Raw genomic sequence first — 72,089 nt, 5'->3', positions numbered from 1 at the left:
CAGTAGGAGGAAAAAAGCATTGAACATGTGACCAATGTGGGTGTTATGTCGATCAGTGGTTTAGTGATGGCACAAGTTATGAAGATCCCACCTTTCATCCATGTGTATGTTTTCTCAGCCTGGATGTATTTTCATGGTCTAACCCAACGGGATCACTATCGATTCTCTAGTAATTTTCATCAAAGATATATACGATGGCATGAAGAATAAGTTAAGCTATGGGCTCTTGCGCACATGTTACGTGTTATCGAGAATTTTCGATGTCTTTATTTATCATTCATTAACAGCATTTTCGCCGTTACATGTCAATTTTCGTGCTTGTCACATAGCTTTTATCTCAGCTTATTAGTAGTTTGAAGTGGTTGCTATTCACTACCTGGGTGAATATTAAGTGGACTTTACTGTCTTTATTTTTATTAACCTGAACTCAAGCAAGTAAAAGCACTATTTATGAAGTCAGAGGTGGACCATGGTCATATTTTTAAACAAAAATGAGCTCTAAAAACCTCCAACATTTTATTTACCACTCTAAGGGATGTTGATGAACAAGGACGTCTGGTACTTACTTACGCCTGTTACACCTCGTGGAGAAGCACAGACTGCCTACCATAAGTCTCTAGTGTACAAACATAAACAATGCTAACTGTAACGACCGAATTGCCAATGTTCGGTTTGAAGGCAGAATGAAATGCTAAATGTTTTAAATGTGGTAAGATAGAGCACATTCAGTCAGTATGCAAAACTACTCTTTCTTTTTATTTCAAATAGTACTAAACCTTGTATTTAGATCCCATCAAGTCGACCGTTCTTAATAATCATTTATCTTCATCCACTATTTCGAAAGGTAATATTCATTTTCAAAAGCGATCATATGCACGAACCCTTCGGTTCGTTTTATGACTTTATTGTGGACACAGGCAGCATTTATTATTTCACACAAGAACTTGAAATCCTAACGTTGTGGTATGATCCTTTGAAGTCTCAACATTGGGGATTACTAAACACAGACTGCCCGTACGAGGATGCTGTGAATCGCTAAAAAGAGATGATAATTTTTCATATATGCCTTGTGAATTTTTAGTTAGCGAAACAGAACTGTCAATACTGGGTCTAATAAATTTGAAAAGGATTTAAGTGGAGTTGTCTTTGCTAGTTTCTACAGAGAATTCTGATGCTTTACCTAAAGATTTGGTAGCTGTGTGTGCTAAGTGTAGTGGAGGTATGAAAATTCAGCCCATAAAACTTCAAGTACAGGGTGATCCTGTCTTTCTCAAAAGACGAATAATTCCTTATGGTCTTCGAGAAGCAGTACATAAGTCACTGAACGATTTGTGTACGAAAGGTATAACTGAAATGATTTAGTCTTCAGTATGGGGTACTGTGGTGTCTGAATGAACCAATGATTCCCTTGTATTGATGACTGTTTTGATTTTGAATCCCAAATACAGTACATTCGTTCGTGCTCATCTAATACTTCTTGAATAAATTGCGTGCTTCTGGGATTACTAGTTTGTACTATGATTCAAATACTTCAAATCATCAGAGATACTCCTACTGTTACGCCATTGAAGTCTGATAGCAAGATCCCTAGAATGTGTGGTAATTAGAGATAACCATTAAACTCTTGTCTGTTGAAGCAAGCGTGCACGATAGTGGAATCTGAAGATATTCTAAATCTACTTCATGGTTCTAAAGTGTTATCGAAAATTGACTTAAAAGATGCTTTTCTTCAAATCCATTTAGGTCAATATTCATCCGTTTTGACGACAGTTAGCACTCCTTTTGGCCTGCTCAAATACAACTTCCTTCCATTTGGTCTAAGTTGTTCTCCGGCTTTACTTCAGGAAGTTAAGAATAAGGTAATCAGTGATCTTAAAGGTGTTGAAGTTTATCAAGGTGATCTCATTGTCCATAGTTCTGATAAGGTAGTTCATGACCAGAGACTTATTGCTTTTGTGCATCGTTTAATCGAAAAGAATATTACAGTGAATCTAAATAAGTGTTCATTTTGTGTATCTACTTTCAACTGTGTTGGATACCTATTCGATGGTAATGTTTTTAGACCAGGTGTGAAACGACTAGCTCCACTTAAAAATGCATCGTCTCCCAAAAGTCTTGTAGAACTACGTTCACTAGTGGGTGCTCTTCAATACTATTCCTGTCTTATTCCTAATTTTTCTTGTTGTGCCAATTGTTTACTTAATATTTTGACATCCAATTGATTCATATAGGGTGAAGAATAAGAGTCATTCCTACGAAGTCTGCTAACGTTTCTTCAAAGTGATGCTGTTCTCCGAACTTATTCACTCAGTGTACATTCTGTACTTATTACTGATGCATCACCTATGAATGTTGGTTCAGTTTTGGAGAAGGAACATAGACCAGTAATTTGTGTCACACGCAAACTTACTGTTACTGAACAACGTTATCGACAAAGTCAGCGAGAAGTGTTAGCTGTGCTTTGGGTCGTCAAAAGACTTCATAAACATTTATTCGGAAAGAAATTCACTATTTTGACTGATCACAAAGCTTTAAGGTTCATTTATCATCCTGGAAAATCTTTAGCACGTTTCTCAAAAGCTATTATTCAACGAATGAGTATTCTTTGAGTATCTATGACTATATGGTTCAGCAAATGGAGTGACAAACAAGTTCAACGAGTTAACTACATTTCTCGACAATCACTACCAGATAAACCTGTTAATACTTCGAACTGCTTTTTAGTGCAACCTTTACTAAAGAGACGTCCAGATCTTGTAATGACCTACTTTTATGAATAAAACACGATTGGTAGGACGGAAACAGTTATCACCATAACCAATTGTACCAGTGATTGTTTTACTGCTTGTTTAAGTGTACCAAAAAGAACGCTTTTCCGCTGTTTGTGACTTTGCAAGAACTCTCGTATGCTCAATATTCTCGTTTGTGGATTTTGGCACGACCTCGGTATTATTTCGTAGCTACGAGATCGCCACCAAATACATTTTGCCACAGCCTTCAACTGCCTACTGTTAGTTGGCCTTCGGAGGAGTCTAATTTAGCAACTGGCACGTATTTTTCCTGTAGTGGTGACCATAGTCAACCGCAACTCAACGCCTACCTTATCTGGTGAGAGACAGTTTCAAGCATTGATGTATTAGAATCCAAAGTACAGGTTAACGACTTCCGACCTGTACCTTTTATTCCCACGATCTAGAAGTATGGTTCGCTGCACTATAGTCTCAATCCGAGATCCTCCGCATTGCAATCAACGGCAGAAATGCGCTTATGCTCTGAAGACTCTACCTGAGGACCACCTTGCCGCTGTCCATGAGGTAGTCCTCAACTTCAATATACCTAACGTCTATGATCGCCTCAAGGAGGTGATCCTCAGACATTTCTTCCCATCGAGGGAGGACTTAATTAGCAAGTCACTCAATGGGTTATGCTAAACCGATCTCAACGCTAGTCTCATTTTTAGAGACCGATCTAATATACCAGAACCCTACGTCCCTCGGGCTGGGTCGCAGTCACTTAAGGTCGGAACAACTCGCCCTAAACGGGCATCTTCCAAGCCACGCCAAAAGGTGGCTTCGGAAGCGAGTTCTGGTTGGTGCTGGTTCCACCGTGCTGTGACGAAAATGACTCCGTCAAAGCTACTATAAGGAAGAAATCTTCGTTCGAATATCAGGTGTTTGGAGTTTGCAGGAGTTACATAATGTCGTGGGAATGGCCTTCGATCAGCCACGGGGATTATGGGGAAGAATGTCGGGAAACCCATGGTGCGGATTGTAGATATCAACGACTCGGGTATATATAACCAGGAACCAGATGAATCTGTTCCAACTTCGATTGTTAATTCTAATAGTGATGAGTGCATTCTAGATAATATAGAGTTTTTATCCAATAAACTGTCGGACAGACACAGGATGAACTTGAGAAGACATACAATCGATTGCACAAACTTAGTCTCCAATTCAAGCTGTGGCGGATGTGGTGTTTGTATGCACTAGTGATTCCTTTGTATTTGATGACTGCCTGATCTCGAATTCTAAATACAACACGTTCGTTCGTGCTCACCTAGTTCTTTTGGGTTAAATTATGTTATTTCTGGGATTCCTAGTTTGCACTATAACTCCAATACTTCAAATGATCACACTGTTATAAGGTTAACGAATGAACATCTGTTAACATAATCTTCAAGCAATGATCAAATTATAGACAGAGATCTAGTTCATATGGATGCGTATTATGCAAACTCGTCTTTCCATTTATTTCACATTTTATGTCAAGCGTGAATTATCGTCAGTATTATGAATGTCGCGATTGAATCTTTCTCAGATTTCATGGTAGTACTTGACGTTGGTGAATCATTTTATTTGGTGCCTACCATTTGTCTGCAAATACTAAATGCCTAGGTAAAATTCCAGTAGGGTTGGAAAGCGAAGGGCATTGTTTACAGCAAGTGAGACATTTATAGCTACATTCCGTTAGTTGTTATCTACATTTACTTATTGAATCTGATACACACAATAAAACTTAAATGTTCGTTTCGTGATTGATTTATTTTTAACAGAACTGCATTTATTGGGCTTGGGAGCTATCCATGTTTTCTGATTTGCAGCTTATGGTTTTTGTCAACCAACTGAAAAGCTGAAATCCTTCTAGTGTTCAAGTGTACACGATTGAACAACTTATGGAATTTCTGAGAATGGAAGATTATGTGAACGAACAATTTACAACTTGACGATAACTGTGTTTAATATTGGCCACTTCCATGTTCTTTCATGTAATGAATTATTTAAATATAAATATGACAAGTATACGCAACCTTTATTTTTTTGTTGCGAAAACATACTAGAAGAGAAGAATGTGTAGCGTCTCAGATATCATGAAAGCTTGGTAAAAGTTAATTTTCTTTTGCACCATAAATCTTGCTGGTATTTACCGGAATAAACTATGACAGTGGAGAAACTTATATAAACAACTCTACGTTTTAGCGAAGTTTCTAAACTAATGTAGCATAGGGAAACAGGTACTTATGAAGCAAACACTGTAATCTTCTAATTGTCACAAACAGTTACTCGTTAACATTATCGGTATACCTACCCCATGAAACCATGATGAAGAAAAAATAAAAATCGTGCAAATTTTATTGATACACCATTAGTACTGGTAAAGGAAGAACATTTGATGAAGAAAAATCAGTTTTCAAGTTGTATATGTAGTTCAGTCAATACCATAACGACGAAGAGCTTCTCATAGCAAACAGTTCCTGTCACGCCTCCGCACTTGCTTATATTCCCAGTCATGATTTTTATCATGAAGAGGACAACACAGAAATAAGAGGTAGGGAAATCATGGTTTTATCTGGCCGTTGATGAATCCTAAGTAATAACTGTCGAACTTTTTCTACACTATCATCGCTAACCACTCATCACATTTATCCTCAATTTGTTGTTTGTACATTTTCTGGCTTTGCTGAATCTGTATCTGCTGTTTGTCTCTCCTACAGAAGAAAAGTATTGTGTTATCTTGGAAGACATATGTGTCATCTATCTCCTATTGACTGTGGTTTCTAGGAATATGGTTAAATATGAAGTTTATACTTCTTTATTGATTGAGCTTACCGGATAGAGTTCATCCCAAAGACATCCATGGGGATGGAAATTCTTAGGTTTTGAAGGAGATAGGTATGAAAACATTGGCATCACTACTTGTAGTGTTAGACCTGTCATCGTGAAGCACTTGGAAGCCAACAAAAGGGGAGTTTGTGATCGATGATACGTTTGATAAGTCCTTTTTTTGGAGATTCACCTTATTTTGGTGTTCATCGCTTACTGGACTCCTGATTTGAGGGAATTCAGGTAATTTTTCTACAATACGGGATAGACAGTGTGTGAGAAGGGCGATTCTTGAGTATTACAGATAATTTGATCGTTCAAAAATAATCCATAGTATTGCAATTTGGTCTGTACGTGAAAGATATTTATGGAATCCATCCCGTTGATCTCGAGGTTGGACATCTACTAGATCCTGCATTCGGCTCAACAACACCACTGGAAACTCCTTGGCACTGATAATATTGCGATCCCTCTATAGTTATCAAACTTTCTAAAATCTTTCTATGTTATTCTGACGATGTCTCCTATATTACGGTCAGTGATCACCTTTTCTTCCCCCATAATTCTTCTGGATAAAGTACATTGCAACATTGCGGTCACCTCTATGTCTGCTTTCAATGCATCGGCTAGTATGTTGTCTGACCCTGACGAATTCTTAAACTTGATGTATTTGATGACGGTGTTCAATTCTTCGATTGTTTGTTGGATGGCATCTCTGGGAAGGTTTGAATGGACTGCCTCTGTGTTCTGTGGATTCAGTTGCACCAGAGCTTTTGATAATAATACGATATGAACATTGTTTACAAATAGTCAATGAATGCTTAACAAATAGTACATGGAATAAAATTTTATTTAATTTTAGTACAGTGATTACAAGTGATATAGTATACTTATCTCGGATTATGAACACTAACCAGGGTGAAATCAGATGATTCGTTCAAATTATTGATATCATATTCTGATCATACAAGCTTATTTTGTGATGATGGGGATGATTATGCCTGTTACCTCTGGTGAGGGAACATAGGCCACCGATCACAATTCTCCAAATAACTCGGTTCTGGACTCTGCTTCTCAGTCGTTTCCAGTTGTTATTCACTCGTTGAATATCTACTTCCAGTTCCCAATGCAATGTATCTTTTGGTCTGTCTCTCTTTCTTTCACCCTGAAGAGTCCAATTTGGGGCTTGCCGCGTGGTGCAGTTCGTTGGTTTCCACAGTGTATGTCTTTTCGCGACCCGAGATCAGACTACATTTGGATCATATGAATGATTGTTATTGAAATACATATGTCGTCTATCCTCTTATATAATTATCGACTTAATGCACATTAATGATGGAATTATATAGGCCAAATGAGAGAGTGGATTTTAAATATGTATATTTCATGCACTCAGCGATTTGAACGGGCAATTAGGGAGACGAAACAAAGAGGAAAGCGCGAAGCAGATTGTAGACAACAAGTGAGTCAAATCGGTTCAATCAGGAGTTAGTCAATATTTATCGCCATATAAAGATAAGCTTCAGACGTGTGATGAGCAGGATAAGGTGTGCACACACATACGCACACCTGAAAACAGTCAGGATAAATAAGCCAAGGTCTAATTGCATGAAAGCGTGATCTATCAGCTTGGCCTTCAGAATTCCCTTTACCGAACTTTGAGTTACACTGTACTAATCTACCATAACGGGTTCGGGCAATTCTGGCCCTCTCTCCTACAAAGACTACAAATTCTTCGAAGCTCGGCTCCTTCCCGTGCATCATGATCTTATCAGCGACTTCAGCTCACTTATTTTGCAATTCTAGTGGCAGACATGAAACTATTACCTCCAAATTAGCCGTAGAATTAACGTCAGACATGTATCCCATTTCCTTCAACGTTATACATACATTACGTAACTTAATAGCAAAGTCAGTTAATACGTCAGCTGACCTTCCGATAGATTTATGGTTTTATTAACTCAGCAATTAGTTCCCGCGCAACAAGGTGCTCTTTACCAAATAAATCATATAAAATTCGTTTAGCCCTATCATAGCCTAAATGACTGGGCAAAGAAATGCAAGATTCAATTGCCGTTCTGGCCTTTCCTTTGCAATAATATAACAAATACGACAGCAATTGGCCCTTATCTGACAGTTTACTCTCTATAAGGCTATTGAACTGACTAATGAAACGGTAATACTGACCCGGTTGTCCATCAAAGTACATCATATCGATCTTAGGTAAAACCATGTTACCGACCAATGTATGTAAAGTGTCCTTCAGTTCATCAACCCAATCGATTTTTGAGATGTTACATACCTCTCCTGAGTGATTATTACCCCCAGTTTCACAATTCAAATAATTTTCCACTTTAGCATTTATTCCACACTTATCTACGGGCAGTCGTTCATTGTCCTTGATGACATTGCATTCTAATTCGGCGATATCAACTTCTTCTTGAAGATCTAACATCTTAAGTTGCCGTTCCAATTCAAGTCTCTTTTCCAAATTCCTTTTCCTCAGTAATGCTTTATCTAACTTTAATCTAGAAGTACTTAGCTGGCTAGAGGATATACTATTAAGACTAACATCATTACATTTATCATCGTTAACGTCATACATACCACAAACAGCTCTGGAAATTTTACCGTCCAATTCGTCGTTTTCCTTCTGTCTTTTGCTTCGAGTTTCCATAGTACACCTTCGTTCAGTAGAACCAGAATTTGGACCCAAATTACTGTCCAGACTAATCCAAAGTGTGAACACAAAACCAATAATTGAAGAACTTTATGTTACGTCCAATTATGAGTTTTGCCCGCTCCAACTATTGAAGTACTGGCCGTCGATATTCGCAAATCACGAACCCAAGTAGGCAAGAGAACCAAAACTCCAAATAAGATACCAAGTTTGTTCGCAATTCACAAATAATCGACCAAAGTCGTTCTAACAACAATAATTATAACAATTACAAAACAAACCTTCAATTTTGTAGGTTCCCGGAGCAAAAACTCCCAAATACCAAACCAATGACAAAAGAAACCAAAATGTCCGAAAAGAATGATATTGTAGTGACCGGCCAGTCTCGATAAGAACACGATTGGAATAATAGAAACAATTATTATTATTGTAACTAATTGTACCAGAGATTGTTTTACTGTATTTGTTTAACTGTATCCGTTTCACTTCTTGTTCCATATACCGCCTGGTTTGGTTCGAGCTTGCTCACGCACTGCTTGTTCGCTTGTACTCTTTGGCACGTCTCGGTATTATTTCGATACCACGAGATCGCCAATAAATATACTTGATCTGGACTAGTAAAGCCTTCTGGTTTACGGGCTATCAAGGGAACCAAGTCATATTTGTACGCGTAATCGAATAGTAGTGGTGATCATAGTCCGTCCACGACTCGACATCCACTACAACTGGTGAGCCGTATTTGGAACACGCAATACAGCTGGTAACCCAATCCATCGAGCACAAGTCAAACTTGGCCAATTCTCCAAACCAGATCAATCCGGTGAGTCTATTTATCTATCCACATCTGTTGCATATATTCGTATTGATTTTTTTCAATATATAATATTTTGGCAACTTAATATGGTAGATAACGATAAGAATAACATAAATATGATAGACTCCGAGATACAGGTTATCAGTTTCCGACCGGTTCCTTTCATCCCCCATGATCCAGAAGTCTGGTTCGCGGCACTGGAATCTCAATTTGAGATCCGCCGCATAACCAATCAAAGGCAGAAATACGCCTACGCTTTGGAATCATTGCCTGGGGATCACCTAACCGCTGTCCGTGAGGTTGTCCTCAATCCCAACGTTCCAAACGTTTATGACCGTCTTAAGGATGCCATCCTTCGACATTTCCTCCCATCAAGAGAGGAACGATTGAGGACACTTTTAGCACGTCACCCTATGGGTGATGCTAAGCCGAGCCACCACCTCACGCGCCTGCAATCCTTTGCAGGAAACATGACAGCTGACTCTGAGATAGTCAAAGAGTTGTGGTTCGAAGCCTTACCAGTCAGTATCCAGCCAACCCTTACGGCTCTGCTCGAGGACACCCCGCTCAACAAGGTGGCCCTCATAGCAGATAAGATTCTAGCACGAGTTAACACCAAAGACGACTATTTGGTTGCTAGTACTTCCCGTTCTAACATTGATCTCGATGCTAGACGACCTCCGGCTCATGGGGATAGGGACAGATGTATCCATACTCGTCTCAGTTTTCGAGACCGCTCAAATGTGCCAGCCCCCTACGTCCCCCGACCCAGGTCACAATCTCGAAAAGCCGTAACGACTCGCCCCAAGCGGGCATCTTCCAAGCCACGCCAGAAGGCGGTTTCGGAAGCGAGTCCAGGTTGGTGCTGGTTCCACTGTGCTTTCGGAGCCGGTGCCCGTCATTGTCGAGCTCCCTGCTCATACAAGGCGGGAAACTTCCCAGCCGGCGAGTAAATGCGGCCGTACTCGCCGGCACTTCACCTCAGGTTGGCCGTTTATTTTATGTGCACGATTATCGCACCAACGCTAGGTACCTTGTGGATATGGGTGCCCAAGTTTCTGTCGTACCTATCGGTAACAGTAAGTCTCAAGCCACTATGCTTCGACTACGCGCTGCGAATGGCTCAGTCATTCCCACCTATGGTACACGACAACTTACGGTCAACCTGAGCAACCGACGACAGTATCTGTGGACGTTCATCATTGCCGATGTTCCCACAGCTATACTCGGTATCGATTTCCTACAGCACTATGAATTGCTAGTCGATTCACGTAGGCTGCAGCTAATTGATATTTCGTCGAACAGCAACTTTATGGGCTCTAAAGCCCACACAAACGCGTACCGAATCACAGGTGTATTTCATTCGCGTGACGATTTATTCCACGCTTTATTTCAGAAATTCCCCAAATTAACTAAACCTCTCGAGGAGACTCTATCGGTGACCAATCGTGTGGTACACCACATAGTCACCCGCGGACCACCAGTCACGGCAAGACCTCGCCGACTGGCACCGGACAAATTAGCTTTCGCTAAACGTGAGTTTGACAATTTACTAGCTACTGGTATTATTCGTCCTTCTCACAGTCCTTGGGCCTCACCTCTCCACATGGTTCGAAAAAAGGATGGGGTTAGTTGGAGACCATGCGGAGACTACCGAGCGTTAAACACAGCTACACGTTTCGATAGCTATCCCATCCCCCACATACATGACATCACGGCATCACTCAAGGGCACGACAATTTTTTCCAAGATCGATCTGGTACGAGCATATCACCAGATCCCAGTCGCTCTTGAAGATATAGAGAAAACTGCTATCACGACTCCTTTCGGTTTATTTGAGTTCCTACGAATGCCATTTGGATTACGGAATGCTGCTCAAACTTTCCAAAGGTTTATCGATAGCATTGTACGAGACCTAGATTTTGTTCACGTCTATATTGATGACCTGCTAATCGCATCATCAAACGTAGATGAACATTATCAACACCTGACGCTACTATTCCAGCGCCTTTCGGATAGTGGAATAATAGTCAACCCCGACAAGTGTGAACTCGGGAAGAAGGAAATAAAATTCTTAGGTCATGTTATTAAGCATGAGGGTATTTTACCTTGTGAGGATAAAGTACGTACTATAAAGGAGTACACTGTACCGTCCACACTCAAGGAACTGAAGGCATTTCTCGGTTTGGTCAACTTCTACCGACGCTTCATTTCGCACGCGGCAGAACAGTTACGACCGTTAACCGATTTACTTCGCGGTAATCCACGCAAACTGGAATGGAACGACGCCGCACGTACTGCATTTTCAGATATCAAAACGGCCCTAGCTCAAGCCACACTTCTCGTGCATCCTGACCCATCAGCCACGCTTAGTATAGCGGTTGATGCATCGGATTTCGCCTTAGGAGCCGTTATGCAACAGAATATCTCCGGTAGTTGGCAGCCCCTCGAATTTTTCTCACGACGCCTCACTCCCACGGGGACGAGATATAGCGCTTTTGGTCGCGAACTGCTAGCAGCCTACTGCGCCATCAAACATTTCCGGCACGCTGTAGAAGGTCGTAATTTCATCTTATTCACCGACCATAAGCCCTTGACGTATGCTCTGCATACCAAGTCTGACCGCTACTCACCACGAGAGTGCAGACATTTAGACTATATCTCCCAGTTCACGACAGACCTTCGTCACGTCAAAGGCGAGTCGAACTGTGTTGCTGATGCTTTATCACGTATCCAACTGAATGCAGTTACTTTGCCAGTGCTCGATCTACCTGCTATGGCCGCCGCCCAAGCAAACGATACTTCATGCACGGAAGCACAACAGTCTACGTCCCTTCAATGTCGGGAAGTACCCCTAGCTACTAGCTCAGGTACTATCCTATGTGATACTTCTACGGGCCTCCCTCGACCCATCGTACCCTCCGCTTATCGCCGTCTCGTCTTTGATGCCCTTCATGGTTTATCTCATCCTGGTATCGCAGCCACACTACGTCTCATCGCTGCACGATACGTCTGGCCGTCCATGAATAAAGATGTCCGTATGTGGGTAAAGCAATGCTTACAATGTCAACGATCAAAAGTGCACAGGCACGTAGCTGCCCCTATTGGCACTTTCGCTACGCCTGATGCTCGCTTCGATCACGTTCACATAGACATTGTAGGACCATTACCACCATCGCACGGGTATGATCACATACTCACGTGCATTGATCGTTTCACAAGATGGCCCGAAGCTATTCCCATCACGTCTATTACGGCGGAGACAGTTGCTCACCGCTTCGTAGAACGATGGATAGCTATGTACGGTTGTCCCTCGACTGTCACGACTGACCGAGGACAACAATTTGAGTCCGCATTATTCTCCTCACTAACACGGCTGCTTGGTACGGAACGCATACGCACTACCGCCTACCATCCAGCATCAAACGGTTTAGTTGAACGGTTTCATCGCCAACTTAAAAGTGCTCTTCGAGCACACGAAAACGACAATTGGTACGAAACCCTGCCGCTCGTCCTCCTGGGAATCAGAACGAGTTTAAAGGCAGATATTCAATGTTCCGCCGCTGAACTTGTTTACGGCACGACATTGCGTCTGCCTGGGGAATTTTTCACACCACGGAGCAGTACTAAGTTCGGCGAACCAGACTACGTCCAACGACTGTCTGCATTCATGCGAACACTGACTCCGGTGTCAACTCGTATACAACATCGACAGGTCGCTCTCCCTCGAGAGTTATCTACCTGTTCACATGTTTTCATACGAGTAGATTCGGTACGCAAACCTCTACAACAGCCTTACGAAGGACCTTTTCACGTGATTTCCCGTCACGAAAAGACCTTCAAGGTTGCTCGACGTGGCCGCATCGAAACAGTCAGCATTGATCGTCTCAAGCCAGCACACGTCGATGACAGTGCTATACCTGATAAGCCGAGACCCAATGTTAGACCCATCAGAGCTTCTAGCGGGATTTCTACATCTACTTCGGATCCCACGCTAGATGCACCTGAGACCTCATTCTCACGTCCCAGTCAACAGCACGTGTCATCTGCCCCGTCTACGGACGAGACTTCCGTCTCACGTCCAGACCTGCAGACCACACCGCCCTTGACTGCGGATGAGATTGCAGGCTCACGAGGTTCGAACGAGACTACCGTCTCACGTTCTGGTCGCCGAGTACGCTTACCCGTACGCTTTCTCGACTAACCTCATAACCAACTACGGATACAGTATAGGAATCTGCCCCTATACTACAAGAAAGCTACACTTTTCTCTTTTTCTATCATTTTTTTTGTTTACCCCGAGCCTACGCCTCCGACCATCGCTGTTACGGTATCGTCGACTTCAGTCAACTTTCGCGAAAGCTGGCCTGATCACCCACGCTCTAGTCAACGCACTCAGTCGATCTCTCTGGCTCCAAATACGTATGATATACATTTGGTCCCGAACATGGTTATCCTGGTCGCATCTGGTTCCTTGGCTCAATCTGGTTTCGTCCTACGTCTGCAGCGTTTCTGGTCCGGACCTCTACGAACGCAACCTTCAGATTCTGGATACAAACCACTCTGGTGTAGCATGCTAATCCAAGCAATCAATACAGCACGTTCCTTCTGGTACCGTTCTACGTCAAAGACTTTTGGTGGCAACTCGAGGATCAACGATCACTCCCTGTTCTGCCAACGTTTTCGTCCTACAATTGCACGTTTCGCGATCAGTCCCACGAATGAAACCGCTACGTATCGAAAGTGTAAATCCTTTCTAGCGGGGGGCTCCTGTAGTGACCGGCCAGTCTCGATAAGAACACGATTGGAATAATAGAAACAATTATTATTATTGTAACTAATTGTACCAGAGATTGTTTTACTGTATTTGTTTAACTGTATCCGTTTCACTTCTTGTTCCATATACCGCCTGGTTTGGTTCGAGCTTGCTCACGCACTGCTTGTTCGCTTGTACTCTTTGGCACGTCTCGGTATTATTTCGATACCACGAGATCGCCAATAAATATACTTGATCTGGACTAGTAAAGCCTTCTGGTTTACGGGCTATCAAGGGAACCAAGTCATATTTGTACGCGTAATCGAATAGTAGTGGTGATCATAGTCCGTCCACGACTCGACATCCACTACAATATAAACAAACAAGTCCAAAGGTTAAGTAAAACAAGCACATCCAAAAAACACAGTAAATTGATGTACAGTAAAAAGGTTTTAATCGGCCAAATGTCTTCAGTTCTCCCGTAACAGTAATGATATCCTTTCCTTGCCAACTCGTGCCTTCCAACCCAAGTCAGATCCTCCCGGCTAATTGATAATACTGTCCTGATTTGCGAAAGTTTTCACCTCTTCGAAAGCTCCTCTATCAAGTGTGATTAGGTTGGTGCGCTTTGTGTTGTATTTGAGGGCCTCGCTTTTTCCCTTGTGCATGTTAAGGCCAACTAATTCAGGGACTTCTGTTACACCGATTGACTTGACCTGTATTTGTTCGTGTGCATGGGATAGAAGGGCTAGGTCATCTTTGAAGTCCAAATCGTCTAGATGACTACGAGCTGTTCATCGTATTCCGTGTTTTCCTTGAAATTTGAAGGTCTTCATAATCCAGTTAGATACCAGAAGAGAGGGGAAGGAGGAGAGTAAGAGGCCTTTTCGGACTGCGGTCCTCACTTGGAGTGCATCTGTCAGTTGTCCTCCATGTAAGACTTAGCAGTGTAGTCAGTCGTATGGATCCTGTATGATGTTGACGATCTTCTCAGGTACACCGTAGTGTCAATGAAGGTTACATGATGTTCTCCTATCCACAATGTCAAACGCCTTCTCATATTCAAGGAAGTTGATGCTCAGTGACGAATTCCATTCAACTGATTGCATAACGATGATCCGTACTGTTGAGATTTGGTCTCCAGTCTTACCCGTAAAACTTTCCCTCAGGTTCATATAACGACTTCGCAACTGCTTTTTGCTGCAAAAATGGAGGGATTTGGTTGAAGGAATCATTAAAGGAGAAGCTGTTTTCAATTTTATTCGTCTACATTCAAATTCGATGACCTTTATAGTGTACCTTTGATATGACCTTGGTTGAGAAGCGAGCTTACTACACTAGTCACACCGCTTGCATTAAATTTTCACCAATTTTCATATGAGTTCTGTTATTGTCGCGATGGAACAACTGTCCTATGAAAGGCCGTTTTGCTCGGACAGCTTCTTCGTAGGTCCAAGATAAATTTTAGTCACAATGTCATAGAATCTTACAGAAGTTTGGGGATCAGATTTCAAGTTGTCAGAATGTTTCCAATTTTCTATGCTTATATTTCCTGGGTTAACCTTATTTTGCATGTTTATACTGTCCGTGCTATTCAAGAAGCACACCTGGAACCTCCCTATCGCTTTGATAAAATTCGGAATTTTACAATGTCTTCGAATGGTTTGTTGTTTTTTTCTAGCTTTAACGTTCTAGGTTCTTTGTTTTGGAGTTGCTGTATGTGTAATTACATTGCTTATATCGACCATATGTATGGAGGTTTCTTACTCTGTTCCCATTGATTCTGTTCAGTACTTCTCCATGACCATTTTGTTTGTATCAGTTGTAAGTGGGCTTCTGTTTTATTTGTTATCTAAGTTTTTAACGACTAGTAGATATAAAAAGTTCTAATAGTAATGGTTCTAACTGTTCCTCGAAAGAGAAAAGTACTATAAGTATTTTAAAAACAGAAATTCGATTCACTAATTAGATTTGTCATCAATTATGGATAGCTTTCGTCACGGCACATAGGATATTCTGTCATGTTAGGTTGTGCAAGTATTGTTGTCATGTTCCAATGGTCAATATGACATTTTTCTACTGAAAATATTGCTGATGCACTCCCAATTTTAATGCGCTATAGGTTCACATCTCTATTATTTTTACTTTCACTAGTTTCTAGTCTCATATTCAAAGCTGGATGAAATTAGAACTCAGACTCATGACTTTTAATGAACTGTTCCCTCAGTGGCCAGCTAAAGGCCTTAAAATCAGTGTATTCTTAAATACTAACAACAATGAAATATCGTAATTTAGTGATCTGACAGATAATAGCATAGAATTTAAAAATATGAATCGTCAGATGCGGTTGCATCCACTTAGTGAATCTCAGCTTGGTTTGTTTGAGTTCTACTGTCATTTTTACATACTATTTAGCTGAATCTTGGTTGTTTTTTGGTGGATTAGCGTTTATCTTTCACTTTTCCCATAGCAGCATCAATTTTTGACCGTTTTGTCTATTATTTGTCAGGTTTTTTATATGTTAATGGTCGAGTATAAACGCCGTGCTTGTCAACCACGTTCACAAATGCTGTTTGCTTTCACGTGCCTAATAATTGTATGCATGTTACCCCGTCTTTATGGTCTATTATATGCTGGAAGAGGATGGTACAATCAAGTAAGCAAAATACATATATTTGCTTGCCGTCTATTTGCATCAGAATAAATTTCAGCTTTCACGTGGTAATTATTTTCATCAAAGTATCCTGAATAGTTTATAATGTATCTTTTTGAGATGGATCTCATATTATATAGAATTTCTAGACATTTCTTACTATTTTAATGCTATACAAGCTATCAGTTCATTCGTAAAGCCGTGAATTATATAAGTAACATTTTGAAATGGTGAGAACTGATAAAAAACAAGTAGGACTTCTACAAGTTCTTGCTCTTATGTATATGCTAACTAAAAATCGAGAAAGGTTATCCATACTCTACTTAAGTTTGAGTGGGTAACTGAGTACTAATGTGTATTCGGTTTTGATATACGATCAGCAATCATCCCACTACTTTTGTACAACCCTATAAAATATGGAAGTAGATTATATAATGAACTGTTCCGTATATGTTACATTATTAAGTAGCTTTACTAGTGCTTTGTTATTCTTGTAATTTTGACTGTGATTCTTCGTTCACTTATAAATTGAACATCTATGTGCTTCGATCATACCGTCATTCTCAAGGAATATTTTGTGGTAGTTGTCCTATGATCATAGTTTCGTACACTATCGTTTATAAATTTATGGTTGTAGTCTTGCCTCGTTTCTGCTCTCCCAGTTAACTTGGTCTATTCAGCTAATCATATCGTAAAGTTTATTGATCACTTTTTAATATTTAGCCTTTGTTCTGAGAGTTTGATTTGTGTATTCACCAATCATACTTGAACCGGGTAATAATACTAGCTAGGATGACAGTAATGACGGTGATGGGATAGTGAAGTGAAAATTTAGTTGACAGCACACTTTACCCAACCGTTGCTGCTAATTCGACTTGCTGATCGGGCTTGCCTGTCGTGATAAACCACCCACAAAAAGGTTGTGTGTGACTGGCCTCAAGCAGTTGTCCCTTGGGCACTGTGGTCACACTCTTAGGTCACTAAAGACAACTCTGACCCAATTTCCTTTTCAGCTACCTCTAGAAGGACCCTTTGACGGTGTGAGCAACGAGAAAGTGATAACTGCCCTCATACTTCTAGCAGCACTCAAGACCACTGTATTCATAATCAATCTCCCTCTTCAATCCCTATCATTCCTTCTACTTCGGCTATCAACTCCATACTTTTTCCTCAAGTATCACCATGACCAACGATTCTAGTGTGCGAAATACTGTCCCGGGCCCACTATAACCTCACTCCGAAGTACACATTGGAGCGTTCAACGTACATACCCTATATGAAATCGACCAACAGGCCTCCTAGGCTAAGACCCTAGAATCTCGTACGATTGATGTATGCTGTGTCTTCGAAACACACATACAAGATCTAAGTGTAGTAAGTGACTTGGTTTCACCTAGCTAGAACGGGGAACCAATGAGATGTACCTTCCGTTTATCTGGCGACTTGATGACAAGTTCTTGTAGACTGGCAGGTGTAAGCATAATGCCAAGTACGAGGGTATGACAAACAATATTAGAATGGGTCCCTGTTAACCGTTGCCCATGTGATGTTCGGCTAAACGGTTTCGTAAGAACTCAAAAGAGTAGGGACACACGTTGCCTTTTGGTCATTTCTGCCTATGCTCCCACTGACTGCAGTCCGAATGAAGTGGAAGATGAATTTTACAGATAGCTTTCTGAGCTTCAGAAACCTAAGTAGGTGTCTTAAACAAAACACAAAGACATTTAGGTGGGTATATTGATATTCCGGCTCAGCGAACAGATAATGGTGACGATCTGCTGCAGCTGTGCTCAGACAATCGTTTATTTCTAACGAGCACTAATTTTAAGCATAAGGAAAGACATCGTCTAACATGGCGACCACCTGCACCAAACCAACGATGAACTCAAATAGACCATATTACCATCAGTCATCGTATAAGAGGCTTGATAGAAGACTGCCGATTGTTTTGTAGTACATACTTAGACTCTGATCATGCTCTAATACAAGCACGCACTTGCTTGGGCCTCACTGGACTCAGAAAAGTCACTTTAAGGAGACCCATCAGAGTCGAACTCAGCGGTGAGAAAGCCAAAGGTAAATTCCAGAAACAGATGAAGTCACACTTAGGCAATTTCGAAAACAAAGCTGACCCGGACTTTGCTAAGAAAAATATACGAACAGCTGCGGAAACAGCAGCGCCATATATTAGTGATCTGAACCAATGGGTCACGAAAAACTAGTGGAATTTTACTAAGTCTATTGCACTGATATATTCTCGTAAACTCATCTCATTAGGCTCTGAACACGATGAAGAACGAAAACAAACCAGATCTAGGTTAACCAAAAGTCTACGGAACGGATCGTGAACGGTGGTGGGCAACGAAAGCAAAAGAGATGGAAAAGTTAACGAGGTTGTAGGTAACACCAGACAGCTTTTCAGACTAATCAAAGAAACTGGAATTAATAAGTCAAGTGTAAGTGAGACGATCCCGGAAAAAGACGACATTCTTATCTGCTCTCAGCCCAGACGTTTAGAACGATGGGCGGAACACTTTAAGGAGCATTTCAGCTGGCCTTCAGCTATTCTACAGCCACCCACGATTTCGAGGCAGTCTGAATGGAACATTTAAGTAGGCCCCCAACTCTAATTGGAGTTCAAAGGGCTATAGCTAATCTGAAACGAGGAAGAGTGGCTGGTCCAGACGGATGAACTCCAGAAGTCTTTAAGGATGGTGGTCTAGTTTTAGCGATTAGGTTGATTATTGTTTTAGCTAAAATCTGGGAGTTGGACGTAATCACATCTGACTGGTCACAATCTCTGATTGTCGCAATATATAAGAAGGGGTCAAAATCATCCTGCGATAACCATAGAAGGATTAGTTTGACCAACATAGCATCTAAAATACTAGCCCCAACAATTATCTGGCGCGAATACGTGAAAACCAGGCTGGCTTTAGACCTGGTTGTGACTGAATCGACCACATATTCACTATTCGTCAGATTGTTGGACACAGGCATGCTTATCGGCGTCCGACAATGGTAGTCTTTCTTGACTTGAAAGCAGCATTTGACTCTGTAGACCGAGAGGTTCTGTGGCAGTGTGTCATAGAAAGGCGTACCTCAGATGTACATAAACCATGTGAAGGCTCTTTACTCTAACACTACCAGTCGAGTGAGAGCTTATGGCGAACTGTCATCTGATTTTGCAACCTCAAGTGGTGTCCGACAAGGCTGTCCACTATCTTCATTTTTGTTCAACTTCAACATAGACCTATTGCTGGAAATAAAGTTCTCGTCGACTGAATTTCCGGGCATTGATCTCCCACCAGGAGGTCCACTTATCGACTCAGAATACGCACATGACATAGTCCTGTTTGGTGAAGACGCTGATGAAATGCAGAGTGTTTTGGTAGCACTGGGAAACAATGCCAGGATGTTTGGGAAGGGTCTCCTCCTCTCTAAGTGCAAGTTTTTGCTTCTGGACTGGCCTGCATCAACACCTGAACTAAGAATAGGGAGTGGAGTGGTGGAACGCGTCGACAACTTCACTTATGTTGGAAGTGTGATCAGCCGTAATGGGTTGGTGTCTGACGAAATCTCCACACGGATTCAAAAAGTTCGTTTGACTTTTGTCAAATTACGCGACCTATGGCCATGGCGAGATATCTGTTTATCAATTAAGAGACGAGTATAATGTTCATCAGTTCGTTCTGTTCTACTTTACGGCTGTGAAACATGGCCATTAAGAGTAGAAGATACTCGTAAGTTGCTAGTATTTGACCACAGATGCCTTATAAATATTGCTCGCATCTGCTGGGACCACCGGGTATGTAATAGTGAGGTTAGACATAGGTTATTAGGGAATGATGGCAAATCAGTTGATGAGGTTGTAAATCTTCATCTACTGAGATGGTTGGACCATGTGTTACGTATGCCTGAACACCGATTACCACGACGCGCAATGCTGACTAGTGTTGGAGATGGATTGGAGAAAGTTAGGGACGATCAAACCAAAACATGACATGAGTTCGTAAAGTCACTAACTTCTGATCTGAACCATGTTGTTAGATGCAGATTACTTGGTTGGGGTCCGCGCGACTATCGTAACCAGTGGTTGAAAACTCTGGGTGACACGGCTGAGAATCGACCACAATGGCGTAGGTGTATACACTATTTGTGTTCCCTTAAATCGTGAGATTAAAGTTATTTTATATCTTTCTTTCTACGAACTAATTCTTTCTTCCGGTATCATATCCTCATGTGAAATCTTTTTTACTGCCATTGAAGTAACTGCTTCTATGAATTTGGTGTTCATCTTGTTGTGTTAACGAGGTATGGGAACTTGGACCGATGCATATATGTACCTGGTCCTACGTTGTAGCTGACTGACTGACAACACACTTTGCTAACTTGCTGATAGGAACATAATTGAATCGTGATCTGTTTTGTAGTGTAATAAATTACATGTTGTTTGTAAATGCAACTGAAATGGAATCTATGGGTAACGTTATCTAATCACCACGAGATAGTATTTGTCTATGAGTTCACCGTACGAAACTTACGAAAGTGTACCTAATTCATACTCTTATTCAAACTGTTGATCAAAACCTTTGACAGTTGCAATTCTGTTTTTATATTTCCAGTCTACATTTTACTGGCTTCATGCAGCTACCATCTCTGTGTATATATGTCTAGCTTTCGGAGAGCTGCTTATTCAATTTTTCTCACCGTTTAATGAACAAAATTCGTTGCTTGATGACAAAGTAAGTTCCTGAAATGTAATCTTAAATTTTAAACTGTTCACTTTTATATTATAGTTATTTTGGATCGTAATATCATTAGCTTTTCCCGGTAAGTGCATAGTCATTCGACGTCATCGATGTTGTCCCTGTATCTTGCATAAAATTTAAGTCATTACATTGAAGCAACTAATGGGCCGAATCTGTTGTGCAATTACCAAGTATAATTTCCAATGTTATGATCCTTACAATGTTGTTAGAACTAGCATTTAACCCTTGATCCAAGTGTCTAAGTTTTTGTGTCCTGATGATCTAACTCTGGGTTGATCGTGTAAATAATTGTCATCGAAATATACATATCGCATATAATTATCGACTTAAATCGCGTTAGTGAATAACGAAATTAAATAAATCAAACACGAGGATGGATTTCGAATACGTGTATTTCGTACAATCGTTGATCCAGACAAACGATTAAAGAAACGAAACGAAGAGAAGAGAGCGAAACGAAATGACGCGCATTAAGGGCGTGTAAACCAACTCAACTTAATTAAGCGTGAGTCGATATATACAGTCAGACAAAGCAAGTTACAGATATGTGATGAGTAAGATAAGAAATGCACACACACTTACATAAAAACAGTCAAAGTTGGTAAGCGAATAATTAACAAGGTCAAAATGTGGTTTAAGAAGAATGAATAGATTGATCTGTTCAGAGGCTGGAATAACCTGTATGGGCTTGACATAGTACCAACCCCAAAAAAGTAACTAAACCTTTGAAATACTACACATTTCGTACCGTCGAATATATTTGCGCTGGGAATTATTATTTATTACTACCAACTTGGACAAAGTTGTGTCAGTCGTGAATCAGGAGCGTATGGCCAAAACTCAACATTCCAGTTACAAAGATGCTAATGTAACATCAAGTTTAAATGCTGTGAGTTTATTCCAGTGAGATTTCTAATGATGCTATTCAAACTAAGAAACCCCGTCTCCTGCATAACCCATGTATTTGATGTGAAAGATCATGTAATCCTTTGCTATTTAGAACAGATCTATATACCACAAACAGTACGTTTGCTCTGGTTTAAGTACATTTGTGCAAACTACAAAGTTGTCAAACACTGGGAACCGTGGCTTTGTTTTTTCATTTATTTTGTGATAGTAGCCGTAACATGCATGATGTCTGTTCCTCATTTCTCATGTATTTAGGACGCCTGCCCAGAGTTATGGGCTTCAGTTCCGGCTTTGTGGACTTTCAATTGGTTGACAAGGTATGTCATCTTGATAGATTTCGGAACATATTTGGTGTTTATAATCAGTGTTTGTCTAGGTAGTCTCATTTTAATTACTTCACTCAGTAGATCACAACTGTACACAAACAACGTATCATTCCTTCATAAACAGCACTGAATCTTTCACAGATATGTATTGTTAGGAGTTACATTACATCAGCTCGACAAGGGATGAAATAATCTAGATGAAAATTCAATGAATGATAAACTGATTATAGTAACTATAGTCGGAAACTAAAAAAGAAATATGTCACAAAAGAAACAAGTAAACCTAGGGGATGAAAGTATGGGATGATGCTAAGCTCAAGAATATAGGTGAGATACGAAATGGATATACGTGAGTTATTGAGACCGACCTAGTACCGTGTCGTATATCGTCTGCAACTACAGATAATGGTTATCCCGTTAACTTTGCTGAGTAAGTTTACATCTCCCTACGTGATATAGTTCGACGGATAATGACTGCATGGGCTGATATCATTTCTTGTTTTGGCAACCCCAACCTTTTACTAACTGTTATGCGGTAAGATTATATTGACTGATGAGCGAACTATTGATTTTTAAAATGAAAAGAGTGTCGATCGGTCGGTGACATTCATTGATACAAAGAGTGTTCGAGCGACGGTTGCTTACGAAAAATAACTATTGATTTCCTTTTTATTGATTTCACAGTAAATCGTCTTTGCTCTCAAAGTTATCATTTATTACGCTGGGTTTATCCAGAGTACTGAAAGTTGTTACATGCTCTTTGATGTGTGGGTGAGAATGATAATGATTGGTTGTTTTGCTGAGTCAGACATTAGATAGGGTGACAGGTGTTATATGCGTTATATATCCCCCTATCCTTCTTCTTATTATTATTATGGACTAACTGTTCTTTGTTGTTGGATTGTGTCGGATTTTGGTGTGGAAATATTTTGACGTTATAGTTATAGCCTGTAGCTCTTCTAGAGTTACTGCCGGTCCCAAGCCCGGGTAAAGGAGGAGGGTTGGGCATGGGGTTAGCGACCCCATCCCGTAGAAAAGCTAACTCGCTAAAAAAAACGCTACCCAGAAAAAATAATTCAAACCATTTAAACTCTGCCCTCCGAGTTGAAGGAATAATTATGACGTCTCATGATGAAAGCCGAGATTCTTCGGAAGTCACGAGACCGATGGACCTTCTAACAACCAAAGCAACACTCTTTATAGGTACATGGAACGTCCGGAAAATGTGGGAGACAGGAAAGACCAGCCAAATAGCAATGGAAATGAGGAGATACAACTTGGCAGTACTCGGAATCAGCGAAACCCATTGACACAAACTGGACAACAAAGGCTAGACACAGGAGAGATGCTGCTGTACTCCGGTCACGAAGGGGAAAATGCTCCACACACTCAGGGAGTTGCTCTAATGCTGTCCAAAGAAGCACGAAATGCACTTGTAGGATGGGAATCTCATGGACCCAGGATAATCAAAGCATCTTTCAGAACAAAGAAGCAAGGGATTACAATGAACGTTATCCAATGTTATGCACCCACCAATGATAGCAGCGACGATGATAAAGATCAGTTCTACTCGAGGCTGCAATCAATTATAGAGAAGTGCTCACGAAAGGACCTCACCATCCTGATGGGAGATCTAAATGCTAAAGTTGGATTGGACAACACAGGATATGAAGATGTAATTGGACGACATGGACTAGGAGAGAGAAATGAGAACGGGGAGAGACTTGCAAACCTATGTGCATTCAACAAATTGGTTATAGGCGGCTCAATATTCCCACACAAGCGCATACACAAAGCTACATGGATCTCACCGGACCAAACCACAGAGAACCAGATAGATCACATCTGTATCTAAAACAATTAGTCCCTTTGATAAATTTCGATAATGCAATGAGAAGACGAAGTTTATCAGAATTATGTGATATATTAGCGCAATACATTTCGAACAATCTGATCACACATATACTTGTTAAGACATTTTTTTTATATGAAAATTAAAAGGTCAACTAGACAGGTTAAGGTAAGAAAATAAATAAAGTACACAAAAACAATGTGATGACTACTCTGGATAATAAATAACCATTACCAGGGTAGGTTAGGGGTAAGAATAAATTGTTTTTGAACACATAAAGGGGGTTTCAATTTCCGTATAGCCAAGGCTTCAATAAACCTTAGTATACGTCCTTGAAGGCTTTTGTACAACACTACAAACGCTGATTTGATGTCAACCTTATGACCAGTTTCAACTAAATGTTTCGCAATGGAGGAAGATGTTTGTCTATCCTGTGATCTTATTTGACCATTGGAATTCATTTGGTTCTATAGCCATTTAGGTATGTGTTTCGCCACCCTTATTTGCAAATCACGATTGCTCCTCCCTATGTACGTGTTCCTGCACATACATGTAAATTGGTATAAACAATCGCTTATGTATGAAAAATACTAAATCTCCACAAAACCCCTTCTGATAATCGCTTATGTGCTGTCTAGGTTTTTGGTGAAACATCGACCTTGTCTTTTCAATGATGACAAGTTGAGCTGTATAGAATGTCCTGTTTATGGTTAATTTTAGTCTCCGTCTCAACATGAGACTATTTGAGTCACTCCTAAATGGTAATGTAATATAAACTCGCTTTTTGGGTGCCAGAAGCGTCATAGGTCTAATCGTATTGCAACCCTTCCAGCGGTTTATGAACTTAAATGAATAACCATTATTCATTAACGTATTAGTTAAAAGCTTCGTTTCTTACCAACTTTGATTCTCTGAGGATGAGGTTGGTTTAAAGCTAAATTAATGGACGTAGCGCATCAATTTCACTCCTTTGGACCGAAGCAGAAACAGCTGCAAGAGAAGGGAATTGGAAACAACTATATGATACAACGAAGAAACTATCAGGGAGATATAGTAAACCGGAGAGACCAGTTGAGGTCAAAGAAGGAAAGACAATTACGGAGATTCAAGAAAAGAGGAAAGATGGGTAGGATACTTCGAGGGACTGCTGAATAGACCAGCTCCATTGAATCCACCAGACATGGAAGCTGCACACACAGACCTTCCTATAGATGTCACTCCACCAACAATCGAAGAAATCAAGATGGCAATCAGACAAATCAAAAGTGGGAAGGCGGCAGGACCTGACAATATACCAGCAGAAGCTTTGAAGTCAGACATTAAAATAACTGCAAATATGCTTCACCTTCTATTCAAGAATATTTGGGAAGAGGAACAAGTGCCAATGGACTGGAAAGAAAGATATCTCATCAAGATATCAAAGAAAGGAGATCTGAGCAAATGTGAAAACTACAGAGGCATCAGTTTGTTATCAGTACCAGGAAAATTTTTCAACAGAGTGCTGCTGAATCGGATGAAAAACGCAGTAGACGCCGAACTTAAGGATCAACAGGCTGTATTCCGTAAGGATAGGTTGTGCACAGACCAGATAGCGACACTACGGATCATCGTTGAACAATCAGTTGAGTGGAACTCATCACTATACATCAACTTCATTGACTATGAGAAGGCGTTTGACAGTGTGAACAGGAGAACATTATGGAAACTTCTTCGACAACATGGAGCTCCTGAGGAGATTTTCAACATTATGCAGAACTCATACGACGGACTACAGTGCAAAGTGATGCATGGAGGACAGCTGACAGATGCATTTCCAGTAAGGACCGGAGTCAGACAAGGCTGTCTACTCCCCCCATTCCTCTTTCTTCTTGTGATTGACTGGATTGTGAAGAATTCGACATCTGAAGGGAAATACGGAATACAATGGACTTCTCAGAATCAATTAGATGATTTGGACTTCACAGATGACCTAGCCCTCCTCTCTCATACACGCGAACAAATGCAGATGAAGACAGCAAATGTAGCAGCAGCCTCCGCATCGATAGGCCTCCACATTCACAAAGGAAAAAGCAAGATTCTCAAATGCAACACGGAGAACACCAACCCAATCACACTTGATGGCGAAACTCTGGAAGATGTGGAAATATTCACGTACCTGGGAAGCATCATTGATGAACAAGTAGGATCTAATGCAGATGTAAAGGCGAGGATTGGCAAAGCAAGAACCGTATTCCTACAATTGAAGAAAATATGGAACTCAAAACAACTCTCAACCAATTTCAAGGTCAGAATCTTTAATACGAACGTGAAGACAGTCCTACTGTATGGAGCTGAAACGTGGAGAACTACTACGACCATCATCAGGAAGGTAGAAGTATTTACAAACAGTTGGCTACGCATAATACTCAACATTCACTGGCCGGATACTATCAGCAACAGCGTTTTATGGGAGAGGACAAACCAGCTTCCATCTGAAGAGGAAATTAGGAAAAGACGTTGGAAGTGGATCGGACATACATTAAGGAAATCACCAATGTGCATCACGACTCAATCCCTAACTTGGAATCCGGAAGGGAAGCGGAAAAGAGGAAGGCCAAAGAACACACTACGCTGGGAAATAGAAGCATATATGAAAAGGCTGAATGTTAACTGGAAGGAACTGGAAAGGAAGGCTCAGGACAGAGTTGGATGGAGAGTGTTGGTGAGCGGCCTATGCTCCTCGACGAGGGGTAACAGGCGTAAGTAAGTAAGTATAGTTAGGCTAATCTCGTGTTCTTGATCTGAGTTGTGTTGAAGTCCTGTAGAACTGACACTGGGAGGGAATCTAGTGTAGATATTCGTCTAAGGTAAATTAGCGTCCCACATACGTGTAAAAAGCGAAAGGACTGTTATTACAAGAAACCCCTAGAGTTATAACAAGTATTCTACCTTTATAACACTTTTATAATTTAAAGCATAAACTGTCGTTTAAATTATTACTGATACTATTATAAAAACTTGGATATTTTTTGTATGAATCGTTTGTTGATCTTTTTTCAACATTGATTTTGTGTGCAGTACTATTTGGAAAGGATTTCGAGGTCAAATTAACAGTCCTTCAGATATGTTTCATATACGTCCTGAAGATTCAGTTAATAAAAGTTATGGTCGTTTTAAGCGTGCCTGGAATAGATCCTATAATCTTTGGTTCAAGAGAAAAGAGTAAGTATTCACTTTGTAATGGCATCTGACTTTGTATCTCAATGATATGTCTCAGATTATGTGGAGCTGCTTAGTAAAATAAATCAAGAAACAACAAGCTTAGTTAAGGTATACCTTTCAATAGGTCAATCTTAGAAGTCGTTCAATCGCAAGCACATTACATATTAAATTATTATTAGTTAAAGCGTAGTGGACGAGAGCGCAGGCGGGGTCAACCAAATGTATTAGACAAAATTACAGAATGTCTTAATGAAATCTGAGAACCATACAATAAATACTTCATTTCCAAGATGTCTACCAATCGTTTTAAACTTGATTGTTTCTTCGTTTTCACACCAATCATTCTCTGTTCTCGTTCACTTTTCTTCGATCTTCTTAACCTTCTGCCGCCAGGCATTCCATTTTCATTTGATGGCATATACTATTCATATCTGTTGAAATTAGTAGCACACACCACACTCATTTCCCCTTTAAAGCAGTCGTTCTTGCGTTGGTTCTGCTCGCCGTTCTACTTTGTTCAACCTGTTCCACGCTCTCCGTCAAAATGTCGAGTCTGCAGCGCGCTGACCTTCATAGCTCCGTCGACCAGTTGGGCCATCAAAATCGATGCCCACCCGGCACCTGGGACGTTCAGCGCCAGCGCTCTAGAGACCTGCTGAGCCATCTACACCCGATGTCCGCCCACCAGTCAACCAGGTCACGGGAAGTCGAACTCCTGCTTTGCAGACTTCGGTTTGTGCAGCAAGTTAGTATCACTAGTCAGTGAGACTATAATTTATGGACGGCCTTTGAGTGACGCTAAATTGACCTTGAAAATGTCCACCTACTGACTAGGACTAAATGAGGGTTATACACCAGTGTGAGAAATTAGAATTATGGTTTACAGTTGATGGTTAGGGTTAAGAATTAGATTTAGGGTTTTCATCACCAACTGACATCAGCTAAAATGCGTAAACGCTGTTTAGCCAAATGCATGAATGAACTTTGTGCCAAAATCAAAGACTCGTTATCTTATATCTGATTGGTTCGTCCATAAATTATATTTTTCACATAAGTAGTGCTGTTTAAAGGTGAGTATACAAACCTGTGACTGGTAGATGGGACAACTTATTATTAGTTTCGAGACGATTATTAGAAATTTATTATAATAATCATAAAATAACTTTTGAACTTAAGATCTAAGGGATGACAAAGAGTAAATATATCCGTGCTATTGTGACTGACTTTGGACCACCATCCTACCCCAACCATCGGTCACAATACCTTTGAGGACCCAAACCAAGTATTCTCCACCTACTAACATGGTTCAATCCAACAATCAATGAATTAGTAGACTGGTTCCAAATTTCTGTTCAGGTCCTTCTAGCTTTCTTCCAACCTACCCCTTTACCAGAATCGCGCATCGGGTTAGGCGGTTGTTGAACGTACATGGTACATGTTCCAACCACCTCACTTGATAAAGATCCGCGATCTTATCAACCGATTTACAATACTTGTCTGGTACCACGGGTCTAATCTCAACATTGCTCACTCTGTGGTCCCAAATTACGTAAGAAACATTCCGAAGACACCTATCAGATAATATGGAATTACATGGTTAGACCATTTGGCAATGAATAAATACATAAATTGGGATTTTATCAACTAACCAATAAAGAAAAGTCGCTGAAACAGTCTAAATAAATTTAGACATACCTAATAAAAGCAAAGGTTACGAGGACAATTATTGACATTGTCATCCAGATAGGCTTTTTTCCAATTATCTATGGATCTCATAGGTTATTTCTTTTGAAGTTAGGGATTTTGTGTGTACAGAAAATAATAGTTTCGCAATGATATTTCACTGTCAGACTCCGGTCCTCACTTGGAGTGCATCTGTCAGTTGTCCTCCATGTAAGACTTAGCAGTGTAGTCAGTCGTATGGATCCTGTATGATGTTGACGATCTTCTCAGGTACACTGTAGTGTCGATGAAGGCTACATGATGTTCTCTTATCCACAGTGTCAAATACCTTTCCACAGTTAATAGATTTGATGTATAGTGGCGAGTTCTATTTGTTCCCTTCTCCCACTTCGTGTCGTCGCATGATATTTTCGTACCCAGTGTTGCCCATTCCGACTTCGGGTGTTAAAGCTCCCATCAGGATGGTCAGATTCTTTCCTGAGCACTTCTCTACGATCGACTGCAGCCTGTCATAAAACTGGTCTTTATCATCTTCATTAGTATCATTGGTGGGTGCGTAGCACTGGATAACACTCATTGTAATCCCTTCCTTTTTCGTTCTGAAGAATGCTTTGATGCTTCTGAATCCATGATATTCTTTTCCTATAATTGTTTTTTGTGCTTCTTTGGACAGTATTAATGCAACTCCTTGTGTGTGCGTAGCATTTTTTTCGTGACCAGAATACAACAACATCTTTCCCGAATCCAACGTTTTCTGTGCAGCTTGAGTTTTCAAAATTAGTTATTTTTTGCTAAACAACTAGTTTATTCGTTTAGTAGCAACACTTAATGTAGTTGATCATAAATATTAGTCATAGGCAGTTATATGTATATTTTGTAAATATTATTTTTCAATATGTCATTAAATAACATTACAATTGTGATTACATATAAAATAAATCTTTCACTTTGTACCTAGTCATAGACATTAATATACCATAAATTTCACAAATAATTAACTTATCAATTGTAATATTATCTAACAGTTGATAAGTTCAAGGTTCATTATTGCATTACTACTTAAAATCACTACAACTGCATGACACCTATCTGATTTAAACCTCAGTTTTTATTCACATCGTGATTTATTGATTTTTATGAAATATGTCATTTAGGTTTGTAGGTTAAACTCTGATAAGTCTTCTAATTGAACTCTAGATTCGGTTCCTAAGCTATTCTAGTAACCCCTCGGGTTAAATCTACACAGCGACTTGAACACGAGAGAAAAGGCACGAAATATGGAAGAAACATTTTACTCTAAGGTTCGTTTATGCACAGAAAATCTAGGGTTTTTATATTTTAGATGGCCTTGGGTTTCCGGAAAATTCTGGGACACTACTAAGCATAGTAGCGGTATAGGTAATCATCTAATCAGAAACTCGATATGTGACTTTCCACTTACCAGATGTTTCTGGCAAAACTTCTATTGAGTGCTGATTGGATAAGTTGCTTCTCAGCGTTTTCAGAATCTTTTTTGAGGAGTTTTCTGGATCTCCCCAACATTCTGTTCATACAAGTGATCTAATTTAGCGCTTGATTATAGTTGATTTTCTAGTAAATAACCTACATATAATAATTTATTGTTTGATCATTAGGGATTCTTGGATTGGGTATATTGATACAGATGACCTAGTGGGTAGAACACTTTACTTAAAGGTTTCAATCTTGGTCTATATACTACGGTTGTAGAAGAAAAATTGTATCTCATAGCCAAGTACGTGAATCTGTGCTATATTACTTAGTTGAATTAATGATTTGCATAAACCTTTCTTAGTGTTTTGAATACATTCGATTGACTCTGATAATTTTTATTGACACAGAAGAACAGGATCGCTAACGTTTGACAGAGAATATGAAACTTAGCATGTTACCGGTGTATAATTCTGTAAACTAATCTATCTACAGTGAGTCCTAGTTTTTTGACTGATTCTCACTTACGCTAAAATGTGTCTTTCATTTTCTTAAGTTTGAATTACTAATTATCAAGCATTATCTATAGCACAACGTAAAACTTAGGTTCTGCAACTTAATTAGATGCTTTGTTTTCTAGACTTATTGTTTTTTTTATCAATTTTTTTAAGACCAGAAACACCATTTTCAAATGTTATGGATGATGATGTGCCGTTGTTGATGGATTTTAAGGAGAATAATGAAGATACTGAAAATGTCTCGAATGATGCAAATATGTTGAATGCAACACCTGATGTTGATATCTTGTCGCCATCTACTACTAATAACAACTCAAACTCATATAATCTGGAAGTATGCAAGCAGAGTACAATAAAAGCCAGTCCTGCACGTGCCACATGGGGACTATTCTACGCTCTTATTTCATCTTTTGGTTTGCGTCTATTTTGCGGGTGGATTTTTATATCGGCTGCTGTATTCTTCAACTACAGTTCACCACTGTTACTCGGGTAAGTGCATATATGGACATAGTGTAGTCTGGTAAGGTATATATTATTTTCATTGTTTTGCTTTTGTCACTAGGATTGTCTGGAGATTTTGAATTGTAATGAGGATGATATTTTGTACGGTTAGAACGCTCCAGGGATTTCAATTTTGCTGTTTTCGGAGAGGTATCTATTTAGTTAGTTGAAAACAGTTGATTAGATTCCATACCTTCAGATAAGAACTATAAATTATTAATCCTTACACATGTTATGAATATTTTACTAAGATAGAACCAAGACAATAACAATATTAACGTCATATTACATTGTAACCAATTTTTACTCATATTTATTTAGTGATATATATCCATCAATTTTAGGATGTTACTTCGATTTCTTTCCAAACCTGAAGCTCCATTATGGCAAGGATATTTCATTGCATTTTCAATGTTATTTCTTCAGTCAATATCTGTTTTAGTGGATCAAAAGGGTTTCTACTCTTGTTTGTCTTTGGGAATATCTGTCCGATCAGCCCTTACGTCCGCAATTTATCGTAAAGTGAGTTTAATTAATTAATTTATCAGCATTCAACATAGTTCTCGTAATTTAAAAAAATTTCTGGTAATATATTTTCATTATTTATTCTCAGTCTCTTCGATTATCTTCTGAAGCTCGAAGCCAGTATACAACGGGGGAATTGATAAATTTGCTCAGTGTTGATGTGAATCGTATAAAAGAACTTTTTAGTAAGTGTGGTAATTAGTTTATTGTGCAAGTTTATTTGTAAACTTTCTTATGTTTAAATTTGTATAAGTTAATTTTGACTCAATGTAACATCGTCTGGAAAATTTAGTCAACGAAGATCAATTTACTAGTGGTTGTTCACTACTGGTAAAACACATGAAGATCATATGATAATGATTTGTTCGTTCTGGTTTGTAATGTCAACAATTTTTCCATCTACTAACAAACTGAACTGGATTTGTTTTTCGACAGGGATGTCTGAATTCTAAATGATTTTGTTTTCACAGTCTAGGTTATGTGATTAACATAGGTGGTATCCAACTGTCCACATTATTTACTAACCTGTTTCATTGTTTTACTTAACAATATCAGTGATTTAGGAACTATACTTCGTGATATTGTTCAATAGTATTTCACTGATGACCTGTTAAAATCGCAGCTTGATGACAATAAATCAGAAGTATGTAAAATAGCGTTATAAATACGCTATCAAACTGTAAAGTTATTCACATTCATGCAATTCGTGTTATTTAACTCCTGCCGGTAGAAACTTATTTAAGTGGTTATAAACAATCGCATATTTATTACCTGATAGTAAATAGTTTGTGTTTTTACGTGTAATATTACTAATGTCCGTTTCTAGTGTTTATATTAAACAATTGATTTTCGTATTATATTAACTGAATTAGTAAACATAATCTCAGTTTTCTGACTACGAATGTACACAACTTTGATAATTATATTTTGTCCTCAAATAATCTCTATACTAAAAATGTTTTTGTCTAGTGTTCTCGTTCCTTGTTTGGGATGCATTCATTGAATTTGGTTTGTCGTTTATTTTGTTATGGCGTCAACTTGGTTCAGCTGCGATAGCTGGTGTTGGATTTTTGTTACTAGTATTGCCACTTAATTGTTTACTGATATGGGCTACTCAAAAATTTGAGGTAAGCAATTTTATTTTTTAGTTATAGTTCTTAAATTAGGTTATTCTACGAATGAATGGATGATTAATTTTGTTTTTCTGTTTCTGTTAAGGATAGGTCATTGGGATTACAACTATGGTCGTAGATCATATTTAGGTTATTGAAAATTGTTCATCAACCAGTTATAGACAGTGAACCCTGCACGAAAGTTTAAATCTACTCAGGTTCCCAAATCTTATATATCATTTCAGTAAGAGAATACATTTATACACCACAGGACTGGAAATAATAATATTAACTGTAGTGAGAAGCTAGATAGAGAATATGATTTGAAAGCCACAAATTTAATCAAAGGGTGAAACATATGGAACGACATTAAGCTATATAAAAATAGTAAGATAAAGAATAAATGTATCTATGGCATTGTAAACGATTTCGAACCACGCTACGTAATGTCTTCAACTAGGGATCACGATTATCCCAAAGATATAAACCAGGAAGTTTAAATTTCATGATACGACTGAGTCCATTAGTCACCAAGTTGATGGTCTGGTTCAATGTCTTTGTTTCTCAACTTCTAGTACTGTAACTAACCTATTCTTATATCAATCAACACAAGGCTTCAGGTTGGAAATGCCCTAGATACACATACTGTCTTAACAGATGAAGGCTTACCGTCATATCAAACGATTTTGGTAAATACTCTATGCCCAATGTCAGCATTACTTAATGTTTCCAACATACATGAGTAATGCTTTAAAAGAATCTATGATCGTTTGGCTGGTAACATATTAAATAGAGTCATATGTCGCGACTGGAAGTATGTTTTATTGTTTAGGGTTATGTACCCGTTATTTTATTTAGAAAAGTAAACATTTAGTTCGTTTTACTTTTCAGATTCGTGAAATGAAATATAAAGACAAGCGTATGAAATGCTTAGGCGAAGTGCTTGCTGCTATACGTGTAAGTTTATATTCATTCTTGGTTTTTGCTTTTCAATAGTTGTCTGGTTAATGTCAACTTATAGTGTAAAATAACAAAGTTTACTTCTATCACGTCTGAATTATTTTTCGTATAATAAACTCATTTGGTCCCAAATCTCAGTGGTTTGGTTTTGATATTTTCGGGTGATATATATATATATATATATATATATATAATACATGAAACATTTAGTCAGTTGAAAATGTATATACTGTTGAGTATTCCTATGAGATTGACAGAAGCCTGTCTGTTTATACACCTTTATTTGTTAGTCGTACAAAATAACTTAAATATTTAGGTATCTAGTTGATTATTAGTAGGTTGGACGTTCAATGTTATCGCCACGTTCATGTTATTGTAAAATTTCAGATTTGAAGCGTTTGTATGTAGTCCTCATTTTTGAGTAATAACTATTCTACACTTCTTGTACCTAATTTATGAATGGGCAAAGTTTCCTATTGTAAGTTGTAAATACCATGTAAGTAATCTCGACACTAGATATCACATCCCAGTATTGTGAAGGTCATTGTTTGTTTACCAAATTCGTATTATAATACCTACTCCGAATAAATGCATCATTTTTAACTCCTGGGTTAAGTGGTGAGGTGGACGTGTATATTCAATGATTGCATCATCAAATTAACCGCAAGTTTTTAATTGTCATTCATTTGACCAAGATATTATGTAATTAACAGGCTAGATGTAACTCTGTAACAAATTTGTTTTTTTTTTGTCTTGTAGTTTTATAAAAGTTTTCATGAATCAATGTTTATATGGCTATTTCTTGATGGATTGAAATGGTAGTAGAGTTCATTGAAATAGAGACAGTTACTGTCATTTCCTTCACCACATCAGTTGCTATGCTAGCTGTCAGTTGTGATGAATGACACTTTTTTTAAACTACAATTGTTTCATTTTAGGTGGTTAAACTGTATGCATGGGAAAAGGCGTTTCAATCTCAAGTCAAGTCAATTCGTCAGTCTGAACTAACTGAACTATTACGTGTCGCCTTAGGCTGGGGTCTATGCCATGTTGTTTGGAATTTGGCGCCATATATTATTTTATTGATAACGTTTGTTACTTATTTAAGAGAGTTCTTATTCGCCAACCACAATGTATTGTTAGATAATTGGGTCGGAAATACCACTGATATCCCTACACCTCAATTGTTAACTCCTGAACGGATTTTTGTTAGTGTCAGCTTGTTCAATTTATTACGTAGTCCACTACTTCTTTTACCATGGAGTCTTTCATCTTCAATAATGGTATGCTCTAAATGTCTATTGAAATATGAATAGCTTTTTTATCATCTATCTGATAAACATTTTATGTATAAACTTCAGCCAGTTTTGCAAAATACATTTGAAGGTCGACCTTCTGAATTTAATGTACTATCATCAGAAGATCGAGGCTTTTGATTCTAATGGAACACTTCGTTAAAAATAAAATTTTATCTGTGACAGTATGATTTCCAACGTTTCATCAGATAATGTCGTTTAAATTTCAGGGAAATAATCGAAATCAAAACTATCGAAGATAAATCAAGTCACAAGAACAGCTCGCTACATAAATTATTTAAATTCAATAGTCACACGTAACATCTGGCTAGAGTTAGGAATGTCACCACACTTAAAAGAAACAACAATCAGTTAAATTTATTAGAGTATATTGATTGGAAAATACATAACCGATTGTGCATATGTTGTCCCGATATATCTAATCGTTGTAATTAACTAAACAATCAAATGTACGTTGTTGTTAATGGCCCACTTCTTGAGGATCAGATACTTTTTTTTACATGCAACAAAGGATTTATGTTATTTTTTATAATTAATTATGAACTTTCAGTGGCCAATCAGTATCTTTTTAAGATAAATTTGGGATGGATTAAACCTAACTTGTTTTTTAGTAAATGAGTTAAAGTATTCAGTTTCTATTAGCTTATTTACGTTATTTGTAATAGGTTATGTGATTTAATAATGAAAAAGCATGTAAGGTTATTATTTTACTGGTTATGAATGCTATTAATACGTTTGAGACGAGAGGTAATTATGCAGATGTATACAATAAGGATTCTTTTCAATAGTAGTAACTACACATTGCAGCAAAAAATTAATAATAGGATGAAACGCACATTTTGAATTCTATTGTTAGTTACCAACGTTGGAATTTCATTTATTGGATAGTTTACCATACAATAATGAAGTGATTCAAAGTAAAATGTATGTCTTTTATATCTAAATGAATTTGTCTTTGAAAAGTAAAGAATTTAACAAATTTAATAATTGAAGTGAAATAATAATTGAAGTTAGACATTTACACCGTTGGATGCCGGACCAGTGGTCTATCGGTTAAGGGCTCTGGCTCGAGATTGGTAGGTCCTGGGTTCGAATCTCGCGAGAGCGGGATCGTGGATGCGCACTGCTGAGGAGTCCCATAATAGGACGAAACGGCCGTCCAGTGCTTCCAGGTTTTCGATGGTGGTCTAGCTTCAATTGACTCATGATCTCAACTGTGAAAATACTAAATTCTCCACAAAACCCCCTCTGATCTAAAATTTAATAATGATACATTTATACTCTCTACTATGTATTTTAATATTAATATGTTGTTAGTGATAGTCAGTATTTGTATATTTGTAGTGTTTTTTGTACAAGTCGTTAGATTGATCTACATTTGTGGTTATCTATGTGAAAATCGATGTATTATTAATTAGTCTTATTATCTGTTGTGACTAATATCACTTTTAATATTGAATAATGATAACAAAATGTTATGTAACACTGTATTTTTAAGCTGTAAAATCTCAGACATTATGTCCTTTTTGATAAACTTTAATCTAATTACTATTCTTCCAACAGTTTAACCTGATTTTCCGTAAACTGTTGTCTGTAAGTTATTCAGTGGTTATTAAACTGCACAATAAGTAGGTTAATTTGTCTCTTCTAGTTTAATCAGTAAAACTTCAATTCATCTAGTCCAAGTTGGATGTAGTTTCGATGAAATATTTTATCAAATAAAATTAATGAAGTTATTTTATTCAGAAGGGCTTTTTTTGTGGAGATTTAGTATTTTCATAGTTGAAAGCATGAGTCAATTGAAGCTAGACCACCAAGTGAGTTAGACATAAACACCATCGGGTGCTGGCTCAGTGGTCTATCGGTTAAGTGCTCTGGCGCGAGACTGGTAGGTCCTGAGTTCGAATCTCGCGAGGCGGGGTCGTGGATGCGCACTGGTGAGGAGTCCCACAATAGGGTGAAACGGCCGTCCAGTGCTTCCAGTTTTTCCCTGGTGGTCTAGCTTCAATTGACTCATGCTTTCAACCATGAAGTTATTTTAATTTATAACTATTAACGAAAGGTTTTTTACGGTTTCCTCGTTTGAATTTTATATAACTATGTTGATTGTATGCGTCCTTCTTTAGCGTTTTGGTCTGTATAGTACAGCATTCAACTGTAAAATATAACCTTTGACAGTTGGCAACATATTCGACCATACATTCGAACCATTTATTGCTCGTGTATGGTAAAACCAGCAAGTAATAGAAGCAAATGTACATTTGTGTGTAGATTTCTAAGTTATTTTGACTAACTGTGTGAATTTCTTTACAGTTTGATTTTTATGAATTCAATAACTTTATATGTGTTTTATTATTTTTCTTTGTTCATCATTTTGTAGGCCTTTGTTTCGATTCGCCGCCTTGGATTATTTCTTTTAGCTGATGAGTTAGAGCATTATTCCTCTGATAAAATCTATCCTCTTGATGAAAGTAAGTACAGGTAATTGCACATTATTATGAACCTATCAATTTTCAGGTTTGATTTTCCGCAAACAAACCGATACTTTTTTAGTCGTACAGAGTTAGTTATTAATGTGAGTATAGTGGTTATAGAATGTAACATCTTTATTCAGAGATGAATAATTAATCGGACCTAATAAGCTTATGTGAATCCGATAGACGATTAGTAGGTACACAGTTAGAGTTTTATCTTCGGACACTGTCACTTTGTGTGGTAGCGTATATTGAAGAAATATGGATTGACGGGGGTCTACTCAAATTTTCAACTAAACGAACTATTTTAGATTTGTTTGAACTGAGTAATTATGAATACTAACTGTGTATATGTGTGCTCACGTTCTATTATTAAAGGGTTATAAGATATTATGATACTGAACATCTGGACATGCAAACAAAAATACTACAGTTCTTGATATAACATCCTTTTTTAAAAATCTATTTTTGGACAAAACGAGAAGCAAATGTATTAAAATTCAAGCACCTTATATTCGAAGAGGAAAATCGTTGTAGCAATTGAACTGGTGGAAAACTTTAATGATTAACTACAGGTGGAAGATATTAGTTAAGAAAAACATTGTTAACACTTGTTTTGAATAATTACGATCTGAATGTGTATGAAGGAGAAATGTGTTGTAATATTACACAATTACACAATCCTGTTTTTCTAATATTTCTCAGATGATCTTTACCATGTCGAGGTTATCTACAAAGGTGTGGCAGCAATAAGGTGTTTTTCCTGGATAATTCATATATATATATAGTTCTCAACCCCTTACAATTGGTGGAAGGTTGATAAAGTTTCAAAGATATATGGCCAACACAACGAAACTACATACGATTGGTTCGTGTATTTCCGCTATCAAAATATTGTCCCTAGTGCTTTACAGTCAAATTATCAGGTTCACTTGCTGATCAATTCTAATGCTGTCTATCCTTTCGGTTCTATCATGAAGAATTATTCTTCAAAGTTCAGAGCATCCGAGATATTTCAACAACCTTCACATTTCCAGTATTGCTTGAGCTCATCATGACTGAGTTTTACTATTGTTTCAAATTATTTACCATGGCGTTCAACTGTATAATAAAGTGGAAGAGAAAATTCTGATTATTTTCTAAATAGCCCTTATATATAGAATAACTAGATCAAATGTTTGTTTATTGAAGACAATCTTGAATATTTAAACCACAGACTTGCGTAAAATAATTCGAAAATCCACTCGAAAATATGTTTATTTCCTTAGTTCAATATAGTGTTCAATCGAAATAAGTTTTCTTACTCCCTTTTTTCTGTAGGAAAGCGGACTGAAATTTTTTTTCGCCATAGATTACACATAACATTTGCGAATTGTATAACTCATGAACTAATGCAAACCTTGTCAATATGCTCATATATTAAGAAAAACTCCTTGTATTTGATTCCAAGTGTGAAATGAATAAATTAACCTTATTGTATATTTAAGATAGAACTTTATTTAACATTGTTATATTTCTGCTTTGGTTTGTCTATTCTGCAATTTTGAATATCGTTTTTATTCTTCTTCTAATTTAGAGTCAACAGATGCCATTATATTTGAGAATGCTTCGTTTTCATGGACTAAAACTGGTCCATTGGCATTACAAAAGTAAGCAAAGTTATACTGGTTAGTAAAAACGTTTGAATTTATCTTCACACCATAACTTTATATCGACTCAACGAGAGCTTGTGAACTAAAATATGTTAATAAGTCATTAGCACTGATAGTTTTCTGTGATTTAGGAAGGCTTGATTGAAAACTTGGTGTTGAGTTTGTAAGTCTTTATATCTTCCTGTTGATATTAAAGACTGCAATTGACCAGTTGCATTATTGGCATAAGTGAATTCTGAGCAAGTTGCTTCAATATTACCAGAAATTGAAAATCCACACAAGCCAATGACTATCTGGATTCAGTAGCTCAATGGATAAGGCGTCGTGTATTTGAAGTGAAAGGTACCGGGCTCAACTCACTGTGCAAACATCAACACTGGGGTGTGATTATATCTAGCTGACGAGTCCTAAATAGGATGAAACGTGTATCGTAGATTTCACTACTAGCCACTACCCAATTTTGTTTAAATATCTTAGTATTAATTTCTAAATTTTCTGAAATCCAAATTCGTAATATAACTAATAAACTTGAGTTTGCTGATAGGTTTCTTTTTTAAATAAACTTTGTCGGTTGTTGTTTGTTCCTCTTTTTCTAAGTTTGAATGTACGCATCTCTCGTGGGTGGCTTGTCGCATTGTTGGCAACGTAGGTTCTGGGGAGTCATCCTTCTTATCAGCGTGTCTGTCTGACATGTTCAACGAAAGTGGAAGTTTCTGTTAAGGTTAGTGAATTTATACTTGTTCAGTGTATTAGTATTCGAATGAAATTTGTTAAGATCCTGTTTTGCTTTTAGTAAATTACATCATTTCTATGTGTTATAGAAGAAAACCCAGAGCTTTAAGATATCTTATAATCAAAGGAATAATCTTCGTTTTGCCCATCCTAATTAACCTTGTAGCATAGCTCCAATCATATTACCCCGTCTGTAGTTGTTCAGATACCAAGGCTCTTTGGGTGGTGGGTATGTATTAGTCGGCCATGAAGTCACTATCTGAAATGTTGTTTAGATGGTGAGGTTTTCAGCCTTCAGCTGTTTGTCATTCAGACAAACACTCAATAAATTTAGTAGTATGATTTTCAATTGTATGTTTGTCCATCGCAACTTTTATTTCACACACGCAACATATCAGGTAGTCTCATTTTATTTTCTTAAGTGAGATTTTTTCGTATTGTTTAGAAAATTATATTTCTTTTTTTTCCAAAAAAATAAATATTTTCCTAGGGTTCCATTGCTTATGTTTCACAAACAGCTTGGATACAACAACAATCTCTACGAGAAAATATTCGTTTTATCACATCCAGCGATCCTACTCAGTCGAATCCAGTTGCAGAGCAAATTGAAGAATTATGGTATAAAAATGTTATATCTGCATGCGCTCTTGAAACAGATATTGCTCATCTTCCCGCTGGTGATAAGACAGAAATTGGTGAGAAAGGTGTCAATTTGTCCGGGGGTCAAAAACAACGTGTTAGTTTAGCTAGAGCTGTATATCAGGTTTGTAAAATTTCCATAGTTTTTCTACTCACTTTTTAATGTACATTTGATTTTTAATCTTGTTCATATCGTTGTAGATGTTGTGTTCTTCGTTTCTTCACCTTAAAAGGACACTTGGATATTAAATATGTTTGATTGTTCTCAGTCTTTCCTTATTTGAACAGATTGTAACTAACATTTTAATTGACTTATACGAATATTCGTCAATATTAGAACTAATAGTTTGACAAAATTGGGCGCCCAGTATAGAGAAGTCATTGTAGGTGAAAACTATATTTGAAATAATCTCAGCGGTTGAAAAAATAAAAGTGAAAGTTGGATGTTTTATACTGTTAGGTCTCTACTCAGTTTGAGTAGGCTTATAATCCTGCATACACAAACAAAATAACTCATCAATTTGTAGGTATGTTTATGAGTTTTAATCTCAGATGTGTGTGGTGACATGCTACAATACAGCTTAATTTAATGCTTCCAAAAGTCAGACAGTATGGTTGCAAATGTGTATTATTTAATTTAACACTAATTTTCAGACACCTTAACATTATTTACTTTTTTAGATTCTGTTAGCCTCCATTTGTTTACTGTTATCAAGACTGTTTCCATTCTCTCTGTGTTTACGTTTTATTTCCGCCTTATACAGTGTTATGACATGTAACAGTTTGGACTGCGACACCATTTTATCACATAATAGCTCATGCTTGTATCTGTTTACGTCTTGAATGCTCAAGTGACGTTTGTAGCAAATTCACTTGAACATTCACTTCTCAATTACATTACGTTCTACAGTTTATTGGATAAAACATTCGAAATAGTTATGGAAAAATCTACGTATAGATAGTTAAATTCTCTGGATAAGTTTTAAGTGGTCGTGATATGATGTGATAAGTCAGGTATTGGAAGTCAAGTTTTTTTCATTAAGTTTGTTAAATCGATGAATTACTGAGATGACTTCAGTATCAGTCTAAAGCAAATTAATCTTTCGAAGAAGTACTACTTTCGAAATAAACTTCCCAAAATAGCACCTAAAACCACCTAGAGTGAAATAAGTTACTATCGACGCCAACAGTACAATTAGGAGTATTCACACAATTGATTTCAACAGTCTTTCATTAAGGAATAATGCAGATTTAGATTGTTGTTGTTTTATTTTCGATTTAACAAATTTACTTTACATTTTTAATGTTGCAAAATTATCACAGCATATTTAAAGACTTTTATGAAAATATTTTGTGCACTTTCTCCATTGACTATTACTATTTCTTGTTAATTCTTATAATGCACTTATTATTACATAATAGATTTCGTTATAAGAAATCGAGAAAAGAAAATATCATTAACTTATACATACATACATACATATTTCATAGTCAATTCATATATATTTCATTTATTACTTTGGAATAAAAAAGCATATCATTATATCACAAATAATCGGTTGAAGTTAGGCATTAACACCGTTGGATGCCAGTTCAATGGTCTAGAGGTTAAGCGCTCACACACGAAACTGATAGGTCCTGGGTTCGAATCTGGCGAGGCGGGATTGTGGATGCGCACTGCTAAGGAGTCCCACAATAGGTCGAAACGGCCGTCCAGTGCTTTCAGGTTTCCCTTGGTGGTCTAGCTTCAATTGATTCATGATCTCAACTATTAAAATAAAAATAAATTTTCAAAGCTGGTAAACTGATACAATCAAAATCTTAATAGGTCTGAACGTGTCGAACTCATGTTATTTGTGATCAAGATAATTATGTATGACATATCACTGTATTTATTTGTGTGTGAAAGTGGGTATGAAAAATGTATAATTTGTAATATGAAGTAGTGAGGTTAAAATTAAGTATGTGCGAGTAGATTGTGTGGAAGATGAATAGAGTCAAATGTGGTTGTTTGAATAAACAGTCCAAGTTGGTTGAATAATAGTCAGGCCTTCTTTCCAATAGAGGTCAGTGGAGTTTGGCATGATATAAAACCCTTCGGCTTCTCGCCTTTCTTTATAGTTAACCTTTCTGAATTGTTATTATTATCAATAGCTTTATTCAATATTATGTACTTAGTACATTCTAGAATTCTCGGCACGATTTATTTCAACAATTTCTTTTATACAAAAAACTACAATAACTGCATGCATCTATACATAAAATAAGCAGATGTCAAATGATGTCAAATGAAATGTTTATTTTTAAGATAATTTGAATCTATACAACTTTATAATTAGAAAAATATTTAAGAATACTGGTTATTGACTAGGTTAGCTCTAACAAACTGTTCGTGACACAGTGTATTTGCTAGATAAGGTATTATAGTGCTTTTTTACCTTTACTTGCGTGAATGGATTCTAATGTACTGACGTCTCTTTCTACCAGGATATGTACTAGGAGAAAGATATGAATGAAGTGGATGGTTAGTATCTGATAACACCTGCTAGGAGTTTGCAGGATTTTAGATGTCTGTCTACAACCATATTAATAATGACCTTAAAAGACTCATCACACACCCTGCTAACTGCCTTTAGCACTCTCCGTAATACAATAAAGTTTTTTCTCAAAAGCCTGGAGAAGAATAATGGAGAACAGTAAAGAATAATAGATAATATGCAAGAATTTACAAGTCGTTAGAGTAAATGTCGAGTAGTGCTAAAACATGCAGCTTCTTTATGTAATCAATTTTGTGATGACTGAAAATAAGATGTACTGGTATTTCTGACTTAATTTGTAGTCTTTTCAATTTTTTCTGTGTAACTTACGTGTTCCTTGGCACCAGATTTCTCCTATGTAGAACGTATTACAATCGACACAATCTAGTCTGTAGGCACAATTTTGTGTGAATGTCAACGGGATCTTATCTTTAATTTTAACTAAAACGTTTCGTAGAGTGTTGATTGTTTTATAGAAGGCTTGAGTTTTGTATGTTTTCGAGACCCATTGTACTTCTTCAGATACCTTTCTTTAAAATGAAATTCCAGAGATTCATTCTGCCCGACGTATCGAAGTCTGACATTAATGCCAAATGACAACGATTTTCAGCCTACAATAAACGTAATCATTTTGAAACATTTAGTGAAGAGTAAAGACGTAATCAATGCTTATACTCTTCCTGCTCTTTTGGAGCCCGATTGTTCACGATTTTCGCACAACATACCGTGTGAATAAAGTTATTGTCTTAGATGTAATTTCAAATAAACTTACTCTATGGTAATTATCGCCTGCCTCCTATTGAACATATCTACATTTAGACAGTATTGCTAGGTCAATGTACGAGTTGAATTGTTCTTCAAAATTTTCCATTCAGTATTTGAATCGTTTTTATAGATTAATATTTTCATGTCTATTGATGTCGAGATATATTTTTGGTCATATGTATTTCGGTTATTTACTTCTCTTATTTCAATAACAGCGTTCAGATATATATCTGCTAGATGATCCATTATCAGCAGTCGATACACATGTTGGGAAATATTTATTCGATCACGTTTTAGGTCCAAATGGTCTTTTAAAAGATAAAACTAGAATCATGACAACTAATTCATTTCATTGGCTATCTCTTGCTGATTGGATTATTGTTCTTAACACTAATGGTGAAATCACTCAATCTGGAACGTATAATGTAAGAATGAATTTAAATTGTCATTGATTGATTAATATTGTTTTTCTCATGTAATTTGTTGTAATATTTGTTATGTGGTATTGAATAATGTATCTTGGTGTTCACATTGAAAAAATCGATTCTTTCAAGAACGTTAATTAGGCAACATTATTTACTACTTAGTGATCAATTTTCTATCTGGATCAGTTTTGGATGAATCGTTCTTACTTTTCTCAATGGCTTTCTGAGTGATGTGATGTCGGATCTCATAGTTTTACCCCAAGTTCTTAGGATTTTCAGCTGTTACGTTAGGGTTAGGAGTTCGATTTAGGGTCTTTATCACAAACTGACATCCACTATAATGCCAAATGAATGGATGAGTTTCGCGCCAAAATCCAAGACTTGTTATCTTAAACCTCATTGGTTCGTTCATAAATTATAGTCTCATCGACTAAGTAGATAACTTAATTAAAATTGAAATTAGTTTAAAGAGTAAAGAGGAACAAGGCGTAATATTTAGTTCAATAAAAGTCGAAATTGAACTAGGTCTGATTATGTCGATTTCATGTTATTTTGATCACGGTAATTCTATGTGAGTCAGAATTAGTCTCAGTCAGAAATTCTAATTTATGCTCATCGGAATATCAAAAAATCTATAATGTTATTTAATGATTTCGGTTATCGATACAGGGCAAGAAATTTCAAATGAAGCCTTCTTTGCATCCATGTTAATATATTTATCTGTAAATGAATGCTTTAGTTGATTAAATATTTTCAGTAGGGTTTTGTGGAGATTTAGCATTTTCATAGTTAAGTGCTCTGTCACGAACTGGTCGGTTCTGGGTTCAAATCTCGCGAGGCGAGGTCGTGGATGCGCACTGCTGAGGAGTCCCAAAATAGGACGAAACGGCCGTCCAGTGCTTCCAGTTTTTTCATGGTGGTCTAGTTTCAATTGACTCACGCTTTCAACGATTAAATATTTACCTTTTTTCTTATTTTCAATACTCACATTATCTTTATTTGTAGTCCAGATATTTAAACTACCGATTATTTTTTTATTGGGTCATATATTTTTTAATCCCATTAACTCCGAAACAATAATCGCTTTACTGGACATCACTTTAAGAACATTTTCTGTGTTCTTCTTACCATTTTTCTGTTAGGAGGTTGTAAATAATAACTCTGGTCATTTTACTAATTATCTAGAGTCTATCGAGAAAAATAAGATAAATGATGAAACAAGTAAGCGATAATGTGTAACTCTATTTTATTCATATTTACTTTCATGTTCTTAAGTCCAATTAATTAATTCATAGTTTAACAGTAAATTTTTTTTTACCAGTACAATTAGTGTTGTATTCATTGTCTTCTTGTTAGTTGCTGTATGTAATTTGTATTCGTTATAGGGTCATTGAGAATAGCAATAGATCATAGACAGAGTTTTTTCGAGTAAAAAAAAAACAACTAAATTTCAAGTTTATCCGACAAAAATTTACTATTTTTTTCTAGTTTAATCTAGCACTCATCTGTAATTTTAAACATTTTGATCGGTCAATAAATCACTTCCCAATTGATGACATAGATACTTTTTGTTTGAATAGTGGCATTCTATTTAGAATACATGTTCGATGAATGATACCATCTTTCAAGTGTTTCTTCAATGATCATATTTGGTTATCTTAGGTGTAATTATAACAAAGGAATTTACTTTTCGATATTCTTCTTGACTAAAATTTGTTATCTGGAAAGTGTGATATTATGTAGAGAAAAGGAGAGTTGATAGAAATCTCTCATAGGAAATCCTACTTTAATCAGTCTGAAATTCAGCAAAGATGATTGATCGATAGAAATATCTCGTTCTACTAAACTCTTAGTCTTTATTTCTTTCCATTTATACTCTATTTTGATTATGTTATAAGGTTATGCGGTTATACTTTATTCTAGTTTATTGTACCAGGAATTACTGCTATATTATGTATCACTAAATAATCATGAATTTGGTTCCATTTCAGTTTTCATGAGTTTTACTTACAAGTTTTTCTCGTTGAAAATCCTATTTGTTTGTTTGTTCTATTTCTTTTATACACTCCATGCTATTACTTTCATTTCTTTTTTTTTGTATTTTGTTAAAGTGAATGAAGGTAACCAAAGAAAGATTTCATTTACAACTCCCTTTAATCGGTCATCTAGTGTGGTTGTTGTAAGTTGATTAATAATAAAGTTTTGGATGTATGTATGTGTGTAGGTTCATTTTTATTGATATTTGGTTATACCATCTATAATATTCTAACATATTTGATAAAAGCTTCACGAAAATATAAAAAGAAACTTTTTATGCTTAACATTAGTCCGTTTGTTAGATAAGATTTCATTATGAATGGATTTGCCTATGACTTTCAATCTTTTTTTATTGCAACATTCTCTGTTCATTGATGTCATCTACAACATTTATGGCATCAATAATTCACTCTGGTACCCTGTTAGTTGTTACGAAACCTTGAATTCTAAGTAAATTTCAGATTGATTAACTCCATTTTCATTTAAAGTTAGTATTCCATCAGGGATATTAACATCAACTAATGGATCATCGAAAAACCTGTTTTGTCGAATAGATGTTTTATCCTTGTTTCGATTTGCATATCAGTGGGAGTGCACATTCACATATATTTTCTTCATATTCCGTCAGTTTTTTTATGAATGTACGCAGAATTGAATTTTGATAATTTTACTGATTTCCACCAATTAATCTGTTATTATTTAGTGAGTAATTTTTTTATAAACAACTAGTCACTAATCCACTTGACTTTTATGATAGAATATTATTTTGTTTTTCGTTAAATTACAATTCCGTTTAATTCATATTAATTTAAACAAACTAAGAAGAAAGTATTTGCAGCATACGATGAATCCATTGTATTTCGTTCGTTCTTCTTCACAAACCCGAAAAGAAAGCTGTTTTAATTGATTAGCATTCAATGGTGATCCAACCTTGAGTAAAACTAATCAGTGATCTAGATGTTAAGCGTACGCGCGCGAGACTGGAGGTCTTGAGTTGGAGTCTTACTTGCGGGCTCGTGGATGCACACTGCCGAAGAGTCCCATACTAAAATGAAACGACTGCCCAGTGCTTTCAGATTTCCAATGGTGGTCTAACTTAGATCGACTCGTAAATTCAGCTTATTTAACTGCTGTCTGAACGAATAGAATAACATCCATTATTCGTATTCAGACACTTTTTCTCTCCAAATAATCAAACTTCATTGAAGTTTCATTTTATAAATCAATTACTTTTCTACTAGCTCACTTCTAGATTGATCGCAAAATTCCAATTGATTATATATTTTATTAATTCTTTAACAAGCTGATTGGATAATATTCCATGCTAATAATCATATGATTTATTTCTTGATTGACTCATTTAATTTAGCCACCTAGTTCACCTCATCCTATTGAAATGTTGTCTCGAAGTCCACCAATGACTGCAACAAAAAAATTATCCCTAGAGTCACCTGTTCCCTTTCCAAAACTCATTAATTTTGCTGATATTAATGCTTCCAGTACTACTTCAAAGCATGACAATAATGATGAGGTAAGTTTTGTTTTAAAGATTGCTCATTTATTTTTGTGTGTAAACACAATTGAAGTCTGCTAATCATATTCGTATGCAACTATTATTTGGACTGTAACTTAACTTCAGTCAGTCATAAGCAACATAGAACCCGGGAGATTTGCTTATCTGTCCAAGCTGTCACAACAGAACCACAGAGTGATATCTCATTCAATCATTTAGTAACTGCTCTTTAGATTCATACTTCAAATTATCATTAAAGCTGAAGGAAATACTATAGTTTCTTTAGTGTTGTTTATTTTGGTTTACAACTGATGATTATCAAGGTGTTTCGTTGTTTCAGTTGGATGCTTTGATCGTAAAGATTTAATTGTCTTTCTAGATAACTCTATCACCAATAACATTCAAATAATTTTTATAAACTTCATTTATTTCCATTTTCTCGCTAACGTCCCTGTGCAATGAGATAATGAAAATTTCAGTTACAGATGTTCCCTACTCTCTTAGCTGTCTATGCTTGTTCATTCTTGTACAGTAATTCTAACACATTACATCTTTTGTCAACTTGTCTTTAATACTTACCGCTATGAGGTTTGGATTCACCCTATCTATTTCAGTTCGGTTAACCAGTTGAGTTCACAAAATTGGACGAGGATGTTTTCGTTTTGAAAACATAAATTATTTGTGTTTGAACTAGGGAATAGAAACATACGATAACTGTGCTTTTCAGTAAATATAATTATCGATTTAAACAGTATAAGTGTTATTGTAATTCTTCCTTTGGTTTTCTGTTTCACATTTCTTTGTATCATATTTCTCTCCGGGGTTTATTCAGGTTATGGCTACTGATGGAGCACTAAATGATTTGATTGATTTTAGATCTGAACAGGAGGTGACTCATCGTCGTTCTGCAGCTAGCATAAGTACTACAGATTTAAATGCTAGTACATCAGATAATGATAAACTTGAAAATGATGACGTTGAATGTGGCAAATTCATGACTGATGAAGAAATTATGCATGGTCATGTGTCGTGGTCAACCTACTGGGAGTATTTCCGTGCTCGCAGTGTATCTGTTACGTTTATCAGTGTTCTGTCTTATGCGGGATTCTTAGGTGTACAGGTGAGTTTCAAATTTTGTTGTTCTGAACACTCATTATTTTACAAGCCGTTGGTCATTCTGTAGTTTACATCATGAACTCGTAAACTACACAAATATTGAAAGCTAGTAAGCATTGAATAACTACGTCGTCCTTCTACACTACTAATAATCATGTCCACACTAGTTGCTAGTATCGGGTAGAAACTTCAGGAAGTTTGGTGAAAAATCGTAACCATTGGAGTCCAACGATGTCTGGGGCGAGGTAGCTATCATTGATCGAAATGGATGATGTTCTCTCCAAATCACGAATTGACTGTTTTCAGAAATGTAAACCATCGAATGCCAACCTCAGGGTTTAGATGTTAACCTCTCACTGTAAGGTTCTGAGTTCGACTTCCATAAAAGTCTTACACTATCGATGAGTCACATACGTGGACGAAAGAGCGGTTTAGTGCCCCCTATTTTTATATGGTTTTTCAGTTAATGTCAATACACGATTTAAACTACGTATCGAATAATATTTATGAACCTCTTATATCTTCTTATGTTTACTTTTTGTTATAATATTGATTAGTGAATTTTCAACAGATGGATCTCATACAAAATAAAATGGCCATATTGCACATAAAGTGGTTTCAATAGATAAGTAATCACGTCTGTGACTGTGACGTTGAGTCACATAGATTCGCTTTATCAGTCCCGTCAATATTACAAGTCAGCACTACCGATAACTATTTTATTGTACAAAACCCAATTTCAGGATTTTATCTGATTTCCTTCCTTCAACTTTCAGACATCATATTAAAATGTGAAAATCAGTCAAAATAGTATCAAAATAGCCACACTTGTCGTAAATGTCATCTTTTCGTTACTGTAGAACAACGAAGTAATAAAGAAATTAGCATTGTCACAAAAAAGCAACGGCTTTATAAGATCGTGTGAATTTAATTTATTTTGATGAATAATCTCCATATAAAAATTGATCAAAGGATGAATTTCAAACACTATGAACTTTATATCTGTTTTCTTGCACAACTAAGGAATATATATCCCGACCAAACCAAGGCATGGCATCAGTCCATAAACACATTGTCACTGACCCATGTTGATAGATGCTGACTATCTGGTTGGGGTCCGGGTACTTATCGTAATCAAAGGTTAGTAACTTTGGATAACATGGCTGAGAATCGTCTGCAATGGTACAGGTGCATTATCTTTTTGTCTTCCCTTGAATCCTGACTTTCTAAATTACCTTATCAATTTTTATTCCACTAATCCATACTGTTTTGAACTACATCCTCAGTGCCTTATCTTTCGTGCTACAACTAAGACTGTTACTAGCTCTAATATACTGGGATTTCTCGCCCTGGCAATTTCATTTCTTTGTGCTCTAAGAGATTATTCCAATCTGACCCGAACGTACACATATCCCAGGTTCTGTATTCTATATTACCAGCTAGTTGAATAATTATAATCCATCAAAGCTAGTGACTATCGTATTTGTCACACGGTTGACTTCTAATCAGATTTCCTTGAAAAGCGATTAAAGTTGATATAGATTATTGATAGAACTGATTATTTCAATTGTACTCAACTAATGACTGCAATCCATTGAATACAACACAGTAAATAAATTACAGAAACTATACCAAATATATTTATACTCAGTTTCTCATTGTTAATTCTCTTTTTTCGCGGTTTTTATTTTCGGCAGGCATTTTGCAGTTATTGGTTACAATGGTTTGCAGATGATCAACAATTAATTGAGGCTGAACAAGCTTTTCAAAATACTACTATAATTAGTAATGAAACTGCTCGTCAGATATTAATAGAACAGATTAAAGATAGAATATTATATTATATTATAGGTTATGCATGGGCTGGTTTAGGTCAGACAGTGTTAATCTTATTATTTGCGCTACTTAATGCGTATTCGAATCTGAGAGCTTCAAATGTAAGTATTCTCTTTCTCTCCCTATATATATATATATATATATATATATATATATATATATATATATATATATATATAGTGATGGTAATAACTATTATTATAATTACCGGTCTCCTGATTTCTCTTTCACGCCATTGTTAGGACGTTTTATCACAAATCTATGCAGTGAATTCTCATTTCATGTTATGATTGAGGTAATTTTTAAAAGTTTGACCCTAATAGGTTTTGATTCAGTGATTAAGAAGTAGTATAATAATTACAATGTTCCTGAAAGGTTTCACATTTAATTCGAATCGTTAATTATTAGCGTACCAAACCAGTCATTGCAACTAGAAATGAAGGGAAGGTATTGCTTTTAAATTCAGTGGAAATTTAAATTTGAAAGATGGAGTTTAAAAAAAGAAATGAATTTTGAAACTTAAACGTTAGGAACAAAATTAGAAACTGGATGCAATTGCATAATTGTGACTTTTGCGCTACGCAACTTTCCAGGTACGGAATTTTTTGTTTTGTTAGCTCCTCACATTTCAGACCTTATCACCAAGGTTGGGAAATCATGGGACAAGGTAATGTGTGTTATTTAAGGAACCGACCTGTTTTAACCCATTCTTTCGTTGTGAAGAGGTGCTAATTATCTGTGAAAAACATTTTGCTACATTTGACATCACGTCTTCGTTTACAGATCTTATATTTATTTCTTTTAATCTTATCTCTATCCTGGCTGTTTACTTGGCATGTTTGGACCTCAAGGAATATCTATTCCAGTCAGTATAACGATTTGAACGTTACTAGTTCAATGCAGTAGCTGCGATCGTAAGGCCCCCAAATGCCCTGGTAATGACAAGGGTGGGGAGAGTCCTCTTCCCCTCTCGAAATGCTCTCACGTGGCCACACATATACAGCCATTGCCAGGAAAGTCCTACCCACTGCCTTCTCGCGGTGGGGGCTGTTGTTTACTATATTGAGAGAACTTAAAGCTAATGTTCGGCGCTTTGATCGTGGTGGTGGATATGGAGGTTCCACCTAGGGAATTCGGGAAACCTTGATTCCAAACCAATGGTGCACATAAACTCCAGGATCATGAGGGGACAAATGACAAATGAACCTATTGTTGCCCACCGGCTACCGCGGGACTACATCTCCCAACGTTTCTCCACTGTCTTGTGGATTAGATCTCTAGGTGAGAAGCTCTCACAGAAATCGAATGACGAAGTGTGGAGCATTTATATTTGGTTGATTCTTGTACTAATTGTATTGTTTGGTACTATGTCAAGCCCACATAGATTATTCTAGCTTCTGGACAGAACAATTTATTCGTTCTTCGCAAGCTACATTTTGACCTTGTCACTTATTCGTTTACTAACTCTGACTGTCTTTATATGATCATATGTGTGTATCGCTTGCTCTATTCACCACATGTCTGTAACTTGTTTTCGTCTGACTATAGATATTGAGTCGCGCTTAATTAAAGTGAGTTGGCTCACTCATTTTCTTCACTACGCGTCATTTCATTTCGCTTTCTTTACTTCATTTCCCTGATTGTTTCGATCAACAATTGTATGAAATATACATATTCGAAATTCATTCTCGTATTTGACACATTTAATTCCGTTACTCACTAAAGCGATTTAAGTTTATGATTATGGTTGGCGGTATGTATACTTTGATAGAAATCATTCGTACGATTGAACTGGAGTCAGATACATGGGCCGCTAAGAGTGATGAGTCTGATCTAATTAACGTCAAAATGAAGGACCATACTGAGCAATATTTGTGTTTAAATAAATAAATGAAGTTTCTCCTCGCTTGAACTCATTTTTATGCACTACTGGGTAGTTTCAAATATTGAACGGATCGTATATTCACTGTCTCGTAGTTTTTAATTGTTCTATATATTATTTCATCTGATGATAGAGAATTATGTTTAAAATATCTAACTGTAGTCCCAGAACAAGGTTGGATGGAGAGTGCTGATGGCGGCCTATACTCTTCCACGAGGGGTAACAGGCGTAAGTAAAGTAAGTAAGTATTCAACCATAGTAGCGTACGTAAACAGGATGAAACGTTACTGAATGGGTAATCAACAGCAAGGTTATAAAAAGTATTCTAAGATTAAATAAGTGAATTGAAAGACCAAAAGTTTCATAAATGAATTAAAATATCATGGTTAGTATCTTCTTGAAAGAAACATGGACTATATACAGAATATTCAAAGGATTCTTAAGCAAAGATCTCTATTTCAACTTCACCTGGAGATGTATTCCTACCTTAAAACCCAAAATATTAAATAATTTAGAATCTCCAGATGAATGTGATACCATACGTTCAACTTTAATCTTCCCCCTATGTATATAACCAGCTATCAGTTTGATACGTTTCACTGAACATATCTTGGACGAGATCTGATTCTTTCTCATAACGTTGAAACAAGATCTATCAAGTACTACTTACACGAAAGCTTACTAGAATTTTTTTTGTCTTAAATGAATATGAAACTAAAGAAATATATACGTTGATATTACATACAATTCATTTTTTGAATACATTCTTTTTCTCGTGATAATTTTCATTTGATGCTTAAGATTTAAATGCTGATAAATAACTTTCTTTTTCATCCGTTTTGTAGCTATTACATCAACACCTTTTATCGAAAATTCTTCACGCTCCAGCTAGTTTCTTTGATCATACACCATTAGGTCGTATATTGAATCGATTCAGTAATGATGTTGACAATTTAGATCATACCATACCGAACTCATTCAGTGATACCATCGGGACTACTGGGGATGTTCTTATTTCACTAATGATTGTTACTGTTACTCTACGTCCATTTGGAATAGGATTGGCAGTGATTATTCCTGTATTTATATTCTGCATAACTGTGTTAGTATTTTATATGCCTTCTGTTAGACAAACACGTCGATTGGATGCAAATACTCGTTCACCACTGTTAACCAATTATAGTGAAACGTCAGCTTCATCTTTAGGTGTCACTGTTGTTCGAGCATTTAAACGTGATAAAGAGTTTATTGCTAAATCTGACAAATTGATTGATGCTAATGCGGTTTTCGAATATGTACGCTTTGTTGCTAACCGGTGGCTAGATGTTCATCTAAATGTTAGTTTCTTTTTCCTTTTTATCATCATTGTCGTAAATATTCTAGTATGTGTACTTTAAGCTTAGTTTGTGTTCAGAATCTAAACATGTTTTTTTTTTATTAAACGATATGTAAAGTGTACAGATTGATAAATTGAAGATACTTCTCGTCATAGACTTACCTTGGATGATGAGGCAATGCAAACTATGTTGTGAGTGAAACAGGTGTCATCGACAAAATTGAGTGGTTGTCACTACTTGGTAGACCGACTCATGTTGAAAATGTAGTTTACTATATCAATGGTTTAAAGGTAACTCTCTTGCCTTGAGGTCTGAAGTTTGTGGGCTCATTTTGAGTACGATCGTTTATTCTTGATACTGAAGATTTCTTAACTACGACTATATATATATATATATATCGGTTTTTCTGGATCTTCTCACTGATATTTGGGACTATAATTGATTAGTCTCTTTTGGCATGTGCGGGTTGCCTCGATATTTTCATTAGATTACATGCACTTTGAGCAGAGATAGGTAGTGGCTAACAATGGAATCCAGGATGACCGTCTTATCCTATTTCGAACTTGTCATCTGAATGTACCTGCATCTTGCAGTTGATGTTTACTCTGGGACTTGAGACCAGTACCCGTATCTTCAAATTCCAACGCGTTATCCACTTATTTACTGTGTCCAGGTAGTCACTGGCCACGAATAAAGATTTTTAAAATGCCTCCTGTTTTCCAGTGATATGCCAGCTAAAGTCACCCAGTGACAGTAATTATTTCTACCCTATAATTTGCTATGTTAATCTGCCTTCATTAATTAGAATCGTTTCTTAAAGCACTTATTTATGTCGTGTACATTTCAGGCAGGAACTACCGCTACTCGACTTCATTGCATTGTTAAAAATCAGTAATCAGCTAGTATCTTTTGCATAAGGAAATAAATGAATAATGTTGTTGTATATGGGTAATATTTTCTTGTTTGATATATGATTATCGGAATTTTGTGGGATTTATTCCACATACAAGCTGTCAATGTTACTTATTATTATTATTAGTGATAATAATAATAATACTTACTACAATCAATGTGATTTTAATCGATGTCTTTATTTAACAAGTAAAAAATAGCAATGAAGTTCTAAGCGGAGATGAATGGTGGCTAGCAGTGGAATCCAGGGCGCGCGTTTCGTTCTGATTGGGACTCGTCAGCTGGATGTACCTGCATCCTAGAGTTGATGTTAACTCATATGCCAATATGAGACTGATCAATTGCAGTCTTAAACATCAATGGCAAGACTAAAACAACCAACACAAAAATTAATTTAAAAAATGAAGTTTCGTTTACCGAATTCTTGTATGTAGACTAATATCAGTGTCGCATACATAGACACTAATAACCTCATCTATTGACATTTCACAAATGACATTTATAATATTGAAGTCATCTAATATTATAATAAAATGGACACAGTTTAGTATTACACATCAGAAAGAATCAAATGATCGTTTGTTTCAGTTAAAACCACAACTTTGTTTCATAACTTCCTGATATATTAGCTAATATCAGTGAGTTTTAATTATTCATTAAGTTATCAGAACTTATATATAGCCCAGCCTTTTGTGTAAATCATTAACGATTTCCATCCAGATTTCTTGTTTGCATTCCTTTTATGACTCCATTTTTATTTTGAGTTTTAGTTGTTATTTATATCAAAATACTTGTGTTTTTGTTCATACTTTTTTTTTAAAAATTCCAGTTATCCTGTAGCTTTATGGTATTTGTATGTGCCATAATTTTGGTTGCTTTTCGATCAAAAATATCGCCTGGTATCGCTGGCTTAATCATAGTTTATGCTTTACAAGTATTTGATTCATTGACATGGGTTATTAAACAGTTATCTCAATTGGAGACAAGTTCTGTGTCATTGGAAAGAATTTGTGAATACATCCGAGTAAGTAGTTACATCTTATTCTTTTATGTGAATGGGATTTTCTATTTTTTAGTTACTTATCAATTAACAATAAAAGTTATTTCGAAACTTACATTTTCACTGAGAATTATATTCATCTTTATGAATGTGAAAGTTATTTGAAATATATGTTTGTGTCGGTTATTTTTTACGGACAGAAACTATCATTTGAACGCTTATTAATGACTTTAGTAAATAATTTTCAAACTTCTGACAAAGTAACAACTATTTAATAACTTATACGACCTTTTTTATACTTATTCGTTCAATTGAAGTAATCACTTTCAATATGTTTAAATCAGTAGTAGACTACGTTAAAATTCTCAGTTTGGGTTGTAGGGATTGTTGGATTTCATTGATATCGTGAACCGATTGGTTAAAGTCAGACATCGTTGGTTGCCGGCTCAGTGGTCTAGAGGTTGAGCGTTCAAGGGCAAGTTCTGTTCTATGTTTGTGAAACCTGGCCTCTCCGAGTTGAGGATGTCAGACAACTCTGTGAGTTTGATCTTTTTTGTTTCCGAAGGATTGGTGACATTTAGTGGCAACACTATTTTAGTAATGCAGAGGTTTGGCGTCGTATGTCCGGTCACAGAGATGACAATTCAACTGGTGTTATTTGCCGATGCTGGGACTGGTTGGAAAAAGCGGAGAAGTGGTCAGTGTATGACATGGTGTCGTGGTATGAAAGAAAGCTGCAAAGGACTTGCTTCTGTTGGTCCTTCCCGACTCCCTGGTTGGGGTCCTAGAGATGGTGCAAGACAGTGGCTAGAGAGATGTTATCAGATATGGCTCAGAATAGAAGCCAGTGGCGATCCTGTTGCAATTTCCTTTTACTTTCTTCATGAAGAGTTGTTATAACTTCCTTAACTGAAAGAGTTCTTCTGGTTGTACATGTCTGTTTCCCCCACCATTATTTTTATTATTACACTAAAATACACTAATCTGTGGTTGTTCTTTTTTCTTATATACACCTTACCCTATATGTATCTGGTGCCCCACTGTACCAATGTTTATGTGTTAAAATAAATAATCCGGAAGCAAGAATAACCCATGAGCGTTTGACGTATTACTAGACATTACAAATCTCCCCTTTAGAAAATAACACATTAATTTTTAAGATGTCTGCTTCCAAAAATAACACTAAAGAGGTACGTGGTTAACGTTAACAATAAGTAGCACGTGTGACATATTACTAGACACTACATACTCCTAATATTTCTATCGTTTTTTATGAATCACTAATATGCGAATAGTATTCTTTCGAACGTTTTGATTTGGTGATTTCTAACGGAAAAAAACATGTCACTACTCATTCTTAGGTCTATCATTTTTTAACAGAATTCGTAGTCGTTATCCATTTTTTTACTTGTTGTTTGTTTCACAAATGTAGAGATGTAGCGTCGAATTTCTTTTAGCCTTCCTATAATGTAAGTTTTCAAATATATTGTGTACTATTGTAACTGGAACAAAACATTCGTATGACTACTTGTTGTAACTGAGGTAAAATGACTACTTATTATTACTAAGAAAAAAACTGATAAGACTTGATACGATAAAGTAGGTAAGACCGAAGATGAAGATCTTTATTTATGCACCACAAATAAATCAAAAACTGTCTTAACACATTTATATATGTGATTTACTTCTCTGGTCATCAGTTGATTACTTGAAACTATTTGGAACGGTACTTGAAATTAATGCATATATACAGTTTATAACATTAACAGACTTAATTGCCTTGCCTAACATAAATATAACTAGGTTTATTGAATTGAAAATATTTGCTCCTTACTAATATCTAACACTTACTTGAATGTTCATATTACATAGAATGATAAAACAAAATTGCAATTTTTAAAATGAACACCAAACGTTTTGTAAAATGTTCTACATTTTAACATGGATATAATGTTGAACTAACAGTTAGTCAACTTGTTTATTAAAATTTGCACAAAAACGAATTAGAAGTTGTAGATATTTTCATAATATAAAGTTGTATTCTTTATTAGTTAACTTTATACTAGTTAACGCTTATTTAGCGAGTTAGTTTTATACTTGATGGAGAAACTCTGGAAGATGTGGAAATATTCACGTACCTGGGAAGCATCATTGATGAACAAGGAGGATCTAATGCAGATGTAAAGGCGAGGATTGGCAAAGCAAGAACCGTTTTCCTACAATTGAAGAAAATATAGAACTCAACACAACTGTCAACTAACTTCAAAGTGAAAATCTTCACTATGAACGTCAATACAGTCCTACTGTACGGAGCTGAAATGTGGAGAACTACTAAATCCATCGTCAAAAAGGTAGAAGTATTTACAAACAGTTGGCTACGCATAATACTCAACATTCACTGGCCGGATACTATCAGCAACAGCGTTTTATGGGAGAGGACAAACCAGCTTCCATCTGAAGAGGAAATTAGGAAAAGACGTTGGAATTGGATAGGACATACATTGAGGAAATCACCAAACTGCATCACGAGGCAATCCCTGACTTGAAATGGTGAAGGGAAGTGGAAAAGAGGAAGGCCAAAGAACACATTACGTCAGGAAATAGAAGCATATATGAAAAGGATGAATGTTAACTGGAAAGAACTGGAAATGATTGCTTTAGACAGGGTTGAATGGGGAATGCTGATGTGCGGCCTATGCTCCTCCACGTGGGGTAACAGGCGTAAGTAAGTCATACTAGTTAATTAGAAGAAAATCTGTGAAGGAATCTGTCTTGATCGATAGAGTCCTACAGAATCATACACATCAAATTATGAAACATTTATACAATCTGAATTTTCATGGTATACTATTTGTTTCAATTCCATCTATCTTTGAACATGATACTACCCATTCGATTATTTTTTCCAGGTTGAACAAGAAGCTGACTGGGATCATGGAGTGGATAGTCCTCCTCCAATTGATTGGCCAAGACCTTGTTGTGAAATTACATTCAACAAAGCTACTGTCCAATACCATTTGCCTACAAAGAACAAAGTAACTGATAATCACGACTTATCAGTTAGTCAAAAAACTTCATCGAATTCTGGACGATTAGTTACAGCATTGAAATCTATTGATCTTAAATTAAGTGGTAATCCACAAGAACGCCGTATAGGAATTGTTGGTCGTACTGGTGCAGGCAAATCATCTTTAGCATCTAGTATCTTTCGTTTAATTGAGCCTACGATATTAGAAGAAGACAGATTAGATACACATAGAACATCAACTAAACGCGGTCCAATTGTTGTTGATGGAGTTGATTTATCACGAATTGGCCTTCATGAACTTCGATCTCGATTTAGTATTCTTCCACAGGTATGAATTAAAATTTATATACTTGGTGCTTGGGTATTTATTGTCTTCTATTCTATATCTAGCTGTCTCTTCACTTGATTTCTAAGCTACACTATCAAATATAACGGTCAACGTGACATTAAGTATTCGATAGTACACTTGATACACTTTAAAGGGTCAGTAGTTTCCATTTATTTCCTAGTGTAGTGGTTACGTTCTAAATCAAACTGATATATTCCTCTGCACTGATTCAGTAATATAACAACTGAATATTGTGCCAAAGTACCAAAGACATGTTTTTTATAACTTGTGCCCTTGCGTGCTATTAATCTATAACGTAATGATATCATCAATTAGAGGACAGTGACTCAATGATCGGACCAATGACATATAAACCCGTATGAGCAGCCTAGAGTCTTTATCGGTACTTTTCCTGCCTAGCCCTGCCTGTTGGGTTCAGAATACCAATCCCAGCTTCTGCGACATGAATCATGTATTTCAAACACACTCGGTTTATATACAAACCAAACAAACCACGTCGCACCCTAAGATAGAAAATAACATTTGTACAAGGTTTAGCCGAAAGTGGCTGTAAATGTGGGAGATAGTAATTGATAGACTGGGCATAACTCAAGAATGGTAAATCGTATAATAATAGTTCATAGGTCAAAATAAAGCTCGTGATAATTGGAACACGAATATGAATAGCTTAGTTACTTAACAATTATACAACAAAAATATATGTATAGTATCAGTCCAGAAATAGATTCCAACAGTTTTCATCCATTATTCTCATCGGAATATAACAATGTTTTCAAAGTATCCTGAAATAAGTAGTTTTTCTTCATGCTCATCTCATTTTATTTTTTAGGAACCAATAATTTTTGCTGGTACACTTCGATTTAACTTAGATCCATTTGGTAAACTGCCTGATATCGATTTATGGCGTGCAATAGAATCTGCTCATTTAGCTGATTGGGTTCGGTCGACTAATGCCGGTTTGGATTATGAATGTGGTGAAGGTGGAGCAAATCTATCTGTATGTAAATGATATTTATATTCTCGTAAATATTTAACTTCTAATTAATATGTGTATATCATATGAATATTGTTTAGTCTCAACAAGTTGGTTTGGCGAGACTATAGTTTATGGATTAATCAATCAGGTGGAAACACTCAAGGTCGCTATGGCGTCACTCGAAGTCGTCGTTTTTCACCGTAAACTAATATAAGTGAAAGAATAATTAAGAACTAAGAATCAACAAACAGTTGTCTCATCCTAGTTTTCAGTCATTCAACAATGTCCTACACATAACTATGAACTCAGAATAGATGGAGTTAGTATGTACTAAATGGTGAAATAAATATCATTCATGACATTGAATGATAGTCTCACCACATCTCAAATTAACTGATATTTGGATTGGGTCTCCCGAGTGTGTAGTCTAAAATCATAAACCACTCACAAAATGGGAACTGATTTTAGACATAACTTAAAGTATTGTTTAACCTGTTGACCACAGACAAGGGTAGGCACAGAAACTGTGTCTCTGTCAGTCATATTTATTTTCATACATACATACATCTGATATAGTAGATTTAAGGTTTCTCATGTAGATAGAACAACTGATAAACAACAGCACTTCAACGATTATAGCTGCATGAGTGTAAGAAAAAAGAGACAACAGGACTGTGAATGAGAGCTTTTATGTTTCAAGGAACGTCAGTGAAGTAACTCGTCTTCGTCTTGTATTATTGTTAGCATAATCTTTCCATTCGTATTCTTTTAATTTTATGCTTTACAATATTCCATGTACGTAAATAATTTTTATCTTGGAAACAATCACTTATTCCAAGTATGTTTAGTTCATGTATAAACAACTAAACGTAGAGAGTTGATATGGCCTGATGAAGATTATAATAATAACAAACACTATCAAAAATACATTACACAGGATTTACTTATTATGAAATTGTTTATCAGATTATAATTTCCAATATTTGTCACACCAAGATATCCCCTGTTGTTGAGCTGCTTGTCGGTTAGTGTATTTTGTACACCTGAGTGAATTGAAGTTCCATGCATCAATGAATAGAAAAATAATCAGGGCTAATTTGTTTATTTTAAGGTGAATCATATGTTATATGAATACGTACACTTTCTTGTATTACGAATAAATTATATATCGTAATTCAAGCGTCAGTCATTTCAAATTTTTAGTTATTACCTGACTTTACTGTAGTTATGTCTATAGAGAGAAAACATTTTATTTATTCCCTGTAGTTATGGCCACTAACTCGGTGAAAACTATTATGTCCGTCACTCAGCTACAACGTAGGACCAGGTACATATATGCATCGGCCCAAGGTGTCATACCTCATAAGCACAACAAGTTGAACACCGAATTCATAGTAGTTAATTTAATGGTGGTAATGTATGAAAGAAAGATTGTATATAAAGATATAGTACAGGACGAAAGACAGATATGAAGCAATTTTAATCTTATAGTTTGAGGGAAGACAGAGAGTGTATATACCTACGCCATTGTGATCAACTCTGAGCCATGTCAAACAGAATCTTCAATCATTGGTTACGATAGTCACACGAACACCAACCAAGTTTCTATATTTTTTTGGTGTGTAATAAAGTTTTAACAATTTTAATTTATATTCTGATGTGATTTTTTCAACAGGCTGGTCAGCGTCAACTCGTTTGTCTAGCTCGAGTATTCCTCTCTTCCGGTGGTCGTGTTCGTTTACTTATTCTTGACGAAGCCACAGCTGCAATGGATCCATCTACAGATAATTTAGTTATGAATACCGTAATAGGAGATATATTTAAAGATGCAACTGTAATTATTATTGCTCATCGTTTATCCACTGTAATGAATACAGATAGGTAAGTGTGAATCCTGTGTAACTTAATAAATATTTAGTTTAATACGTATTTCACTATTATGATTGGTTAAAAAGCATACTTTTTATGCATATAAAGCATTTCTATTTGAGTTCGCATATTTGGCCGCATATAGGTTTCTTCCAACGCACTCTTACACCATCTAATATCACATATCTAGGTAGGCAGGGGTTAGGCAACACACTACCACTCTACTCTGCTTCTACAATTAATGTTTTGATTATTAATAAGCATTAATATGTATACACTCCAATATAGATGCCATGAAATCAAATTAAATACAATTTAGTTTATATTCACTTAGTATTATTTGTTTGAATCTTCCCATTAGTGTTTAGGACTGCAACTGGTCAGTCTCTTACTGGCATATGTGCATACTGTGCGTATTGCCTCGATATAGCCTTATTTCACAAGCATTGTAAGCAAAGATGGATAACGCGATGGCGTTTGAAGCGAAAGGTACTGGGTTCGAATTCCAGAGTGAACATCAACTCTGAGAAGTAAACCCATCCAGCTGACGAGTCCCAAATAGGACGAAACGCGCGTCCTGGATTTTACTGCTAACCACTATCCATCTTTGCTTACAATTTAGTTTATATCCTTATCGATATTCAGCAGTAATTAGATTGATTCAATTGGAAAAATCTTGAACCTGGATCGTTTATATTTAGCTTTCCTAAAATACATGGTGAAAATTTATTTCAGTTGAATACATTTTGTTATAAATATTTCGTATGATCGTAGACTGATTACGCAAATTGGTAGTTGATAAAAAAATTCTTATTATAAATAATCAATCATATTCTAATGTAACATATTTCTTTTAAGAAATGTATATTAATTAAGCCTTTTAAAAAAATAAACATCACATGTAGTTGTCATGAGCTAACCGTTGATACTCTTAAAAAATCGAATTCATTTGGTACTGTTTGAATTTCAGTTTGATTTAACTGAAGTAAGAATAATAAACGTAATGGAATAAGATGAATTCAGTTATTTTCAGCTGATGACAACCTGAAAAACAATAGTAATGATTATTTGCGGCTATATATATATATTATTTAAACAAATAAATATTGGTACAAACGAGCATCAGATATGTATGCGCCGCACAGATCTCATTTGATTTGTGTGAAGGCTGTGATATTGCTCAGGTGCCAAAACCGAAACAGGTGGTTTTCTCAGGGACCACACTCGGAGCCTTTGACCTAAAGGTCTGATCCACAAGGCAGTGAAGCATCGTAAGGAGATGCAGTCCCATGGTAGCCGGTGACCAACGATTGATTCATACGCCATTTGTTCCTTCAGGATCCTGGAGCCCATGTCCACCATTGGTTTGCAATGAGGGTTTTCCAACTCCCCTAGGTGGACTCGCCGTGTCCACCAACCCGGTCAAAGTGCCGGACATTCGCTTTTCGTTCTCTCAATTCCGTAAACAACAGTAATGTCACGATAAGGCAATGAGTAGTACTTCCCTGTCAGAGGCTATATATACCAAGGCGTTTGGGGGCATATATATATATATATATATATATATATATATATATATATAAAGATTAGTAGAATAACCATAAGAATTATGAAAGAATTATATAGTAGTAATTTAGATGAATATTTATACGTTACTGAATGTGAAAATTTTGGAGGAAAAATCCTTAGAATGTATGGAAGCATGTTTTGATAGAATGAAGATTAATATCTCAACAACATGTAATAAGAAGCATAATATTAGACAAATTTACAGAGTAAAACAAAACAACTTATTATTGGGGATATGAAATCAGATATTACGTAATTGAATCATGAAAAAAAAACAGAAGTTACCAGGGTAATGCAAGATTTGCAAATTTCTCATAAATACTTCAATATGTTTTACATTTTTACAATTGCAATAGCCTCGGCGTTACTTAGTAAATTCGAAGTTGTTTAAGTATTGGCCCCCAAATGCCCTGGTACGGCCGAGAGTGGGGAGAGTTCGCTATGCTTCTCGAAATGCTCTCACATGGCCACGCATATATAGCCTCTGACAGGGAATTCCTACTCACCGACTTCTCGTGGCATTACTGTTGTTTACGGAATTGAGAGAACGAAAAGCGAATGTCCGGCACTTTGACCGGGTTGGTGGACACGGCGAGTCCACCTAGGGGAGTTGGAAAACCCTCATTGCAAACCAATGGTGGACATGGGCTCCAGGATCCTGAAGGAACAAATGGCGTATGAATCAATCGTTGGTCACCGGCTACCATGGGACTGCATCTCCTTACGATGCTCCACTGCCTTGTGGATCAGACCTTTAGGTCAAAGGCTCCGAGTGTGGTCCCTGAGAAAACCACCTGTTTCGGTTTTGGCACCTGAGCAATATCACAGCCTTCACACAAATCAAATGAGATCTGTGCGGCGCATACATATCTGATGCTCGTTTGTACCAATATTTATGTGTTTAAATAAATAAACAAATAAAAGGATTTTAAAATATATCAACATTGTATCCACTTTTGAGCAGATAAAGGATAGTGACAATGTTTTTTATATTCGTTATTACGTAACGTTGACATGAATATTATATTATTGAACTATCTTTTACAGAATATTTTTTTAATACTTTCTTTTTTTCAATAAAAAAACAAAAAAAAATATATATAGGATTGTTGTATTAGATCATGGACAAGTCATTGAAACTGGTCATCCACAAGATTTACTTAATAATCCAAATTCTCATTTTTCAATAATGAATAAAGTAAAACAATCTTGAATAAATTTCTGTTTACAATTTGTTTTCAATGTATTCAATTATTCATTATTCGTGTCATATGATTTTCCTTTTTATTACGTAATGAAAAGGTAAATAAATTTAATATCATTGTTTGTATTTGTACAATGGTTATATTCATTGAATTAGTTTAATTACATTAGGAAGATAATTTATGATTTGTCGTTTATATGTTTAATTCTTATTTATTTTGTTCATAATTGTATACTATTTAATTATTATGTAATAATTTTAGGGATTTATTTCAACTAGTTCTTTTTCTTCTAGCTATTATTATTATTATTGTTATTATTATTATTAGTACTACCTCCATCATCATCATCATCACCGTTGTATATGTTGTTGTTATTTGAAAACACGGTAAGGTCATATTCAACGATCAGTCATCTTGAAATATTACAAACATTCATTCTATTTATACGAATTATACTCAAGTTGTTTAGTGTTATTCTGTTTTGTTTTTTGATTTACAATATGTATGAATAAAATTTTAATGACTTATACAGAAGTGATCTTGTCTTGTCGTTTAAAGTATGCAAGTTTTCACTGCAATTATAAGTAAAAACTTTCAAATATATGTGTATGATTTGAGTGCTGTTAGAGGTATGAGAGCAGTTATCACTTCCCGGCCGCCCACACCGTTGAATGGTTCTTCTAGAGGTACCTGAAAAGGTAATTGGGTTAGAAGTGGTCTTAATGACCTGAGAGTGTGACTGCAGTACCCGAGGGACAACTGCTTGAGGTCGGTCACACACGACCTTTTTGTGGGGGATTTTTGTGTTAGCTCCGTACTTGTTGTGACCTCACCGCCGCAGACGGATATCCGTGGGATAAGGCGAGGTGTGCATTTTTAGGGTCAACCTTTTCTAACCCCACCCCTCCTTGTGAGAAGGCAGCATCGCTGTTATGCTGGAAGGAAACACCTTACTGCTGTCACACCTCTGTACAGTCAGCAGTATGACTTCGCCTTCGGACCTTGGGTTTGCTGCTTTTAGTCTTACCGCTCTTCAACCGACCTGCCTGGCATGGTAGGACCTTGAGGGACGATTGTTCCAGCTAGTATAGCTCGATTGGTTCATCACGATAGACAAGCCCGACCACCACTTCAATGTAGCATGTGTATGATTATTATTTAGGTTCAAAATAATATGATATATCATTTGTAACGGTTGCATGGTGACAACTGTCCATCTATAACATCATCAGAAGTCTAGAAAATACTGGAAACGCTTCATCTAATTGGGATTGAATAAAAGCTTCTCAGAAAACATACAGAAAAGTGAAGGATTATGTTATGAATTGGGACAATGACTCACAATGCTCTTAATTCAACAATCAAAATTCTGATTACAGCTTATTTTTTATTCCTTTCTCATTATTCCGTCCATAACCTAGCGGCCTAGACCTGACCAATTATTAATCTAACCTAGATAGTTAACGTTGACCACCAGCACAAGCTAGGCTCCTATCAGTTCACTATTTGCAAGCTTTTCCCTATCCCATGCCTTGAGCCCCAAGGGAAATTAATAGCCTGCTTCTACATATTTATTTCAAACATACGTGTGTTTTTGTAGAAACACACTGGACCATATCACACCATAAAATGAAAAATTCACAACCATATACATACATGCCAAAAGTGGCTGTGAATCAGAGAAGCTGTACATAATTGATTAGGAATAAATTAATTATAAGAAGCAGTCTAATCTAAATTTATTGGGTTGAACAAAAGCTCACAATAGACGCAACATATAAATAACGATCCAATCACTTAGTGGTTATCCACTAAGAATACATATATTAGTAATGATGCATAATATAGTTCCAGTGCATACCGTCTCTTTAATCATTCTAGAACATCACATTGTGTCCAATTTTAACTGGATAACTACTTGTTATTATAGTTAGTACATTTTCATAAATGTCTGAAAGATCAGGATCTTCCGAAAACCTATTAGTAAACTCGACTATAGCTTTTACTCAGACGCGCAGTCTATGTTTTACGTGTCGTTTACCATTCAGGATGTTGACGGTATTTTTGAACAGATCAATATAATAACTTGTATTACAAAGAGTTGTCATCAGGAGACAGACGTATAACAATGATACTACTTAAACTTTATGTTCGCAGTATTGATTTGGGTTGTGATATACTAGTTAGTAAAACTGGATGTTGGTTGTTCAAATAATATCAGCTTTAGTGGTTTTCACGTTATTTATATCTGAAATACTAAATTTTTCGATTTGTGCGTTCTCACATTCATATTGATCACAGCATTGATTGTGATATCGAATGATACGTTGTACAGTTAGCAAATGAAATTTATCGTGAGATTATTGATTATTTTACAAGTCTATTTTTGATATGATGTTTGAAGCAGAGTACCCTGAATCTAGACTCTACGAGATGATACTTGTCAGTAATTTTATCTGGAATCCTGTTGAAACTGATGCTCTTTATAAGTTTTCAGCTTGCATTACTCAGCTTCACAGCCTGAGACTTTACTGCTGAATTTTTTTAAAACTAGGAACTGACTTTCTTTTGGATCGCAACGTTCATACTGATTAGTCTTTAAGTGGTAACCAATGTAGCTTTTGACTACTTTAATGATAAGATTCTGTCAATGAGTTTCATTATTACCAACTACCGTCAACCACCTAATATCTTAGAATTTTTCATGCGTTATCCAGTCACCTAGACTAATGGACACACTGCAGACTGTTTGAAATAATTCTATCAGAGCTAAGGACTAGATGAGCATCATATTGATTGTTACTCAGTGACCAGTAAATATGATTTCACAAACTTTGTCCAAGCTGATTTCCTCGACGTACATTTTTATGGGGTTCTTGGTGTACCGAATATTGGCAATAAGGATCTCGTTGTTAGCATCATATTCTCTATATAAATGGTAATTCAGTAGTAAACGTTACTGTTTAGTTCTATGGTCCGATTCAGTAATTTAGCGTGCTTCTAGGCGAAAAGAAAATTTATGGGAAGCTTTGATGTCTGAACTGCATAATAATGTTAGCAACTGTGTCGTATCCGTTTGAACTGACTCAAACAGAGTTATTGACTGATTTTGGTCAAACAAATAAGCTATTTATGGAAAAGCTTGTACACTTGTATTTCTCACTCATAATATGTGCTTCCGTTAGTAGATCTGTCAGGCCAGTGTGTACAACATGCATCAGATTTCCACTATTGATTGCTGGAGGAAGCTTCTGTGAGAAATTGATTGTGTGAACTGGGTCGTAACGAACTGACATTAGAAACGAGGATTAGGCTTGCTAGGAACTAAGAAACAATTGTTGGTATCGACTTTAGTGTATTGAAGATTACTTCCTCAATCAATGCTTCTGACATACTAGTACGTTATACAAAGTGTAGATCGAGATTAAATGTTGCGTTTCTGGAAGCCAACTTCACTTCATTTTTTTCTTCTATGTATGTCTATCAATATTTAAGGACAAGCTGCACGTTTGTAAATTGATCGTTCTTGAAAATGACCGAATTTCATTTTAAGAAATAATTTCTTTATATATGTCGAAAGAAATTAAAGGGCTGTACACTTTGATCTCACTTTCTCAAATTAGAAATCGTTTTGATATGTTGCGACAATACATCCAATTTTTAAAAGAAGTACTTGCTTTGGAAATATCGTCTTCATAGAGAGAATGGGACTTGGTTCAATAATCTCAGGATAGTTTGAGTGGGATTACTCAGCACTCCGAAGCCTATTTTTATTTTATCGGAAATAATATCTTTGCACGTTACAAGATAGAAATGTAACAATGCAGGACAGATATAAGCGTGAGTTTCAAGAGTTAAGTTGTAGATGAATAGAATTTAAAAGAGTGAGAAATAAACTGTTCTGCAAGCAGCTCTGATGGACGTAGGCAATGGTAGTGTGAATCTCTTGACTGGAAAAAGACTTTTCGACCTTGAGTATGCGGATGATATTGTCTTAATGTGCAATGATACTCAAGCCATGTAATCCGCACTGAACCAGCGTTCGTAGGTATTACATGTGCTATGCACCTTCTCAATACAAAGTAATTCTACAAGACTGACAGGACCCTGATCCTGTACTCACAATGGATAGTGAGCAGATAGAAGTAGTTTAGAATTTCGCGTGCCTGGGTGGCTGCATAAGTGCTGGTGGCGGAGTGAGTGATGAGATCAATTAACGTATGGTGAAAGCCAGAGTGGCTTATGTCAATCTGGCCTTATTTGGCGCCTTCGTGATGTTAGTCTGGCTGTAAAAGGTCGGATCTACAACAGATTGGTGAGAGCGGTTTCGCTTTATGTTTGTGAGACCTGGCCTCTCCGAGCTGAGGATGTTAGACGACTCCGTGTTTGATGATCGTTGTCTTCGAAGGATTGGTGTCATCCAGTGGCAACGTCATATTAGTATTATTCGGGAGAGACGATAATTCAAGTACTGTTACCACCTTCAAACATCGACTTTGGTGGCTTGGACATGTTCTACGAATGTCGTCTTAGAGGACTCCTCGTCGTGCATTATTTGCCGACGCTGGGACTGGTTAGAAAAGGCGGAGAGGTGGTCAGTGTATGACATGTTGTCGTGGTATGAAAGAAGGGACTGGCTACTGTTGCTCCTTCACGACTCCCTGGTTGGGGTCTTAAAGATGGTGCAAGACAGTGGTTAGAGAGACGTTATCAGATATGGCTCATAATAAAAGCCAGTAGCGATCCTGTTGCAACTTCCTTCTACTTCATAAAAATTGAACGTAACTTCTTTAACTGGAAGAAATTTTTCTGGTTGTACCTATGATAAGAAAGCTGCCTCTCCCATAATAATAATTGTTATTTCACTCTCATATACTAATTTCTGTTTGTTGTTCTTTTTTACAATACGCACTTGACATTCTACATGTCTTCACAACCTAAGTGTTATTTATTGTATGGCGCATATGTATTTGGTGCCCCCGTTTTACCGTTTATGCGTTGAAATAAATCGATCAATGTTAGACCATCATTGGAAACCTGGAAGCATTTGACTGCCATTAGCGTCCTAGTATGGGACTTTTCGGAAGTGCGCGTCCACGATCCCGTATGCGGTACTCGGACCCAGGACCAACGGTCTCGTGAGAGAACGCTCTACCTCTAGACGACTTAGCCGACATCCAACGGTGTTAATGCCTAACTTCACCCAATTTACTAAATTGAGCGACCATCTTCCATTGTCTGAGGTGGATACCTGTCTCTATCTGAAAGGCATTATCTCCATTGGTCACGGTTTCTCATTAGAACTCCAAGAATTACCTCACGAATCTAGTCACTAGGTCTTGGATCCAAATCCTGCGCGTGGGATCGTGACTGAGCACTACTGAAGAGTCCCGTACTGGGACGAAACAGCCGTAAAGTGCTTCCCGGTTTTCAACGTTGGTGTAACACTGATCGATTCATGATCTCAATTAGAAAATCTTAACAATCTCCCTAACCCCATACTAAAAATAAATCATAAACAGGCTGCATGTCATATAAAAATTCGAACAACATATGTAAGCGAACAATTGTTTTCAATTAGATCGTCATCAGGCTTTACTCTAATATACATGAATATTTATATGAAAATGTTAGACCAATCAAGGCTATTTGAGTCAATAATAATCACAATGAAATAGAATACGTTACCAAGCATAATAATAGTTAAAAGTACAAGTTGATAGTGGGAAGACAGGTGTACTGATAGTAGTAAGAATAGTAAATTACGATAACAAAAGTCTTATCAATAATTAAACATAAGAATTAAGAGGTCAAACGTGGGTAAATAGACTGGAATTGTAATCATAAAACATTAAAATCATTACGTAATCAGAAGTATGTAAGTAAATAGATAGTGAAGAATACAAACGGAAAGAGGTAGAAAATTACAAAAAAAAATGATAACCAAAATAAAATTTTTACAAATAATAATAATGTCATGTATTAAGTTATGTCCGGCCATGGAAGGGATAGGGGGGTTACGAATTTCTTCTGTACACATAAATTGGGATGGAATGTACGAATTCCTATGGGAAATTATGGAGGTATACGATAGATCACTTGAAATGATTTCAATTTATCGACAATATGACCACTATCAATTAGATGTGCCAAGATAGAACTGCGTATTGTTTTTATTTGGCCCTTTCTATTTCATTCTATTTCATTGTGATTATTGACTCAAATAGCCTTGATTGGTCTAACATTTTCATATAAATATTCATGTATATTAGAGTAAAGCCTGATGACGATCTAATTGAAAACAATTGTTCGCTTACATATGTTGTTCTAATTTTCACAATGGGAATCTTTAATATATAAAAATTCCATTGTAATTTTAAACTACTATACAATAATAAGTAGACGTTTTAGATTGATCAATATTCTTGGAGCAAATTTGGTAAGATAGGAGAAATCCTATGTTTGCTCAATTGCCAGATAAATAGATAATAATGGTTATAAGTCAAACAAAATAATTATGAACAAATTAAAGGGATTTTCAAGAAGGTAGTAATTTCAGCCAAGTATATTTCCAATTACAAATAACCTATGTAACTCCTTGTTATT

The 72,089-nt window shown here is 36.5% G+C and overlaps 2 protein-coding genes across 2 annotated transcripts; both read left to right on the top strand.

Annotated features, from left to right (window-relative positions):
- Positions 1–16,377: 16,377 nt before the first annotated feature.
- On the top strand, positions 16,378–65,960 carry Smp_129820 (putative multidrug resistance protein 1 (ATP-binding cassette C1); the record flags this gene model as incomplete). The annotated part of the gene is made up of 24 exons (XM_018790006.1): positions 16,378–16,509; positions 21,132–21,251; positions 22,443–22,504; positions 27,423–27,566; positions 31,370–31,705; positions 32,062–32,239; positions 32,331–32,427; positions 33,212–33,369; positions 34,246–34,311; positions 35,253–35,597; positions 38,011–38,101; positions 39,690–39,753; positions 44,214–44,286; positions 44,645–44,854; positions 45,997–46,075; positions 46,975–47,033; positions 49,237–49,516; positions 51,282–51,457; positions 54,084–54,575; positions 56,317–56,511; positions 59,397–59,843; positions 60,694–60,861; positions 62,516–62,721; positions 65,383–65,960. 24 exons carry the CDS (start codon positions 16,378–16,380, stop codon positions 65,489–65,491), a joined length of 4,287 nt encoding a protein of 1,428 aa, XP_018655393.1. The 3' UTR covers positions 65,492–65,960.
- Positions 40,992–41,234, top strand: Smp_189630 (putative multidrug resistance protein 1 (ATP-binding cassette C1); the record flags this gene model as incomplete). The annotated part of the gene is made up of 1 exon (XM_018790007.1): positions 40,992–41,234. One exon carries the CDS (start codon positions 40,992–40,994, stop codon positions 41,232–41,234), a length of 243 nt encoding a protein of 80 aa, XP_018655394.1.
- Positions 65,961–72,089: the final 6,129 nt, after the last annotated feature.

The sequence above is a fragment of the Schistosoma mansoni genome, chromosome W (assembly GCF_000237925.1).
Source record: "Schistosoma mansoni strain Puerto Rico chromosome W, complete genome".
In the NCBI taxonomy this organism is placed as follows: domain Eukaryota; kingdom Metazoa; phylum Platyhelminthes; class Trematoda; order Strigeidida; family Schistosomatidae; genus Schistosoma; species Schistosoma mansoni.
Note: the sequence above shows the minus strand (reverse complement) of the source record. Positions and strands in the feature narration are given on the sequence as shown.